This window comes from Brienomyrus brachyistius, chromosome 9, assembly GCF_023856365.1.
Source record: "Brienomyrus brachyistius isolate T26 chromosome 9, BBRACH_0.4, whole genome shotgun sequence".
NCBI classification, from domain to species: domain Eukaryota; kingdom Metazoa; phylum Chordata; class Actinopteri; order Osteoglossiformes; family Mormyridae; genus Brienomyrus; species Brienomyrus brachyistius.
In genome coordinates, this window is record NC_064541.1 from 4,569,614 (window position 1) to 4,641,702 (window position 72,089).

The 72,089-nt window shown below is 41.1% G+C and overlaps 1 protein-coding gene across 2 annotated transcripts; it reads right to left on the reverse strand.

Moving 5' to 3' along the window:
* Positions 1-35,093: 35,093 nt before the first annotated feature.
* On the reverse strand, positions 35,094-50,247 carry LOC125748329 (uncharacterized). Of its 2 annotated transcripts, XM_049024351.1 has the most exons (7): positions 42,463-42,522; positions 40,796-40,864; positions 40,281-40,628; positions 38,010-38,360; positions 36,783-36,902; positions 36,250-36,296; positions 35,094-36,093 (listed from the first exon to the last, which is right to left on the reverse strand). In XM_049024351.1, the coding sequence occupies exons 2-7, from the start codon at positions 40,827-40,829 to the stop codon at positions 35,968-35,970; spliced, it is 1,026 nt and encodes a 341-aa protein (XP_048880308.1). In that variant the 5' UTR covers positions 40,830-40,864; positions 42,463-42,522; the 3' UTR covers positions 35,094-35,967. The 2 variants fall into 2 exon arrangements, with proteins under 2 accessions (XP_048880308.1, XP_048880309.1); XM_049024352.1 differs by lacking the exons at positions 40,796-40,864; positions 42,463-42,522 and adding an exon at positions 50,155-50,247.
* Positions 50,248-72,089: the final 21,842 nt, after the last annotated feature.

The window sequence follows — 72,089 nt, forward strand, 5'->3', positions numbered from 1 at the left end:
TTAGCTGGTCTTAAAGCTTGCTGTATTTTTCATTCAGTACATACACGGTTTAGAAGAAAACCTAATCGACATTTAAATAAATAAAAAATAAACGTACAAAACTATTGAAATCCACCAGAAGCATGTGCATATTTTTCTGGTTTGCATGTTATGTGTGGTTGTCTAAGCACCGTCGGGCCTAGTGTTTGATAGGTGATAGAGAAGCATACGGTCGTAAACTGCATGCGCTTATGCCAACAGGTGTTTAACATACAAACATAGACGCTTTCTTTAACATGAAACATTTAAAGGCTCATTCTGTTTTGTCGACATTCTTAATTTTATTCAAGTAGCCTCTAATCACCTTACACTTGTTCTATTTTACTGTAGAGTATTTTAAAACAATGTCACTGTAATGTCACCACATGTCAAAGCTAACAAGGTAACATGATTGTATCAGCGGAACAAAAAGCCGTCGCCTGGATATGTATAGACAGATCATGTATTGCTCAGCAAATCGACCGCATTATGAAATCTATTTGTATTTAGACAAATATATTGGGAATGAAGTGTCGCGTTTTAAGAGGCAGACATTGAGGCCGAATTTAAGTTGGTCACAAATGTATTTTTCTTCTGCAGCTAGAAGCGTCGTCTGAGCCTGATTTTAACTGGCATGTCGGTGTGGGATTCTTATAGTAGAAGTTATGTGAATTGCGGTACTCTGAAATTAAGTGATATGTGTATTAGAATCGTGAAGTGTCATCTTCCTTTTGTTTTAGGTTCCCCCTGGGCATTTTTATGAACTGTATTGCAATATCAGACAGTGTGTCATGAATTTCTGAAGGCATGTTATATATGACCGTTTCTTGGATACGTCTCTTGTACAGTAGTTGCAGTTCGTCAGGACAAGACTGTTTGCCTAATGTGACATGCTGAACAAGTCCTGTGATTAAAGCATGTCTGCTGCTTAAAACATTGTGTTGTATGCTGAAGGTTTCTTGCCGGTACACGTTGAATTACCGTTCCATTAGAATATTCAAGTCTTATTATTAAATCATTTAATGAAATAGGTATTTATCTCATCATTGATGATGACTGTGGTCCACCTGTATGACAAGTAACCTGTCCCGGACAGAGGTTTCTTCAAGGCCTGTTGTGGGAACCCCATGGTGAAGCATTATGAGAAAGTATACAGGGTGTAGTACAAATGAGCAGTCGCCCTGCCCCTCTTTTACTCATTTTGGATGCTTAAATTACTAAATTGTGTCTTTAATGCTATTCTGTATGATTCTATGGTCTGAGTGAGTCTCCAGTACTACATGAATGGTAAACTTAAAAACTCTACTTCTCTTAGCTTAATAATATTTTCTTTCTTGAGTTGAATTAGTTTGTGTCTAATTTTCATTTTATTGATTTTCTGCACACTTGGATTATTTATTTGCCCCCCTTGTCTTAAAGGCTAGAGGGGGTCTGTGCTTGTGACCTGGCAATTATTTTTGGTGTTTGTCACTAAACTTGCAATATAAAATTTGAAGACAGGTCTGTGACCTGTGCTTGCAACAAAAAACGTCTAAGTGGTAGTAGGCAAAGCACAGCACTGCCTATAATTTCTGAAAAGGCTAATCTTTTATGGCACAGGCAGGAAAAAGGTGATGATCCACTAGCAGCTCCAAGACGAAAATGGGGTTTATTAAAGAAAAACAGAGCACCCTGGGGTAAAATACTAAACAAAAAGACCGCGAGGGGTCCGAAACAAGCTGGGAGAAATAAGAATGAACTAAAGAAATCATTAAGTAACACAACTAAGGAACTGGGCTAAACAGAGAGCAGGACTAAAAAACCAAGCACACCATTCATGTAGTACTGGAGACTCACTCAGACCATAGAATCATACAGAATAGCATTAAAGACACAATTTAGTAATTTAAGCATCCAAAATGAGTAAAAGAGGGGCAGGGCGACTGCTCATTTGTACTACACCCTGTATACTTTCTCATAATGCTTCACCATGGGGTTCCCACAACAGGCCTTGAAGAAACCTCTGTCCGGGACAGGTTACTTGTCATACAGGTGGACCACAGTCATCATCAATGATGAGATAAATACCTATTTCATTAAATGATTTAATAATAAGACTTGAATATTCTAATGGAACGGTAATTCAACGTGTACCGGCAAGAAACCTTCAGCATACAACACAATGTTTTAAGCAGCAGACATGCTTTAATCACAGGACTTGTTCAGTATGTCACATTAGGCAAACAGTCTTGTCCTGACGAACTGCAACTACTGTACAAGAGACGTATCCAAGAAACGGTCATATATAACATGCCTTCAGAAATTCATGACACACTGTCTGATATTGCAATACAGTTCATAAAAATGCCCAGGGGGAACCTAAAACAAAAGGAAGATGACACTTCACGATTCTAATACACATATCACTTAATTTCAGAGTACCGCAATTCACATAACTTCTACTATAAGAATCCCACACCGACATGCCAGTTAAAATCAGGCTCAGACGACGCTTCTAGCTGCAGAAGAAAAATACATTTGTGACCAACTTAAATTCGGCCTCAATGTCTGCCTCTTAAAACGCGACACTTCATTCCCAATATATTTGTCTAAATACAAATAGATTTCATAATGCGGTCGATTTGCTGAGCAATACATGATCTGTCTATACATATCCAGGCGACGGCTTTTTGTTCCGCTGATACAATCATGTTACCTTGTTAGCTTTGACATGTGGTGACATTACAGTGACATTGTTTTAAAATACTCTACAGTAAAATAGAACAAGTGTAAGGTGATTAGAGGCTACTTGAATAAAATTAAGAATGTCGACAAAACAGAATGAGCCTTTAAATGTTTCACGTTAAAGAAAGCGTCTATGTTTGTATGTTAAACACCTGTTGGCATAAGCGCATGCAGTTTACGACCGTATGCTTCTCCATCACCTATCAAACACTAGGCCCGACGGTGCTTAGACAACCACACATAACATGCAAACCAGAAAAATATGCACATGCTTCTGGTGGATTTCAATAGTTTTGTACGTTTATTTTTTATTTATTTAAATGTCGATTAGGTTTTCTTCTAAACCGTGTATGTACTGAATGAAAAATACAGCAAGCTTTAAGACCAGCTAAAGATGTTATTGCTAGCCAGCTCCCTCCTGGCATTGACAGCAGCATTAAGAGCAAATATACACGAACCTGGCTAAAGTGTCTCGGGGATAGTTAGCCGCATCTTAAAAACGTAAGAGCCCCACTGTTCGCAGCGTTACATCAGCTAGCAGCTCGCGCCACACCGCACACTCCCTCGTGCTCAGTGCCATTGACGTGTCCGACATATTACCGTCTCCATTTCCCTTACTAACCGATAGGTGGTAAAGTAAGAAAATGAAACTTTGCTCACTTTTCGCTCAGAAATCTCACTGCAAAGTGGATGACGACTGGTTCTGTTGAATTAGGACTAAGTTTCATTAAGTGTGACACATGGTGCAGCTCAGTTACCGGTGTTAACATGGCATCCTCAGTAAGCATCTCAAATCAGGCACCCGGATGCTATAAGCATAGGCCTCGGGGGTCACCTTGTAGGAAAGTCAACATTTACTGAAAAGCCATCTTTATTAAAAAATAACTAAGGCTTTATTCTTTAAAGTCTTTAACGTGTTTTAATGCGACTGCTAAATGCATTTTTCTAGCTCGTACTGTTATAAATTAAATGCTGTTAACCAGGTGCACTCGTAGTTACAGCTTTCTCTGGACCTGACCCTACACTGGGTACATGCATGGGGACCATTGTTGACATAAGGATCTAATGCCTAGGTGTCGAGTCTCACGGTTAAAACCCCCAGTCCCCGTGTGGCTCAGGGTTCATCAGCTGGTAAAGATTGGTAGATTCCATGAGAGGTACCCCTTTAAATATGCTTTATTCCCACCACCTCACAAAATTAGTACATTTTAAAAACACAACCGTGGTGCATACATATAACAAAACATATGTACAACTTTTATTTTGAATAATAAAACACCCGGTCATGGTACATTTTAAAAACTCATTTGATAAATGTGCATAAACATTTTTGTACAAGCTTGAAAAATACAACACACGTATACATGATACATTTTGAAACACTTGTGCAACTTTGAAAATAAAAAAACTTTATGTTACATTAACAAAATCTCCTTTGATAAAAACCCTACAAAATTTTTACAACTTTGCTTTTGTAAAATAAAAGCCATGTTCATATTAGATTTCAAAACTAATTCACAAACTGAATGCATAAAACTTTGTACATTTTAAAAATACGTTTGGGCTACAAACACATAACAAAATGTTTTTGTAAAACACCCAAACATCTTACATCTTAAAACATCTGTACATCTTACTTTGAAAAACTTTTATGTAATGTCTTAAAACAGTTGTACATCTTACTTTGAAAAACTTTCATGTCACATTTTAAAACATTTGTACATCTTACTTTGAAAAACTTTCATGTTACGTTTTAAAACATTTGTATATCTGAAAAACTTTCATGTCACATTTTAAAACATTTGTACATCTTACTTTGAAAAACTTTCATGTTACATTTTAAAACATTTGTGTAACTAAAAACTATGGTGAAGTTATATTACCATTCTTTAAAGTTTTTAATGTGTTTTTGCGTTTAATGTGTAAATGCAGCTTACTGGTTGCTATTAAATATAATTAAATAATCATGTACACCTTCTTTAAAATAACAAGACTATATCCTAAATTCTTACACCCTTGCCTGATTCCACAGTTCCTACCCCCCACTTATGTGTCCCCCATCCCCCCCCTTCCATGACTTGTGAGATAAGGAAAAGCACATTTCCCAACCTTTGGTTGTGCGCTTGTGCGCATGCTTGGGGTTTTGCTGTGTGTGTGTGTGTGTGTGTGTGTGTGTGTGTGTGTGTGTGTGTGTGTGTGTGTCTATGTGTGTGTGTAGGTTGTTCATCTTGCGTCCAAAGTTAAGGTTATATTTTATACTACTTTAAAATAACACAATTTTGTTTGACTGTTTAACAAACACATCTAAAGTTTTTATACATTTAAACATTAACAAAAGCTGTTAATGACTTGTGAGATAAGGAAAGAACACTTCCCAACCTTTGGTTGTGCGCTTGTGCGCATGCTTGGGGTTTTGCTGTGTGTGTGTGTGTGTGTGTGTGTGTGTGTGTGTGTGTGTGTGTGTGTGTGTGTGTGTCTATGTGTGTGTGTAGGTTGTTCATCTTGCGTCCAAAGTTAAGGTTATATTTTATACTACTTTAAAATAACACATTTTTGTTTGACTGTTTTACAAACACATCTAAAGTTTTTATACATGTAAACATTAACAAAAGCTGTTAATGTCTTTTCTTTAAAATTTACAAGTCTATTTTGTGTGGTTTTTCACAATAAGACTCATGAACGACTAAGTTAGCGGTCCTATACTTTCACAGACCTAAAGTTAAACTCTAAAGCCCCTGACCACCAGTGTGTGTGTGTGTGTGTGTGTGTGTGTTTGTGCACATGAGCATGAATATACATTTACTGAAAAAACATATTTATTAAAATAACTAAGGCTTTATTCTGTCAAATTTTTTTTAAAAATAATTCCAGCAGATAAATGGGGTCGTTATAGTCAATCTGTAGTCTCCCTGCATAGTGGATGACTGCTGACACTGTTGAATTTGAACTATGTTTCATAACTATCAAACAATATGCAGCTCCGTTACCGTTGTCAACTTAGCATTGTACTCCAGCAAGCATCTCAGATCAAGCTTGTAGATTATATAAGCTGGGGCCGTGGGTACCTTGTAGGATGTCTTTATTAAAATAACTAAGACCTTATTCTTTAAAGTTTTTTTTATGTGTATTTGCAGCATGGTGCTAAATGCAGCTTACTGGTTCCTATTAAATGTAATTAAATAATCATGTACACCTTCCTTAAAATAACAAGACTATATCCTAAATTCTTGCACCCCTGCCTGATTCCACAGTTCCTACCCTACACTTATGTGGCCCCCCCTCCCACCCTTCCATGACTTGTGAGATAAGAAAAGCAGACTTCTGCCTGCGTGGTCGGTCATTTCTAGCTGCTATTTAGGTTCTTCCTCAAATCCTGTTGCCTAAATGACTTATATCCCACTCATATTAATTTAAAATTTCGCTATAAGAAAACAATCCTTATACATTTTAATAAAAAACGTGAACTATATATGTTTGGTGTTTTTTTGATTGAGCAAACTCTCGTGTTTTTGTGTGCGTGTCCGATACAACTGTAGTTTGTATCAACTTTTTTTTTTAGTTTGACCTCCGGGGTGTGTGTTTGTCCGCATGCGCGTGAATAAACATTTACTGAAAAACATATTTATTAAAATAACTAAGACTTTAGAGAATACCTATTATTAGAATGTTATTTTTTAATTGAATAGCATTTTTATAACAGGAATAAAAGAAATAATATACTTACCGGGTAAGGTCTCGATGAAACTTGTGGTTCTTTGGCTGGTACAAACTTTGGTAAGGCGTTGTGCCTCTAGGAGGAGGAAAAGGCCCCCCGCTCGACGTAATACAATTTAATTGTCTCTGTCACCCCATATCTGCACGGTCATGTATGACAAACAAAACTATAAACAGAATTTACTGGCGGGGAAATTGTCAGACTTGATGTATGACCAGGTGGTACGGCCTTGATGATGCTACTCGTGCCTGTGTAAGAAAATTATCTGTAATTTGGGACGTATGTGAAAACAAAACTTTAAACAGAATTTACTGGAGGACAAAGTGTCAGACTCGATGTATGACCCGCGTGGCCGGGTAGGGGGGGCGCCTCGATGGCCAGGTGGCACGGCCCTGCAGAATTTACTGCCGGACAAATTGACAGACTCGATGTATGTCTCGACTTATGACCTTTACAAATTGGCGCCATACGCCGATGTGATACAAACGCTTGCGTGAGGAAAAAACACACGGTCAAAACTAGCGCCGAGCGTTTTTATTGGACGATAGACCCTGCACCTCCTCCTCTCATTCTTTGCTCCAACTTTACCATTTTATCCCACAGTCTCTCACAGTTTCTCTCAGACTCGCGCAGCAGCACGCCTCTCAGCTCTCCCGCATCGCTCTCTCCGAGGATTATCCAAAGCCGTGCGGACCTTTCCGCGCTACCGCACCAGTATGTGAATAAGTCCTTTGCTGATTCTCCGAAGCCCGGGGACCTTACCACGCTACCGCACACCGTACGCTCGCGCTCCATCAGGTAACCCAGCCACGCTCACTCCCGCCCGCGCCCCACAAAATAATAATAATAATAACTTATTCAAATAACACACGCTCATAAGCACTCTCATCAATATCATTTTTAAAATAATACACACTCATAAGCACTCTCCTCAATATCATTTTAAAATAATAAACATTTAAAATAAGCATTTAAAATAATAAATAATTAAATCCAAATACCATTGCAGCACTAACACAACCAACCCAGGCCCCCTAAGCCACAATCATTTAAAATAATAAATAAATAATTAAATCCAAATACCATTGCAGCAGTTACATAACCAACCCCCGGGGAAGAAGAAGACAAAAAAAAATATTTAAATAAATAATTAAATCCACATGCTATTGCGTCAGTTACACAACCAAGCTCAACCCACTACAACATAAGCTCCGCCCACTGAACTTTTGAACGTGACCTTTGACCCGACCTGTCATTTTGACGAAAGCGGTATTGCATCTCTCTCTAGCCTAATCCAATAGTCCAGAGGATCCTCCCTAGCATCTGACTTGGTTGAACAAAAATCTGCTGGAGGCATCCCAGAATGCACAGTCAAATAAGAATACTGCTTCAGGATACTAAGGACTGCATCCACATCTCCAGTGGCAGTGACAGTATCATTACTATGCAGCCATGCTCTGACCACATCTCTGGCACATCCCATCAGTCTGCTTGTGCCTACAGTAGGAATGGGTGAACCTAAGCATTCAGAGGTTTCCCCAGCAGGTAGACTATTTGGCATCTTAGAGAGGACACTGAGGTAGAGATTGGTATACAACTTCACAATATTATTCTTAATCTGCCAGATTTGGATTATCCCCTCTGTCAGAAATCTTGCAGGCAGAGCCCACTTGCAGCAGAGCTGAGAGGTAGGGCTACATGTTAAACTAAGACTAGAGGTATGTATCAGACCAGCTCTCCCTAGCTTTCTGCTTGCTAATATTCGATCTCTCGAAAATAATATGGATGAACTTGGGACTAGGATTAAGAATTAAAAACTGCTGTGTGCTGATTTTCACTGAAACATAGCTGTAGGACAATATTGTAGAAGCAGCTGTCCGGCTACAGACTCACTCCATTCATCACAGGGACTGCACAGTAGTATCTGGCAAACTCAGTAGGGGGGGGGGGGGGGGAATCTGCATTTACATCAACAACCAGTGGTACTCAGACTGTCACTTTTCAAGTGATGTAAACACTGTTCAATTGATGTGGAGCACTGAATGCTGAAATGCGGACAATTTTATTGGCCTAGGAAGTTTAACGCTGCTTTCATTCTGCCTGTTTACATTCCTCCACATGCAAACTGCACGGCAGCATTGGGCACATTGAATGAGGCTATAAGCGCACAAGAAAACAAACATAATGATACAGTGTTTACAGTAACTGGTGATTTTAATCATTGTAACTTAGGGACTGTGATACCAGCATACCAACAACACCTTACATTTCCTACATGGGAAAAAAACATACATGTATAGCAATGTGAAGGAGGCGTACAAGGTTGTACCTGGTCCCCACTTTGGACGGTCTCCATTCCTCTACCCAGCATACAGACAGCTCCTCAAAGAAGCCCGAACTGTGATGTGATTTTATGTGGCCTACCACTTCATGGCTGATTTGCTGTTGTTCCCAATTTTTCCACTTTGGTAAAATACAACTAACAGTTCAGTGTGGAATATTTAGTAGCTAGGAAATCTCACAGATGGACTTATTGCACAGGTGGCATCCTATCGCAGTACCATGCTTAAATGCACTGACCTGACTGAATTCACTGTGTGTGTGTGTGTATATATATATATATATGTGACGCCCGCTCCGTCCGCTCCTCGTGTGTGCCACGCCCCCTGATTACCCACGTGTGCTTCCCTGATCGTCTCCAGCTTTGTCCATTTACTTTGCTTGGTCCTGTCTTATTTAAGTCCTGGTCTTACCTGTTTGCCTTGTCTGTCATTGATGTTTGTTCGCGTGAGATCCCTGTTCCCTAGTAAACTCCCGTTTTGCCCCGTATTCTGCTTGTCTGCCTGTCCTTGCCCGCCTGCACGCACGATCGCCGCTTCGCTCAACCGCGACCCGTGACAATATATATATATATATATATATATATATATATATATATATATATATATATATATATATATATATAAAGTCACGATCTGGGGCGAGCAGAGCAGCGGTGATCGTGCAAAGACTAGGTGAGACGGACAAAATCGGGCAAACTACGGGTTTAATTAGGGAACTGGGACCATAGAACAACACGAAACCACACCATAACCACAAGAGATCCACAATGACGGACAAGGGGAACAGGTAAGACCAGGACTTAAATAGGACGTGACTAATCAAAATAAGCAGACCCAGATGGAGACGATCAGGGAAGCACACGTGGGTAATCAGGGGGTGTGGCACACGAGGAGCCGACGAGCCGGGTCATGACATATATATCGGGCGGCATGGTGGTGCAGTGGTTAGCACTGTTGCCTCGCACCTCTAGGACCCAGGTTCGAGTCTCTGCCTGGGTCACATGTGTGCGGAGTTTGCATGTTCTCCCCATGTCGTTGTGGGGTTTTCTCCAGGTACTCTGGTGTGTGTATATATATATATAGTAAAATTGAGTTTTTTACACTTTTGCAGTTTTATTTCATAATTGAACTTTATAAGAAATTAAGTACCATTCAATAATAATGAACACTAAGTAAATATTAATAATTGATGTGCTATTGATCCCTGTGGGTGAATTGCTTTACACCTCTACCACTCTGTAGGTCAGAGCAAGCTGGTTGTGAAGGGTAGTTAGCTGTTGTAGCACCCAAAGAACTGGGACTTACGGGCCTAGTACTAACAGAACTTAATTTGTTGCAGTTTTGTATGACAAATGGATATGTTTTGTGTCCTGTGGAGAAATCATAAATACCCATTTTAGCAGGTGTGATTTTGCGTTGAACAGGTAACGTTACGTTGAGACCGCCCTGGAACCTGGAACCAGGAACTAGGGGCCTGATTTATAAAGACTGTATGTGAGCAAAATAACCATGAAACATTTGCACAAACTTTTATAGAAAAATTTTCGGATGCATAAATGTAGAATATAAAGAAAAGATACCGTGAAATAGTTTACACATTTTGAAATGGTGCAGTGCAACTGTAGGAACATTTTGGACAAAACATTAAAGAACAACATGCGGCCTGATAAAAATGAGCATCTTATTCATTTGTTAATACTGCTGCAGCGTTCTCTGCATTCTCACCACTGCTCCACATCATACTTCACTCTGCCACATATCACTTTACTACCCCATGTTGAATGTTGCATTGTATGAGCATCATTTTATCCTGTGGATTATGGAGTTATCTTTTAACTAGTTAAGTTGTGAGACTGTACCATAACCACTGTTGCTCTTATTTTAACTGATGAAAAATATATTAATTTGAAATCTCTCCTATGTCGCATCCTTTCATGATGTGATTATTGCATTCGTGCCGAGCAATGTTACGATATACAATGCAATCCTCACCCCCAGCCGGGGAAAATTCAGTCCCCCCCCATCCGACGCCGCAGACTTCATCAAACTGTAGCAGAGCAGGTAATAGTCATTCGTAAATGATTAGATTCATAAACAATTAGCCTTATTTCCTTAGAAACAGATTAGATCTGAACCCAAAACTACCCGGTACCCTCAGCATCTTAATCTTCAACCTGCTCTTCACTCTCTGCCCCTTTTTCAATGATTTGAGGTCAGCACGCCAGGGGGCGCTAGGCAGCCACTTGGGCGTCTTCTCCCAGCCTATACTAACTTCGGTTTTTGTTCTTTGAAACTAAAGAAAACTGGAAAATAGTAAAATGCTTTTTTCAGCTTTTGCCATCTGGCCTGGTCATTTAGAAAAGGGCACAACCTTATTAAAAGACACACTTTATTTTTGTGAAAACAATTTGATGAACACAAAAATATGGACACGATTACAGGGCTGGATTAAAACATGAACAAGAGTGGCTTCTGTACTGGAACTGAGACTAGCGTTGCGGTGGGGTGTGGAATGTTCTGTCCTGCCTTTGAGTTAATGTCCAGCAGCGCTTTGGATTCCTGCAGACACCCAGTCCATGGTGAGGAAGCACATACTCATCACCATAACTTCTTTTTCTGCAGAATAGCTCTCCTCACACTCGAGTTCAAAACCAAAAAAGTCCATCCCATCACCAGGTATGGCTGACTTTGTGTGCCCATTGGCAGTTTCTTCTGCTACAGGAGCAACTGTGTCACACTCTGCTATCAGAAGCTCCTTCAGTTCCTGTTTCTTACACTCATCCCTTAACCATCGGAGTTCGAATTCTGGACAACTGACAGCAGCAAGAAGTGCACATATGCAAAACGAGTCTGGATAGCCTGAAGAGAACAAAAAATGTATTGTAGCTGTACAATTAGACATGTTTATTTTGTTATTTTACTATTTAGGCTACAGTGCAGGCTATTTACTATAGTCCAATAATCTGCCTTTTATGGGATGAACAATATACAGTATAATAAGTATTGTTGTGATCTACTCAAACTAGTATTTTGATTTTGAATTAACTTCCATCGTTGCATATTCTCTATCCAGGTAGGCAGCAAATGTTTTTCTACGCGGTAGGCAAACGTGTAGAATAGGTAATTTCTCAATTATGTGACAAAAGGAAGGAGAATCCACAGTGGAAATAAGTAGCATTCTGTCCACAATATACCCAGCCACAAGTTTGTTTAGGTCTTCTCCACTTATAGTTGGTGTTTTACAGGAGAAATCCAGCCTGCTGCTTGACAGGAGTGGGACATGTACTGGCATTGGGCTCATCAGTCGCTTCACCTGGTATTTTCTCCACTAATTTCACTGCGCAGTGCTGCCCTTTCAGATGTTGAATTTTCAAGTTGACAATGATTTCTTACCCCCACATAACGTACAACTCACAAAAATGTTCTTGCCTTTAGCCGAGATGAATTCCAGCTACTGAACACGTACTTCTCACTCGCCATGTTCACTTTGTTTTTGTTTGAGCTGGTTTCGCATGCATGTAGGTCTCCTGTAAATGACGTCGCATGTGCGACTGTCAAACAGACATCTGCCTGCCACTGTCAGGTTACTGTCAATTATTATTTCTGTTTTTACAATATAGATGTTAAAGCACTTGATTTTATTGGTAACGTAGCGGTAACATAAAGTTACTTGAAAGTGTAACTGTAATGCAGTTATTAATTTTAAAATTATAATGCATTAAGTTACTACGTTACTAAAAAAGAATCAAATTACAGTAACGCCTTACTAAGTTACGCATTATTGCCCAGCACTGGTTTGCATATAGTTTAATGTTTATGTGCATGGTTGTCATTACAAACCTACAAGGCACCTTTGGCTATTTGGGTGTTCAGGTCTATGACAGCTGTACCTCATTCTTTGTATAAAAAATGTCTGATGCTCATCCAAGTATGAATTAACTTTCATGTATATGAAATGAGACATTTCATATATGTATATGAGACAATAAAAGGCAAATGTAACCATTATGTAAATATTTCAGATATTTTACTGAAAGGTATATCACAGGATACAAAAAACAAACAGCACAGTTTATGTGACAAAATACGAAACATCATATGAAAGCTCACAGAGAAATGTCCGGTCAGGTGGCAGTCCAGGCTTTTGAGTTGAGTACAGACTTTCACTGTTGTTGGAGAAAGCGTCAGGCTTTCCACTCCAACTCTGCACACAGGACCAAACTACAGTACAGTATATGTTGGAGAAAGCGTCAGGCTTTCCACTCCAACTCTGCACACACCATTAATTACGAGACAACACACTTAAAGTTTTACTTGCGCAAGGGTAACCACACTCTCTGCATGCTAGGCTACAAAGGAATGTGTTACAAAGGGTGGTTCCCCTTGGCACCTTTTTTATAGTCAATGGGGGGCAGGGGTCTTGAGTGAGAACAAAGAAAGGACTGTAAGAGTAAGAAGAAGTTCTGGTTTTCCTCAGGTGGACAACTATTTAAACACGTGCTCAGGATACGTGTAAACTAATATAATCTAAAGTATGAAGATAAAGGAAAACAAAATAACGTATATACATATTTACACTCATTGCTGATTATACAGAAATGACAACAAATAATTAATAACAGTTTCTTCAACCTAACAATCCCTCCTGTTTATCATGACAGTATAATCAGAAGCATCAGTATTATACAAGTTGCAAAAGCACTTTCAGCACAATCGTCATTCAGATCACATCATCATCATTATTAAGAGGGCTAGACAAGTTTAATAAGTCCAACCGTTCTTCTGCAGCGTATAGCAGAAAAACAGAACTAAAAGTTTGTTGTATCATGGAATGGAGGCAGGGTATAATACAAATGAAACAACAACATACAAATGATAATGTAACAAGAATGGGGAGTGAGAATTTTAGCAGTAACTGCCACCAGGACCCAGTGAGAAACCAGTCCAACCATGAGAGACCGGCATGGGGATCCAGGGACATATGTGTACAGACATAACAGTTACTTAAATTGTCTTTCTTTGCTATATCATAAACATAACGATACCAGTAGTTTTGTAGGAAAGGATGGGTCTCATTTGTGGAGATAGGCCTCAGGTGGGAGCCGTCATGTGTCCATCTAGGTGGATGAAGCACCTGCTCTGGTGAGTGCAGAAGCAGACCAACAATTCCCATAAAGAGAATTACACCGAGAGTCACCTTACCGCATCCCCACCCAATCAGAGCCATTCTAAATGGAGTGCAGATCAGCTGTTTTCTTCACCGGGTTGAGACGTCAGTATCCTATAGATTACTGCGCCTTTGTAGCGGACTTCCACTGCTACTCCGAAGGTACAGAGGTCTCTGATACGGGCTTGATGGGCTTACAGTGACTCTTATGTATCCAGGAAGGTCGCTCTGCTATTTTCACCGCTGTTGGTGTTGTGAGGAGGACTTGATAAGGTCCGTCCCACCGAGGTGTGCTCCAATCCTTTCACAACAGGACCTTGACCAGGATCCAATCTCCTGGCTGCAGATTATCCTGTTGAACAGAAACAGAATTTACCGGCAGACTACTGGGGCTATGTTTTTGTTGTGATGTTAGTAGTTTACGCATCCAATCGGCTAACGTATTTTCTCTGTCTGCTTTTCCTATATCACTCATTTCGGTTGCTAAGGGAAACGGTCTACCATGCACTATTTCAAATGGTGTCAATCCTGCAGGAGTGGGAGTTATTCTCATCCATAATTTTACTAGAGACAAACATTCTGGCCACGGTCTTTTTGTCTCTTCCACTGTCTTTCTGAGCCTTGTTTTAATGGTGCCATTAGTTCTTTCTACCAAGCCTGCGCTCTGGGGGTGATAAGCACAATGATTTTTTATCGTAAACCCTAGTGCTTGTGAGCAGAGGGACATGGTCTGATTTACAAAATGAGTCCCATTGTCCGATCTTATAATATGAGGTATGCCATAGGTAGGGAAATAATGGCCTACCAAACATTTTGCAACGGTCATTGCATCACAGTGTTTTACAGGGTATATTTCTACCCACTTAGAAAAGGTGTCTATAATGACTAGGCAACACTTCTTCCCTTGTGACCAAGATAATTCAATGAAATCCATATGTACAATTTGAAATGGATACTCAGCTGCGGGAAACTGGCCACGTTTTGGCCTTATGTTGTCTTGTGCATTGTGTTTACAGCAAATTAAGAACGCTCGACAAAATTGTTTTGCATAATCAGAAAAATATATAGTATAAAAGTATTGTTGAATAATATGTACCATCCCCCCTGTTGAGACATGGGTGTTTCCATGGCTCACTAAGGCAGCTGTCTTGTATACATTTTTTGGTAGGATGGGCTTGTCATTCATATAATAAGTTTTCCCTTGTTGTATTGCTCCTCTCTTAATCCAGCTCTGTATTTCTGTTTTAGGTGCATGAGTCTGTGCATCACATAGTACATCACTATCTATCAACAAGACATCTGTAACATTTAAGGCAGGTTGTTTTTGTGCAGCATAATCAGGTAACCATTCCCTGCAATAATTGAGTCCTAAGAAGGACATCATTTGCTGTTTAGTCTTTGGCTTTGGTGCCTCTTGTATTGCCTGTTTTCTAGTTTCTAATAACGATCGACTTTGTTGGGATAGTTTATGTCCAAGATATATAACTTCCTCTCTGCAATACTGTAATTTTTGTTTTGATGCTTTATGTCCTGTATCATACAAATGCTGTAACACTAACAGTGTGGCTTCCTTGCAATGCTGTTTTGTATCTGAAGCAATTAATATATCATCTACATATAATAGCACTTGACTATGGGACGGTACTTTACAGGAACTCATTGAATACCGTAGTGCCATTGTATATACATGTGGACTTTCTGAAAACCCTTGAGAGAGTCTAGTGTATTTGTATTTATGTCCTTTATAAGTGAAACCAAATAAGTGTTGTGAATCAGGATGTAGTGGTACTGAGAAAAAAGCATTACTCAGATCCACTACTGAAAAATACTTCTTGTCCGGGGACAAGGAATTTAACAAAAGGTGTGGATTAGGCGCATCTGGTGCAGCATGTTGTACTATTTCATTTACTGGTCTTAAATCTTGCACCATGCGCCATTTCCCTGTATGTCCCTTCTGGACGGGGAAGATAGGAGTATTGCAAGTGGCCTCAGGAGCCTCTCGCAATATTCCTGATGCCAACATATCCTGCACTACAGGGGCTATACCTTTCTCTGCCTCAGGTTTTAACGGGTATTGTCTAACTACCGGGCGGTGTTCTGATTTCACAATTACTTTGTAAGGTGGGAACCCCTTTACCAGTCCTACATCAGTGGGGGAGGACGACCACAACCCTTCCGGGAGGCGATCTAGATCTGGACATGATCCCTCCTCCAGGGTTGGAAAAATTTGTCAGGTTGGGTCCTGCAAGTGTGTGGTGAGAGTGGTTTGAACTCTCCATCCCAAAGGAAACCGCCACACATTGTGTTTTTTGTCATAGCTCCAACAGGAGCCAGGTACGGGTTGGTAGTCATTGTGACTGTGCATGGAATCTCGTAAGAACATCTCTGCATCCCTCCACTGCATCTGAGGTGGTTTTGATAGAGATACGTGTGGTGTTCCCCCTCTGAACACAGCCTGTTGTTTATTAGATAAGATGACTGAGGCAGCAGAAAAGCCAGTAGTGGAGTTAACATATATATGTTGTAAGGTGATACAAGTGTCTTGGAGGGCATGAAACGTTTTGTCATAGGCATAATCTGGTCCTGGGGTGCCTTTGTACCACATAGTGACGTGTAAGGCATCGCCAGGCATGAACTGGGTTTGTTTAGGGGACTGCTTTTCTCTAGTTTTTCTCAATATTTCACGTGTCTGTGCTGTCCCCCCCAGATCTAGGGACCAATAATACTGTAGAGCTGACATGCCATGTATCACGAAAGTTTGTTTTTCTACTATGGCCTTCATGCCAGTGGGTGTTGCAGTCACACTAATACCCATTTGTATCATAAGATCCCTTCCTAACAGATTGACTGGACATGAAGGGCTTATTAGCACTTGGGCGTGACATTCTAACTCTGTTTCTTCATCTTTTATGCTAACTGGATTTGTCAATTGATGACTCTCAGCTTGGCCTCCTGCAGTTCAGATATTTATGGAGGACGAGGAAAAGGTGACCCTTGGAGGGCTAGTGGTTAACACTGTTCTACAGGCTCCAGTATCAAATAGGCACTCATATATTTTCCCATTTATAATAAGCCTTCGTTTTGGTAGTTCTTCAAGTTGTTTTAGTGCTAGCAGTTGGCAAACTGCTTGCAAATCTATCTCTTCTGTCTCATCCTGTTTTTGCAGCTTATCTGGCTCCTTTGATAGTTCACAGGCTAATTGTCATTGATTCTCTGTGGAATTTGGGTTGTTTATAAACTTGGTTCTACATTGTCTAGCTAAGTGCCCAAGTTTTCCGCATGTCCAGCAAGTGTTATCTTGCTGTAATAAATTTTGCTGATTGCTCCTAAAAGCACCTCTCCCCCTTCCTCGACCTCGTGACCTTCCTCTGAACCCTCCCCTCCCCTGAACCCTCCCCCTTCTATCTACGGGTTGCACAGGGGCAGGCAATAGTGGTGGTGTTGGTGGTCTATTTTCTCTACTTTTTGTTTTGGCTACCGTCTCATCATCTAAAGTGACTAGAGCGGCTGCAGTTAATTTATCCTTTCTATCATCCTTTTTATGCTTTCTACATACATCTCTTAACTTACTTTGTTCCAACCAATTATCTGAATACTTATATTCTTTCTTCCTTTTCTCCAATTTTCCTTTCTTCAAGGTTTGTAACATTTCTAGTTTTAAATTTCCTTGTAATTTTAAGATATCTGGAGTGTGGAGTTTCCCTTCAAATCCATGTTTTTTTTCTCCACCTCCAATTACTTATTTGTCCTGAACCTGGTTTATATCCTTCCAAAAACTTCTCATCTCCCTCAAGTTCAATCCTCTTACTCTGATTCTTTCCCATTTTTTTTTTTTATTACCTTCTGCGCATTACACAGGTCCTGGGTGGAATTTCACTGGTACGAGATATATGAGAGGACCAGTCATTCACACAATACATGCATGTTCATACTTCGCTTAATTACGGCTAAGCCTAACCCCTTTTCTGCTTAATTACGGCTAAGCCTAACCCCTTTTCTGCTTAATTACGGCTAAGCCTAACCCACGTCAATTGACCTGGTTATTTCGCTAAATAACCTTGTTGTCTCACCTGTCCCGTGTGCCTGTTTTCCGTCACCGAGGTCCGTCAGACATCACCAGACGTCGAGCGCAGTTCTAACCACCGGCCTGATGACGAATTCACGTCTCAGGTCTTTCTTGCACCCGTCTCCGAGTGGCTGCCGGCAGGCTTCAGTGTCGCTCCTCTCGGCGTGCTGGCGATGTCGTCAGGTGTCCTCAGATCCGGCTCGAAGGACCAAATTATATGTTGGAGAAAGTGTCAGGCTTTCCACTCCAACTCTGCACACAGGACCAAACTACAGTACAGTATATGTTGGAGAAAGCGACAGGCTTTCCACTCCAACTCTGTACACACCATTAATTACGAGACAACACACTTAAAGTTTTACTTGCGCAAGGGTAACCACACTCTCTGCATGCTAGGCTACAAAGGAATGTGTTACAAAGGGTGGTTCCCCTTGGCACCTTTATTTATAGTCAATGGGGGGCAGGGATCTTGGAGTGAGAACAAAGAAAGGACTGTGAGAGTAAGAAGAAGTTCTGGTTTTACTCAGGTGGACAACTATTTAAACACGTGCTCAGGATACGTGTAAACTAATATAATCTAAATTATGAAGGTAAAGGAAAACAAAATAACGTATATACATATTGCTGATTATACAGAAATGATAACAAATGATTACTAACAGTTTCTTCAACCTAACATTGTTGCTTTTAGGGTCGATCGTGTAGGTTAATCTAAAACCTATAAAAACACATCCACATAGAACGCCGTACACTCTGTCCCACAACGCCTACTTTCTCTCCCGTTTAATTTCGGCTAAACTTAACCATACAACTACTTTCTCTCCCGTTTAATTTCGGTTAAACTTAACCATACGCATGCCTTGGCCACCTACTCACTTAGGTGCCGTATCTCTCACCTGTATATTGTGGTCTCTGTTCCGTCACCGAGGTCCTTCAGACATCACCAGACGTCGAGCGCAGTTCTAACCACCGGCCTGATGACGAATTCACATCACAGGTCTTTCTTGCACCCGTCTTCGAGTGACTGCCGGCAGTTTTCGGTGTCGCTTCTCTCGCCGTACTGGAGACGTCTTCGGGGATCCTCGGATCCGGCTCGAAGGACCAAATTCTATGTTGGGGAAAGCGCCCGGCATTTCCACCCCAACTCCACATTTACGAGACACACACTTTACAGTTTTACTTGCAAGGGTACCCACACTCTCTGCAATGCAAACTACAGCAGAATGTGTTACAAAGGGTGGTTCCCCTTGGCTCCTTTATTTATAGTCAGTGGGAGGCGCAAGAGAGGGAAGTGAGAATCTTATCTAAGTAGGCATCTGTTGACCACATACTTAGGGTACAATAGCTAAGAGTATGTGGCTAGAAGACAAGAAATAACGTATATATGTATTTACATTCATTGCTGATCATACAGAAATGATGACAAGATGATGTATAACTGTTTCTTCAACCTAACAACATCCATCCATCCATCCATCCATTTTCCAAACCGCTTATCCTATTGGGTCACGGGGGGTCCGGAGCCCATCCCGGAAGCAATGGGCACGAGGCAGGGAACAACCCAGGATGGGGGGCCAGCCCATCACAGGGCACACTCACACACCATTCACTCACACATGCACACCTATGGGCAATTTAGCAACTCCAATTAGCCTCAGCATGTTTTTGGACCGTGGGGGGAAACCGGAGTACCCGGAGGAAACCCCACGACGACATGGGGAGAACATGCAAACTCCGCACACATGTGACCAAGGCGGAGAATCAAACCCGGGTCCCAGAGGTGTGAGGCGACAGTGCTAACCACTGCACCACCATGCCGCCCCCTAACAACATCCATAATTTCCAATTCAAATACTGAATTAAAACCCCTCTCTGCAGTCTCCTCCAATTTGACCTCTCCAATTTGTATTTGGACAATTTCAAATTTACCATTTACATCATCTAGCTCAAATTGGCAGAGGTCGACCACTACGGCTCCTATTTTCAGCCTGTCTTGGTGGTCATCTGCAGGCTTTATGGAGACTGTCCTTTCATTTAACACAAAAACCTCTAACCCATACATGTCTAACCCCTTATCCCTCCCAGGCTGGTTCATGGGTGGAGTTGCTGGGGAGCACTCTTCTTCTTCACCCCAGCAGATGATCTCATCCCACTTGTCCCAGGCTGCCCAATACACATCATCCGTCCAGCTAATTGCCTTGGCAATTGGCTTTCGGGTGTGTGACACAATCTAACCGTCAGCCTGGTCAGAGGGTGTTTCTGCTGGGGAGCACAGCTCTTCCTCATCTCCCCAGTCAATCACCTCCCCCCACTTGTCCCAAGTTGCCCAGTATCGGTCGTTGCTCCAGCTGACAGCTTTCGCCATTCGTCTGTTTCTGATTGAGGAAAAACAACATACAGGCAATATAATGGAGCTGTCAGTCACTCCTGGCACATGGAATACAGTCCTGCACTGAAACCTTCGCAATGAACAACTGCATTATAGCATAGGAAACTAGTTAACCTTCAAATAAAATTTAGATATAATGAAGACAGAAGCCTGGAACAATTTAAAATTTTACTAAATGGCAATATACTGATTTTAGTCAGCAAACAAACTTTACAGGTCTTGCTTCACTACTTTTATCTGTGTTTGTTGCAATACATCTGCCCTCTCCTGGTCTGCTGGAATATCATTGCTGTAGGCAGCACCGAGCGCAACCACCCGCATCCGCAGTCGAATGCAACATGAAAGCGCACGTGCAAAAGTAAAATATCATCTAGACTTTGTGGCACAGGAAATAGCCGACTTGCACGTGAAATTTAAATATAATAAACACAGTAGCCCGCAACAATATTCACTTTATTTAAAAGCAATGAACTAATTTACTCACAAGCAAGCGCAATAATTTACTTAAGCGCGGGAAAGCGCAGGCGGAAAAGTTAAACGTCAACTATACTTTGCGCATAAAATTGAAATATAAATAACATAGTAGCTCGGAACAAAATCACTTTATTTAAAAACAATATACAGAGTTTACTCACCAAACATATTTTAATATACATACAAATAACTTGTACACCGAGAATAGTATACAACACCGTAAGCATATAACGCTTAAAGGTTGATTAATTAAAAATCACACATTCATCCTGCATAACATAAAACATTGACTTAAAGAGACTTAATTGTGAAATGAACGCTACTGTCCGAGGGCATTCATCTCCACAAATCGCTATGTAACATAATGTCTTAAATACTCAGATTTTCAGAATGACAGAATCTTAACATTTTAAATTTTGTTTTGCGATACCAATACGTAGTGATATTGGTATGTGGAACAACGTTATGTTACACACGCCTCCCACAATTCAAGAAGCTGTAGTTAGCTTAAGAGCATATTCACAATTTACCCGTTTGCCTTTTACCGTGACTGAGCACAATCCCCCACCCCAGCTGGTCTGCACTCCCCACATTGCAATTAACGATCCAGACTTCAGCGCTTTTGTTACCGTGGGACTTTGTTGTGTTGAAGAAAACATTAAAATGAAGTCTGAGGAATGTTACATAACACAGCTAAAATGCAAAAACTCTCTCTGGTGTAATTCACTGCATAAAACCAATAGTCTTAAGTGTGGTGCCTTCTTCATAACACTCCCTGACTTTTGTATTCATGACCATGAGATACTGTGGCCTTTTCTTCCTTCATTTGACTAGTGTTCCTCCCTTTCCTCTCAGCCTTGGTTGGTGGTTCAGGCAGCATCACCTTCTTTTAATAGTCCCAGGTTTATCCATCCATCCATTTTCCAAACCGCTTATCATACTGGGTCGCGGGGGGTCCGGAGCCTATCCCAGAAGCAATGGGCAAGAGGCAGGGAACAACCCAGGATTGGGGGGCCAGCCCATTGCAGGGCACACTCACACACCATTCACTCACACATGCACACCTAGGGGCAATTTAGCAACTCCAATTAGCCTCAGCATGTTTTTGGACTGTGGGGGAGAAACCAGAGTACCCGGAGGAAACCCCACGACGACATGGGTAAAACATGCAAACTCCACATACATGTAACCCAGGCGGAGACTCGAACCTGGGTCACCCAGGTGTCATTTATTTTGAAATTCGGCTCAAGCAGAAAATGTTCTAGCAGAAGTCTTAGACAATCTCTGAGTTACACAGAAATCTGATTTCTTCTGAAGCTGCGAGAAATTGTTCATCTGTAATTGTTGCATTGATATTTGTTGATGTGCGTGTGCCCTCCTTGAGCAGTAAAGAGGAGATCACATGCAGAGCTGATTTTCTGTAGTTTCTTAGTCTAAATAAAAATAAAATATTCTCTACATATAGCCTGGACATTTCTAGAAAAGAGCCAATTAGTTATTTCTAGAAAAATATATAGAGCCAATGAAGGGACCTGATGTCATAGTAACACAGGTCACTGTCCGTGGTGCTGAATTCTCTACTTGATGGGCTGGTGCTGAATGAATAGACCAGCTGTCCAACGTGTCTGTGCGCTTCCACTGACTGGCACCCTGACATATAATTACCTTTAACAATAAGGGGGGAAAAGTCAAGACAGGAAATTAGGTAACAGTAATTAGTAATCACATATAGTTCTCATTTATCATTATGTAAAATTATAAAACCTTTTCTGTTAATCTGCACATTTCAATAATTGAATTAATATTACCTAATTTATTTATCATTTACTGCAATCACTCTACGTTAAAGTATGTTTTAAATCTAGCTGTGAAATTGTTGATGCTGTTGTTGATCTGAAAGATGTTGCCGGAGCCTTACGATATGCCTCTATACACATGAGTGAGGGGATGGATGCATTATTCTATGGAGGCCTCTGAAGAGAATAATTATCCCAATTTTATATTGAGAGAAATGGTTAATTCCTTATTAATGCAGACTGCGTTCAGAGCCCCTGTTCTGCCATTGATCTTTTTTTAAGGCAAGCTATCATGTATTAGTTTACTCTAAATTTTGATCACATGTCAAACTAAGCCACATGGCGGCCCGAGCAGCAGGCAAACACACTATGAGCTAAGGAGCTACAAGTCAGAGGAGAGAATAGGATGGCCAGTGACATGTGCTGGCCAAATGGGAACAAACAAGAGAGAACAGGACAAGGCAGGGATGGATTCTGACACTAAATACGCCCAAGTACTTAGAATGATTTAGTGCAAGTCTTAGACAATGGTATCTCTGAATGACGCAGCAGTTTGACTCCTCATGAAAGCCCTATAACTGTCCTGAGAAGTTGTTTGTATGCACTTGCTGCCTTGACATTTGTTGATGTGCATGAGCCCTGCTCGAGCAGTAAAGGGCAGATAACATGCAGAGCTGATTATCTCTAGCTTCTTAGTCTGAGTAAAAATAAAATCTTCTCGTCATATAGGAACCAAGTCTATGGCTGGAAATTTCTACAACAGAGGCATTTAGTTATTTCTAGAAAACTATATAGAGCCAATGAAGGAACCAGATGTCACAGTAACACTGGTCACTGTCCATGGTTCTGAATACTCTACTTGTTGGGCTGGCGCTGAACAAATAGGATAACCGGCCAATGTGTCCGTGTGCCTCCACTGATTGGCCCCCTGACATATAATGATTTTTAAGACTGAAGGGGAGAAAGATCATACAGAAAATTAGTTAACAGTAATTAGCAATCACATATAGTTCTCATTTATAATGATGTACATTTAAAAAAATAATATATATATATATATATATATATAATTAAAAACTAAATATAATTGTGATTTAATGTATTCCTTCTGCTCTTAAAAAAGCACAATATGTCTGAATGACAAATATGTCTATTACTCTACACGTTTTAATAATTTTCTTAATATTACCTAATTTGCTTATCTTTTTTTCTGTAATCTGCGTTAAAGAAATTTTTGAAATTAGCTGTGAAATTGATGATTCTGTTGTTATTCTGACTGTTGCCCTGGTGCCTCAGGATACGTCTGTCTAAATATAAGTGAGGGGATGGATGCACTATTCTATGGAGGCCTCTGAAGAGAATAAATGATCCCAATATTATATTGAGAGAGATGGTTAAATCAGAGCTGGATAAGATTTTAACAACTCTGAGCTATTAGTTAAGTTCTTCCCAAACTAGTTTGATGGGCCGAATGGCCTCCTCTCATCTGTAAATTTCTTATGTTCTAAGATATGCAGTACTGTGCAAAAGTCTTAGGCAGTCCAAAGAAATGTTTAAAGCTGTTTATCTGGGTAGCAAGTGTACTTTGGCTTAGAACAAATAACACAATTTAACATTAGAACATGAACAGCAATACTTCTAAAAGTGCAAATCTGTTGCCAAATTAAATAAACAAAGAAATTAATCATAAAAATAGTCAATGTATATACAACTAACCATTTCCAATCAAAAAGTACATACAAGTCTCCAATACAAGATATACAATGGAGCGCAGATAAAACGTTTAAATAGTAATTAACCAAACTATATAAAGAATACAAGTTTGAATGCAGGTAGTTTGTACAAATTTTACTGTGTTCATACTGAAAAATCAGCACCAGCATTACACACATTGCGGTTCTGCTTTTTTCTTCTTTTAGCATAATTACCCGTTTCTCGTTCACGAGGCAGAAGATTCTTGCAAATGTGAAAATTCACAAGTAACAGGCACCATTAACCTCAAGCCATAACAGTCTGCTAGCCTGAACAATAGCAAACTCTATGTATTACCAATTATTACGCAGGTTGTCACTTTATCAAATCATGACTGTTACTAAGAAGTGGGAGTGAAACGCGTGTCACGAGATCTCGCGATATTACAACATGACGAGATTTCTCGTTGGAGCGAAAAGCCGTTTCACGAATGCGCTGCAAATATGTCGGCGTCTGACTAAATTACTATAGTAGATACCCCAGACACTTTTAAATCTTTTGTGTGGCAGCATTTTGGGTGCCCGGCGGAAAATATAAATGGCGAAAGGGAGACAGACAAAACACGAACCATCTGTAAGGACTGTAGAAAGCTAATGCCGCACACAGCGGCTAATGCTACTACTAACTACTATGCAAAGCCATTTGCAGCACCATCATAGCTCTTTATTTAAATTCACTGCACCGGTGAAGAAAACATTTTTAAAAAAATGTTATGTTTGTTATTGGGTGCTTTCCACTTCATGCACCCACATACAGCGCTAGCTTAAAGCAACACATTCTGGTCCTGACGCAATGCATCATGGTTAGATTTTTATCGTCTGCTGCATTACGTCACCATGTCACATGGTACCAAAACTCCGCGAGAGCAAAACACATCAGGCAGCATCTCTTAGCAGGCTGCACAAACTGGATCCGCTCCATTACGACACAGCTTTTAGTTACATACATGTCGTTTGTATATCTGCTATTTCTCCCGAGAAGCAGGTAAAGCGGTGGTAACTGCTTTTCAATTAATTTACTTGGTAAAATTACATTTAAATAAATTATATGAATACTGTAATAGTACTCGTGAGCTTTGTTTGTTTGTTGTTAGTTACTGTAATGTTGCGCTGCTTTATTTGTTAAATCGTCTTGTCTGTGAAGACATTCAAGTTAATCAAATAAGAACTGCACTGTACACTGTACATGACCATAAAAACTTTGAATCCTTGAAATAAATGTTTTTGATCTTTTCCTTGGCAGTTATCTTTTTACACAGGGCCTCTATGTACACAATAGTTATTTTTTTCACGACTAACAGTATGGATCAGGAGTTGGTTATTGTAAAAGAAGCAATGTGCATGCAGGTGATATTTATATAGATTTATGTTCACCCCTGGGTGATAAGTTTGACAGTCATTTCTTTTACCGTTTGGTCTCTCGGTTGAACATAATGGTGGCGCGAGCAGCTCCACTTGGTTTTTAAAAAATATTCAGCCATGAACTTCTGGTGAACTCAGGTGAATCCCTTCCTTCAGTAGTAAACCTTGGTAGTTTCAGCCGTTTACACATTGTCTCACTAAAAGGTTGATAATATATTTGTCCTTTTACATAGTGATAAAATATACGCTAATAAAAGTGAATATTCATAGATTCAGGACTAACATGAAGTAGCTAACAGAAACTCAGACTAACAAAAGGTGCAAATACATACTCAGTTGGTTCCATTGTGTTGATTACATTATAATGTTTACATTGTAATGATTATATCATGGATATTTGGCATACTTTTTATAAAATCATAATTCTTATATTCTACGTTATATAGTGCTAAATAATATTCCATGGATGGATGGACTTTATTAATCCCCGTGGGGAAATTGTGTTTTTTATGTCTCCCTCAACTTACTCTTTGTGGAGTAAGTTGTCCGCGAAGTGCAGCTACCTGTTGGGGCACCCAGGGAGCTGGGGGTTAAGAGCCTTGCTCAAGGACCCACAGACGTGCTGAGGCTGGGTTAGTTTCAACTGGTGACCTTCTCATTACAGGCACAAGGACTGACCCCTGCCCCCCAACTGTGTATGAGTAGCATTTATGCTGTTTCTTGAGTGTGAGCTTCCATTGACTGGCACCCAGACATATAATGACTTTTAACAATGTGGGGGGAAAAGACCAGACAGGAAATTAGGTAACAGTAATTAGTAATCACATAGAGTTCTTATTGGGGGTGCCATGGTGGTGCAGTGGTTAGCCTCACACCTCAGGGACCCGGGTTCGAGTGAATGGTGTGTGAGTGTGCCCTGCGATGGGCTGGCCCTCCATCCTGGGTTGTTCCCTGCCTCGTGCCCATTGATTCGGGGATAGGCTCCAGACCCCCCGCGACCCAGTAGGATAAGCGGTTTGGAAAATGGATGGATGGATGGATTATTTTAAGAACAACAAACTCTACGTCATTGCAGGGTTTTATATAATGGGTGCCGGCATTTGGACACTATATAGACATTATTTTCGCCCACCATTCAATAAGCAGATAAGTAACTTGCCTAAAAAATTTAGGAGATTTTTTTATTGTGATGCCCAAAAGTTAGTAATCTGTATAAAATCAGTGTATCTTTATGTTTTTTAAATTCAGTTAGCAGAGCCCCACATGCAGCTGTTTCGGTAAATAATGGAAGCAGTAAGTACTGTAGTCGCTGTGAAGAAAGGGCAAGCTTAGCATCTACAACATCTTTTAAAAGAGGACATATTGTGGTTAAACTAGGTAACAAGATGGTGGAGTGACTTTGTTGATTAAAGTCTGACGTGTTTATTTGGTATAGTTTTCACTTTTAGCTCAGTTCATTTTTTCGTTAGTTTCCATCATCCTTTCACTTTTATATTACGGTAATATAACTGGTCCCAAACAAGCCCAATGCATGCATACACACACACACACACACACACATACACACACACACACACACACAGACACACATACACACACACACGCACACATACATACACACACACACACACACACTGATACTGTAAATTAATGTAGAATAAGCCCAGATTTTAACCTACATGTTTTCCTCAAACGTTTATTCAGTGGAGATTGTAATGTAGCAAGCAGACAATTTCATGGCTTTAATAATGAGTGTATTTAGGAACTATAATGGCAAAAGATATCACAAAGCTCTCTGTATTAATGGTATTTTAATAACCATTAATAGACAACACATACGGTGGAGTTTTGCCTATTCTGGTGGTCCATCATCCAGAATAGTGCCTGTATGTTTTCCCTTGTTATAGCACCAGTGCTGTGTGGTTTGCCATCGAAACTTTACACAGTGTACAACCATCTTTTTGTTAAAATAATTAAAAATAACTTGAAATTAAAAATTAAATTATTTTAATACATAAACTGATATGTTGATTTAAAATATTGATGCTGACAGATTTTCAGTGGCAGCCCTAGTTGACATCATTATTTATTTCATCCTATTCCGTACCCAATAGCATCTACATGTCATACTGCTGACACTTTTAAGTGAATATATTTTATGTGTGTGTATTTATGTCATGTGTCAGGATTTGCGCTGGTAATGCGGGTGAGCGCGCGGGCAGAGCAGCGGGCAAGGAGCAGGCAAGCAGGCAAAGTACGGGGAAAACGGGGATTTATTCAAGGGAAAGAGCAGGGCAGGACGGAACGCTGGTACTGACATTAACAAACATCAATGACGGACAAGAAACTAAGGCAATACATGGACTAAATAGACAAGACAGAGCAAAACAACAGGGTGCAGCTGGGTACGATTGGGGAAGCACACGTGGATAATCAGGGGGGCGTGGCACACACGAGGGTCATACGAGCCGGGCGTGACATCATGTTTATGTACATTTTCATTTCTGCTACCTGATACTTGTATGTATTATCAATTAAGGAATCAGTCTTGGATTAAACACAAGTACAGATTTCATTGTATTTTGGTACATCCTGCACTTAATGACAATAAATCTTGAACCAGTTAGAATGACCTTTATTCAGCTGTTTTAGGTGAACCCCATGATGTCCTGTAATAAAGCTGTTCAAAATTAAGGTTGTGATGAGATATTCCTCTTGTTTCTCCTTTTTATGCATAAAAACATTCATGAAGGAATCTGAATATCTGCTTGATTACTTTTGCCATTGTTAATTTTTACAGTCTTCATAACTACATCAGCAACATCGTTCAATTTCACTGTTTGTACGTAGGAGCTGCACATTGGTTAGGCCTGTTGCCTGACACATCTGGGAGGAAGGTTCAAGTCACGTCTGTGGATCTTGCATGTTCTCCAGGTGTCATGGGGTTTCTTCTGTTTTGCCCGACAGTCCAAAAATATGCCAAGATTAATTGGAGTTGCCAAATTGCCCATGTCTGAGTGGTGTGTGTGCCCTGTAACAGGTTGGCACCTGGTCCTGGGTTATTCCCTGCTTTGTGCCCATATCATCCTGCATAGGCTCCAGACCCCCTGTGACCTTACACAGGAAGTTCACCATCCCTGGCTAGTACTGTGGAAGTTAAAAACACTTTAGTCAAACAACAGACTAACCAAGTCTCAAGCTTCAAAAAGGGAGCTGCTCATTACCTGAAGAGAAGAGGAACATAAGAAGTAGACTATAGCTCAGCTTTCCTTGCTGATGATGGGAGGTCACTGAGACGAGGTGAGAGAACTAAATAGAAGGTCAGTTGGCTCCTGCTGACACCCAACAGTGTGACACAAAACGAATGGCATTGCAGACCTCACTGCTAAATATGGAAAGAGGAGAAATATTTATGTAAATAAAATGTAGAGCATCTATAATAAAAGTACAGCTATTAGGTGCTAATGATCCAGTTCACACCCAAGATGCCTAAGTTTGCTCAGGTCATTCCTGTGATGTAACATGGACCGGCAGGCGCAATGTACTCACTGTGTGCACTGTGGCGGAGAATCTCACCAGGTCCTTCAACATCAGCTCCATAGTATGTAAAGCACAGCAGCACCTCTACTTTCTACAGAAGCACAGAAAAGCCCATCTCCCATCCTCACATTCTATCAGGGAACTGTTGAAAGCACCCTGAGCAGCTGCATCACGGTCTGCTTTGGGAACTGTGTCGCCTCAGATCGCAAGTCCCTACAAAAGATAGTGATGACAGTTGAGAAGATCACTGGAGTATCTCTCCCCTCCATCACGGATATTCACACCACACACTGCATCCGCAAAGCCACCACCATTGTGGATGACCCCACCCACCCCTCACATTATCGTTTCACCCTCCTGCCTTCTGGAAATAGGTACCGGAGCATTCGGGCCTTTACAGCCAGACTCAAACAGCTTTATCCCCCATGCCGTCAGACTACTGAACTCTCAGGGACTAATCTGATACCACACACACACACACTCATTAACACACTTTATTATTTAACTACTATTTTTTATCTTATTGTAGCCATGTTTACAGTTACTTTTATTTATTTGTATTGCTACCTCATTGCACAATCAAACTGCACCTTATCAGTATTGGGTTTACTGTGCTGTTTGTGCTCGTTGGTGTCAGTTGTCCTCTCTTTTTGCACTGTCCAGCAATGTTTGCAGTTTTTGCTCATTATGCACCATACAGTATGTTGCTAGACTGTTATGTGTTAGTCTTGTGTTAATTTAAGTAGTACCTTGATCCAAGGAAAACGCTGTTTCTTTTGTAACTCTGTACTATACTCAACCGTGTAAAGTTAAAAATAACATTAAAGACCTACTTGACTTGACTTTTACTGGTAACAGGTGCTAAAGTGAAGTGATGCGGGGGACAGTGTGGGACTGCACTCTTCTGGCTGGGACCTCGAATAAATGAATGAATGTTACATTTATACAGCCCTTTCCTAAGATACACAAAGCGCTTTACAGAAGCACTGGGGAGCCACTTCAACCCAAACGTGAGGCAGCAGGAGAGGGGGCCCAGGCAGAGAGAACAGCCAACAAGAGGGGTGCTTCCACAGACAGGACGGGGGCCCCGGCAGACCAACGCTGACGACTCCTGGGACCAAGTCAACAGAGCAGCAGTCGTCATTGTGACTCACCCTCATACATCCATCCATCCATTGTCCAAACCGCTTATCCTACTGGGTCGCGGGGGGTCCGGAGCCTATCCTGGAAGGATATGGGCACGAGGCAGGGAATAACCCAGGACGGGGGGGCCAGCCCATTGCAAGGCACATTCACACACCATTCACACACACATGCACTCCTACGGCCAATTTAGCAAGAAAGAACATGCAAACTCCACACACATGTGACCCAGGCGGAGACTCAAACCGAAACGAGTCCCAGTGGTGGGAGGTAACAGTGCTAATCACTGCACCACCAAGCAGCCCCACCCTAATACATGATTTCAGATTTTTGATTTTAATCCCCTTTTCTTTTTTTGGCAACATATAAAGTGCTGTGAATGTCACTGTCAGATTGTCACATCATCCTCCAGTTGTCCCTTGTCACCCTGGATGCACATTGAGTGTTTGGTAAATATTTTATCTTGTAGTGTTCCTGATTTTTTCCTGTGTTTTAACTTGCAATTCTCAAATTTCATGACAGGCATCTGTTGGGACGATTAATTAAACCTGCTAACTCTGCACTTCAATTTCAAACTGTTGGTAACATGTGTACATATTTTTGTCTGATCTTTTCACCACCAGGTGGCGATATAGCAACTCCAGAGTTATTGATGGCTAGGACAAAAAAAACACAGTAACACAGAGGTGTAGCTAAAAATTCTGGGCCCCTGACAGAATGTCACCTTGCGCCCCTCTGTCGAATTTTACATACTGGGAGAGAGATTTGTTGAGCCATCTTCCAATCTATTCCAATCCAGCTTCATTTGAAAAGCACTTTAAACAACCTTATGGACCAAAGTGCTGCACAAAGGAATAAATAATAACATTCACACACTTAAAAACGAAGTAAAAGAAATTTAATAAGAACCAAAACATTAAATGTGAGTAATAGGCCATTAATAAAATTTTAAAAAATCAATTAATAAAGAAAAGGCGAAGATTAAAACAAAATTTACTATTAAAATTAACATCTCACAACGTGTCAAAGGTGAAGGAGAAGAGATGAGTTTTAAAAAGAGATTTAAAAACGGACAGAGAAGAGGCCTCTCTAATGTGAAAAGGCAAGTCATTCCACATTTTAGGATCTGCGACTGCAAAAGCTCGATCCCCTCTAAGCTCACGCTGAGTCTTAGGAACCGTCAGGAGCAGCTGATCAGCTGACCTGAGAGAGCGGGTGGGGGTGTAAGGGTGAAGCAGCTCACAGAGGTCAGGTGGAGCAAGACCACTGAGGGCTTTAAAAGCAAATAACAGAATTTTAAAATGAATCCTAAAATGTACGGGCAGCCAGTGGAGTGAGGCTAAAATAGGGGAGACATGCTCATATTTCCATGTGCGGCAGCATTTTGAACCCTCTGGAGGTGAACAATAGTGGAGCCTCTAACTCCAACATAGAGGGCGTTACAGTGGTCCAAACTAGTACCGACAAAAGAGTGGATTACTGTCTCAAAGTGCTGCCTAGAAAGAATTGGCTTTATTTTGGCCAACTGCCTCAATTGTAAAAAGTTTGACTTGACAACTGACCATATCTGAGTGTCAAACTTAAGGTTGGTGTCGACTTTAACCCCTAGGTGTTTGATATTTTTCCAAGGAACCTAAAATGGAGTGGAGGTCAGAGGAGTGGAGTTACCAAAAACCAACACTTCTGTCCATTACCTCCCCACTTCCTTGTTAGTTACAATATTTGTTCTGCATTACTGTACTGCTTTGGAGCCTTTTGATATTAAGGTGAATAACACAGTGAAAAAAGAGACAGATGCATTGACAGCAGTTGTGGCCACACTTTGGACTGGGAGTGTAAGAGCAAAGGAAACTGAATCCACTATGTTCTGTCCTGTAAATTTTTATTAAACAACACATGACACACATACGAGTCCTGTTTTAACTTTCAGGGCTGATGGTCTGCAGCCTGGCTTGTGATCTACAGTGCAGCGCAGGTGCAGTCACTGTGCTGAGCCCGGCATTATAGTAATGATGCAGCCTTTCACACTGACCAGTGAGAAATAACCTTGAAAATGACTGTGCTCTTTGTGGTTCTCCTTTTGGAAACATCTTACCACCAAGAAACAGACTAAACGTATCTTCTACTTATCAGTCATCAGAAATGTCATGCAGTAATCAGAGGTTAGACAGCAAAAATGACTTTTGTATTTTTATCTTTTGTCATTCTTTTATCCAGCGACTACTAATTCTCGTCGGGGTCTGGAGAGGGTGGGACCTGTCCCAGGAAGCACAGAGCACAGGCCTGCATGGGATGCCATTCCACACAGACAAAAACAATTAAGATGCTCAGATTTGCCTCACTGTGTGATTTTGACTGAAAGATGAACTAAGCACAGTCTTGTGTGTATAAAAATGCGTAGATTCATTTAACTTTAACAATGAGATTCAGCAACATGACCTTATAGTGTTAATGATCGGTATCTTACTGGTATTAACTGAATTATGCAAAATTCTACATTATTCTATATTATTGCACCCAAATTGTTCATACTGACTAAATGTAATTACTGACATCCTGGACATACTGCTTTTTAGGTTTGAATTTAAAATGTTAGTAGACAAATTCATGCTGTCAATAACATCTCACTTGCTCACCCCCTTTTAGATAAAAATACCCTTTGTGGTTTTTCTAGTGAAGCAGAGGGCCTGAGCTGAGGACCTGACGGTTGTGTGGTTTTCGCTCACTGAGACGAGAGACACAAACACCCTGCTCTCAGTCGGTCAGTCTTCCTGTAAAATGCGGCGGTGAGACTGCTAGTGGAAAATTACTGACTGCAGCATCAACAACACATTTAAACAGCAGCACAAACAAAATGTTCCACAAATGCAGGACATCTGTATGCTTACAGCACACATCAGACACGCTGACCCTCAGCACTGAGCTCCTCCAGGCTCTGTGCTCTCCCCCTTCTCTTCAGTCTCTACACAAATCACTGCTGCTCCAGTGAAGATCCTGAATTTTGCAGGTGATACTACTACGTTTGCCATCATAACTGAAGGCGATGAGTCTGCCTACAGACTGGAAGTCGTACAGCTGACTATCCAGTTATGAACTTACATTATCCCAAATGTCCACATGCTTAAACTCCTCTCATCATCAGGGAGGAGCGTCCCTTGGCACTGTAGAGTAGATGGATGAGATAACAAGGCTGTCATCAATTTTATGTGACTCCTCTCACCCCCCCAGCAGACTATGGAGGCCCGGGGCAGCTCCTTCAGTAAGAGACTCAGACACCCAGCGTGTGACAGAACGGTACCGCAGGTCATTGGGCCCCACAGCAGTCAGGCTTTATAATCTGCACTCTGCTCATTGAACTTTTCCTCTGTTCACTGTCTTCTGATACAGTTTCTATCTGCTGCTGATCTGCAATATTGTTCCTCCTTATTCACTGATGTGCAGTGTTGCATTGAGCCAGTGCATTATTCCCTGTGTGGCAGCTTCCTTTGGGAGGCTAATATCTTGCACATGAGCAATAATGTTACATGCAATAGGATTGTGTATAAGTTAAGGATTGTGCATAAGTTAATTTTAATATTCCTATAATATTCCTGTATGTAATATATTCTTATATTTTGTTTCTATTATTACCCTATATTTATAAATACATACATTTCTTTTACATTCATAATGATGTTGTTTGTTGTTTTGTGCCCCACTGCTCTTGTAACAAGCCTCAGTCTTGACTCTCCCTTTTAAGGTCTTGGCCTTAAATCACACTCGATATAGGTGGTGTCGTCCCCATCACCCTGACCAGGATACATGCTGTAAGATTAATGGATGGTGTTTATCTGTGTGATGAAAAAGAATGTGAATAAAACAAAAATGTACCATTATAAATGGGATCCCTAAGATATGTGGTGGTTTCAGATGTGGACTGATGAGAATTTTGTTCTGTTGTGAAAGGTGTACATTCTGTTCCATGTACAGGGTAGTGATATGTAGCAATCATGTGCTCCAGTCAAATGTCCAGCTGCATGAATAATAATGGTGGCTTGTTTGGATAAAATAACTTAGGCTGAATACTTCAAAGCGTGACCTGGGTGAGGTAGAGAGGAAACAGGGTCTTACAAGCAGCAGGTATTGTTCTCTCTGTGTGGTTTTTACTCTTTGCAAAGTGAGCCCAGCACAGTGCAGTCAGTGGGTCAGTCTTCCTGAGCTGCATCTAACCAGTGGAAACATCTGCAGCACTGCAGAGAAGCACTCAGCAGACAAACAAACCAAAACAGCTTACAGCTGTATGTCACTTTCGGACAGAGGTGGACAAAGTACACAACTTCACTACTTGAGTTAAGTATAGATGCTCCTCGTCAAATAATACTCAAAGCTTTTCAGTTGATTTTTTACTTCAGTTAAAGTACTGGAGTATTTGCATATAAAAATACTTAAGTATTCAAAAGTACATTATGTTTTAAATGCAAGACATTTTTCAGAACCTAATGACTCCTGAACACCCCACTGAATACACTGACTGGCTTGTACATCTTGTAGAATAAAAAGCTTGTGGAATATGATACAATGACGATAGAAACACAACTGGCATAACAAAAGTACAGCCATTGTCATTTTCATCTTATTTAACACCCCCCACCCCACTCACACAAAAGAGCATGGTAGTGTTCTTACAGAGCCGTAGCAGTGTGTGTGTGAGTGTGTGTGCATGTGTGTGTCTGTGTGTGTATGTTTGTGTGTGTGTGTATGTGTGTGCATGTGTGTTTGTGTGTCTGTGTGTGTATGTTTGTGTGTGTGTGTATGTGTTCGTGTGTGTGTGCATGTGTGTGTTTCTGTGTCTGTGTTTGTGTGTGTGTCTATGTGTGTGTATGTGTGTGTGTGTGTGTTTGTGAGTGTGTCTATGTGTGTGTATGTTTGTGAGCCAAGTAACAGGACAGGGAGCAAGAAACAAAACTCCTCTTTCTTAATTATCCACATCGTTATTAACGACACAGGTATATATACAGGTACATATACAGGTACATGTATATACTCAAAAATACATACAGTACAAAACATTAAATGAAAAACGTAATTTAAGAACACTTGAAATTTTCATTCAGTTTCTTTCATCTGTTTAATATAATCGATCAGTCCCTGTGCGTTTGCCCCAAACCATTCAGCATGGTACACAAGGGAGACAAGTAAGCATGTGTCACATCAAAGAACTGATTGCAGCAACTCAGCCTTTCCACAACATTAAAGCCGCTTATTCCCCCCCATGCCATGAAGAAATAATCTCTGTGGCTCCCCTCTCCCCCTCCCTCAGCCCCCAGTCTGGCTTGAACATTTGCACTTCCAGTAAAAATGCGCCCCAAACACACTGACACCAAACTCCGTAAAATCCTGTGATTCAGTCTCAGAAGCACTGGCTCCCCTGCCCTCCTTCTGAACATTATTAAAGCTACACCCTGAACACTCTGTGTGACTGACATGAATGAGAAGCATCTTTATTCATAATCTCTGTACCGGAGGTCAGAATACAGAGTGTCATTATTCCCATCTTTCTTCTGTCTCCTGGGTTTTGGCTTCTTAAGGTTCAGGGCAGCGTAATTCAGTGTGTCCTCGTCATGGCACTGTGGAGACAAAGATGGCAGAATTGGATAGATGAAATTGGTTTGCTATTACTTGTTTTCAGAAATAGCACTTAAAATGCTGATCCCAGGATGGAAATCAGTCTGAGGTTCATTTGTTTTACTGACGATTTGTAATTTGAAATATTTATTACATACTTGCTTGCGTGACCATTCCACTTTTGATATATCACTGTTCTTTTCATCTGTTTAAAATATATAACACATCAATATATTATTTAATTTCACGCGGTATCACAGTGGTCAGATAAAATTCCGAATTTTCAAGCAATCAACATCCTTTTTGTCTCAAAAATGAAAGTAAAAATGACTTCTGTCAATGTAAGTGCATGTTTGGATATGTGTTATTTGTTCTCATATATCATATATAATAAAATTGCTATAGAGGAGATCTTGGTAATAAAAGTTATTGATATGCAACTTATTGCAACATGTATATTTCAATAGATTTTGCAAAATATGAAAGATATAATACAAAAATGTAAATCTTACAGTACAAAAAGGTTTATATAAATAAGGTGAGATTTAATAATGGATTTTTAAACTGTATTACCTGCAAGAGTGGTTTTAATATGAAAATTTTACCTATCATAAAACAATTTTATATTTCTATAATTTGTTAAAAACTACATTTTGTCCTTCTTCTGAGTGCATAAAGCCAGGCAGCGTACCTGCACAGTGTGTACAGATCAGTTTACATCTTATACAAATGAGAGCAACGTTCAGAATAATGCTGCAAGATAAAACTATCAGCAAGCCAGAGTGAAGAGGATCCAGCAGCTTCTGAAAGCCTGTAACAAAGAGATAGATTTCAGCATAATGATATAGAGACACATTTCCCATTTGCTTACATTACATTAGTTAAAGATCAAATCTATAACACATTACAGCAGTTGTTTTGTAAGTAGTCCAATTTTGACATGAACTTTATTTGCATTTTAACAATTTCTATTAAGTCATATTTGAAATACTTATTAAATTAACATCTGTGTAATTAAATTTAAGCACTTAAATTAGAAAATGTATTACATTAAAATAAAAAATAAATGTCTTAATAGCAGAATAAGCTAAATAAAAGATATACTCTCCACACTGGGTGCTACCATCTATATCCAGCTGTGTGCCGTTCCCAAACAGCATCTCCCCACACTGGGTGTTACCATCTATGTCCAGCTGTGTGCCGTTCCCAAACAGCATCTCCCACACTGGGTGCTACCATCTATTTCCAGCTGTGTGCCGTTCTCAAACAGCATCTCCCACACTGGGTGCTACCATCTATATCCAGCTGTGTGCCGTTCCCAAACAGCATCTCCCCACACTGGGTGTTACCATTTATATCCAGCTGTGTGCCGTTCCCAAACAGCATCTCCCCTCACTGGGTGTTACCATTTATATCCAGCTGTGTGCCGTTCCCAAACAGCATCTCCCCACACTGGGTGTTACCATTTATATCCAGCTGTGTGCCGTTCCCAAACAGCATCTCCCCACACTGGGTGTTACCATTTATATCCAGCTGTGTGCCGTTCCCAAACAGCATCTCCCCTCACTGGGTGTTACCATCTATATCCAGCTGTGTGCCGTTCCCAAACAGCATCTCCCCACACTGGGTGTTACCATTTATATCCAGCTGTGTGCCGTTCCCAAACAGCATCTCCCCACACTGGGTGTTACCATTTATATCCAGCTGTGTGCCGTTCCAAAACAGCATCTCCCCACACTGGGTGTTACCATCTATATCCAGCTGTGTGCCGTTCCCAAACAGCATCTCCCACACTGGGTGTTACCATTTATATCCAGCTGTGTGCCGTTCCCAAACAGCATCTCCCCACACTGGGTGTTACCATCTATATCCAGCTATGTGCCGTTCCCAAACAGCATCTCCCCTCACTGGGTGTTACCATCTATATCCGGCTGTGTGCCGTTCCCAAACAGCATCTCCCCACACATGGCCATGGCGCAGTAGTAAGTCCCAGCATCGGAGAGGCTGAGGTTCCCCTTGGGGAGGCCGTAGACGCAGCTCCGTGTAGGAGATTCAGCCTCAGGGCTCTTCTCACACTCATCACTGCTGTTTCCGTGGCTGTAAATGACTCCAGGAAGGGATTCTCCTGATCCATGTCTGAACCAGTAAACACTGTGTTCTCCTGCACAGCTCCCAGTCTCTATCGTACACTGCAGGCTCACAGAGTCTCCTGGCTGCAATGTGTCAGACACAGGCTGCTGTACCACAGTCCTGCTGTTGGAGTCTTTACCTGAAAAGCAAAATAGTCATGATGACAGCCCTTTGAGAATAACAATGGAAAATACAGATCCTCAAAAATTGTTCTTACAGATTTTTGGGAACTGAATCGATGTTCTTCTAGCCATCCAAGAAATCAGTAACTTCTTGGAGAACAGCTGACATTCTTCTCTCTTTTTATTGTATTACTGCTTATTAGTATATATCAGGTAACACTATACATTAACTGCACCTACATAATACCTAAATAAAAATTATATGATAATAACAAACATTATAATTATATAATGTCTTGTATTAATGTATGAAGGTAGATGAATATAATTAATTTCAATTCAAAGAAATGAAGTGTGTAAAGTGTACTTTATATTTTCATGATTTTCGTGACTTTACATTTGGTTTATGTTGCCCCTTTTCCACAGGAAGGTATTTATTGTTTTTGCATATTTAGTTCTTGATGTGTTTTGGTATTTTTGAGCATTTTGCTGTAGTACCTGCATGATTTAATTCAAGAGCCGAAGAACTGTTTGCCCATTACTAGTTTGTCTATCTTTTAACATTAAAGAAAAAGTATACATAGTAAAAGGAATTATTTGGTTTGGTAGTTGCTCCTATTTATTTTCTTATGCGCACAAAAGTAAGTTTTTCCGTTCAACCATAGCACTACAGCGAAAAGCAAAACGTCATGGCAAATGCAATTATGCTTCATTCCAATACACATTGCTAATTTTTCATTATTATTACATTTAGTCAGCATAATATCTTCAAAGGTTTCATGATTTAATTTGCAATCTTCTGGCCTGAAATCTTTTCCTGCTACACTGAAGACTCTCTCAGCCTGTGCAGAGAAAGCTGCAGCCAAAGGGTTGGCATCCTCTGATAAACATGGTTGGCTCAGGTATCGGTGACATTATGTGAAGCTTTCATGGCAGGAATAGGGACTAGTTTGACTTTTGATGCAGGAAAAGTGTTTGGGACGTTTCTTAGGTTAGAAACTGCAGTCACTGCAGCCAACACTGACTTCTAAGGAGAGACACTCAGCTCTTCCTATGAGCAGATCCACCATGGTGCACAAAATGACAGTTTAATTATTATTTTAGGTGACACTTCAAATGTTGCATTATTTCATTCTGAACAAAACGACATTTTTATAACAATGATGTATAACAATGTTAATGTGTTTATGTATAATTCATATTTCAATTAAAGTTCATATTTTAGTTAAAAGCTACACCTACAGTACATATATGAACTTGAATTTGAATCCAAACCCTTCTTCGTTCTTCTTCTTTAAATTCAAATATAAATTTCAATGCCACAACCTGTTTTCAACCACAATTCAAATGTAATTCAGATTAACAAAATGAACTGAAATTGAAGTTCATATACGTATTCAAAATTCTGAATTTTAGGATACGTATTTGAGAATTTCATTCTCAAATCAGTTCTGAATGGTGCACATCCCTAGTTCATATGTTAAATTATGCATTTTTTTTCAGAGTGAATACACACTGACTGCTCAGATAAATAACGTCAAAAAATAATTTTCTTTCGTTGCTTAAGATTTTTGCACAGTCCTATACTGTATATAGCAACTCAAACATTTTTTTATGTTATTTGTTTTAAAGAGGCTGCAATGTGTAACATTAACATCTGTATAAAGAGAAGGTTAGGCGTTTTGGCTGACAGCAAGCAAAATGCAACAAATTGTATAATAATAATAATAATAATAATAATAATAATAATAATAATAATAATAATGAATGATTTTTGTTTGATGTTTAGAAAAACATTTATGGAACAAAGCAGACAATAAGGTATCTTTGCAAATTTTATATCGACAAACAACTAAACTGTCAAAATTATTTTGCAGGGAACAATCTTACTGACATTATAATAAATCAAATATGAAAATAGCTGGAATCTCATTTACCTGTGGTTATGACAAAGGTTCCATTCCCAAAGGTGACCTCATGAAGAAACACAGCAGCACAATAATACACTGCAGAATCTGACGGCTCCACGTTAGAAATAGTGAGGTTAAAACTCCCCTCTGCATTCAGTAAGGAGTAACGTTTTATGCTTTTATATTCCTTGTAAAATTCACCAGGTACGTAGCGAAATGCTTTCGCCATGGGCTGGGGCTTCCGACCAGCAGCTTGCTTAAACCAAGTAACAAACGTTATTTCTCCTTGACAGAAGCATGTCAGGGTCACACTGTCTCCAAGCTGAACCCTCGTCAGGTGACTGGGCTGAACAACATCTGTAGTCAGTGCAGTGTCTGCAAAAACAGAAAAACAAAAAAATCATAATCAAATAAGACATATAATAGTAATCTAAATAACTATTAACTATGATGAAGATTAAATGGCCAAATTCCACTGATCACATCATATAGATAAATGAAAATATTAAAATCCAAAAATAATTTATATTTTAGGGCCTTACTAATGAAAATGAGAAGACCAAAGAGTCTGAACATCTTTGTGGTTCCACTGTTTAGAATAAACTGCTCTGCTGCTAAGTGAGAGATCATGGTCGTGGTCGGGATGAAAGGGCAGGAAACAGAGAGGAAACAGAGAGACACACATCAGGCTGATCTAATTGGCTGTTCACATGGGAATTTAAGTAATAGTGAAAAAGCATTTTAATGTGCACTTACATGACGTTTATTAATTTACTCCTTAACATCCAGTTAAAATGAGAACAATTAGATAAACAGGAGCAGATTGTAGCTTTACTGCTTACATTTATATTCACACATTTGCATTTAAAAACAAGCATTTTAAATGATGTACATGATAGTAAATAGTGAATCAGTTTATTTGCCACTCTACACATTACATTGGCGCCCATTATAAGGAACTGTACAGCGACATTGCAGTTCCTCAGTTGCTTTGATGCATTTCTGGAATCACCCTTAACATCTGCAAAACTGTAAGTGCATTTCCCAAAACAATTCGTGCAAACAGCACCACACAGATGGACTGTCTACAAAAAAGTCATAGAGGCCACCTGCAGCCCGAATACCACACCGTAAGGCTGTATGTTAGGATGCTCTCTATGGCAGAGCGTTAGGAGGCCACCAGCAGCCCGAATACCACACCGTAAGGCCATATGTTAGCATGCTATCTATGGCAGAGCGGTAGGAGGCCACCAGCAGCCCGCATACCACACCGTAAGGCCGTATGTTAGCATGCTATCTATGGCAGAGCGGTAGGAGGCCACCAGCAGCCCGCATACCACACCGTAAGGCCGTATGTTAGCATGCTATCTATGGCAGAGCGGTAGGAGGCCACCAGCAGCCCGCATACCACACCGTAAGGCCGTATGTTAGGATGCTCTCTATGGCAGAGCGGTAAGAGGCCACCAGCAGCCCGTATACCACACCGTAAGGCCGTATGTTAGGATGCTCTCTATGGCAGAGCAGTAGGAGGCCACCAGCAGCCCGCATACCACACCGTAAGGCCGTATGTTAGGATGCTCTCTATGGCAGAGCGGTAGGAGGCCACCAGCAGCCCGCATACCACACCGTAAGGCATGATGTTAGGATGCTCTCTATGGCAGAGCAGTTGGAGGTCCCGATCGAGAAATCCGACAAGTTACCCCGATAAGCCAGTAACCCCGCTTCATAGAACAGGCCACAGGACTGGTTTTGGTGAGATAGTCCGAGTAGTAGGAAGAAATCAGAATGGAGACTGAGTGTGGGTCTAACAGGTGAGCAGATGTAGCACAGAATGTAGAGCCCACTGGTGGAGTGTCTGAGCATGACTGAATGTATGGTTTGGGTCTGATGGTCTGAATAGTTGGTAGAAATAGGCACCTTCCTACCTGATGTGGTAGGTCTAGATAAGGGGTCACCAACATGGTGCCCCAAGGATGCCCCCAATGACCACATGAGTTGCCCGTGGACCTGTTCTACAAAATAGCACAACTCACCAGCGAACATCATCTAAAATGTAATTTCATCCTGTTTCTAATCTATCACATTTGTATTTATATAGATTTGAAATTGAATATAAAAAAAGCATTTAAAACATGTTTATCATACATGAAGTTTAGACATGTTTAGGAGGGCGTTTCAAACTGATATCAAACTTCGTATGGCTCAGTACCTGTGAAGTAGCTCTCCGTTTTAAAAAGGTTGGTGACCCCTGGTCTAGATCTTGCAAGTTTGTTTGTACTGGCTGTGTGAACATACTGTAGCACTGTTAAAAATATGCAACACAGCCTGAGTTGGGGATCTGCTGTATGCATCAGTAATATAATGCTTTGTCTTTCTCTAGGCTGTTCATTAAGACATAAAGCCTGAAGGTTTTCTGAATGGCATTAATGAAATTGAGCACTGCCCCCACCTGCTGGCCAATTTATTAAAACATTGAAATCGCTGTCTGCACAGGCTGACGTGTCATTTAAGTCTGATAATTTTCTATGAGTCAAACGGCAAGAAAATGACAAGAAGTTAAAAACATGGAGTTAGATGAAGGAGAAAAGATTACAAATTTGAAGATTATGAAATCAGGACATGTCAGCTAAGTCAGCCAAGGTGGGTCTTAAACATATGGACGGAAGTATGAGCGCTAAACTTAAACGGGTTCACTTGTAACCGCTGCCACCAAATTTCGTTAAATTGCTGGGGAGGTCCAGATACATGAGACAGGAATAGAAGGATTATTCTTTATTAATATACAGACGAGGGTTACAACCCTCTCTAGGGCAATAGAAGGGGATACCTGCCACGGGACATTCTAAAGCGCTTAATGTGAAAATGCGTAAGCAACTTAATGTATCAAAACAGCCACCACAAATCACCAAATTTCTCGCGAATGTATCTGGCCATAAAGACTTACCTGACAAGAAATCAAAACCGAAATGCTACGAATATGGACTTTAAACCTTTTCTTTATGGGCGTCAATGGAGGGGAAAACGCTTGACGTAAGATGAAGTCCATATTCCTAGCATTTCGGTTTTGATTTCTTCCCTGACATGGGTGACGGGTACACCACGTTCCCAAAGCCACGTTAGCCTCGAGCGAACTGCCCGGAGAAACCGCTCACACCAGCGCTGCAACCCGATCTCCTCCCCTTTTAAACACACATTTCTATGGCGTTAAATTAGTACCAAAAGTCGTGCGCATAAAAACCACGCGCGCATGCGCTCGCGAACAGAAAATCCATGCTCTCTACGCGCTCGCGATTGCACAGCACTCACTCACTCGCTCGGCGTTAAATTAGTGCCAAAAGTAGAACCACGCGCGTGTGTGTGCTCCAGTGCTGAAAACCCATCCCCTCTACGCGCTCGCGTCTGCACAGCACTCGCTCGCTCGAATTTCCCACTTCGGCTTACCATATATAAAAGAATGGGCCAATGTACGATAAATTGCATTGTGAATAACATTTATTAATACAACATCACACAGTCAAGTTAATAAATTCAAATCCTGGGAAGAGCGCTCGTCAGATATTAGTTCTCGGGTTAGTGTTAGCAGACTATAGGCGAAACCACCTTAAGTGCTATCTGTTAATGTTTATTAAATTAGCATTAAAATGGAGAGGTTTTTAATATCTTTTGTCCTTGTAGCTACTAAATACACTCATTATTAAAGCCATAAAGCTGTCTGCCTGCTACATTGGAATCTCCACTGAGTAAGTGTTTTTGATGGATTTTATTTAACTTTATTTGACTCTGGTCCTTAGATCTAATGTCATACTTATTCATAAAAACATAAGAACATAAGAACTATACAAACGAGAGGAGGCCATTCGGCCCATCAAGCTCGCTTGGGGAGAATTAAACTAATAGCTCAGAGTCGTTAAAATCTTATCTAGCTCTGATTTAAAGGAACCCAAGGATTCAGCTTGCACTACATTAACAGGAAGGCTATTCCATACTCTGACTACACGCTGTGTAAAGAAGTGCTTCCTTAAATCCAGCTTGAAATGTTCTCCCGCTAATTTCCACCTATGGCCACGAGTTCGTGTATTTAAACTAATGCTGAAGTAACTATTTGGTTGAACAGCATCCAAACCTGTTAGAATCTTATATACCTGGATCATGTCCCCCCTCAGTCTCCTTTGCTTGAGACTGAACAGATTTAGCTCAAATAACCGTTCCTCGTATGACATTCCTCTAAGACCAGGAATCATTTTTGTGGCCCTACGCTGCACCTTTTCTAAGGCCACTGTTAAGTTATATGTCCTCATCAGTCACAATGTTTTTACATTGTCTGTTTGTATTATTTTCTGTTGAACTGTACGACGTAGGGTACTAAAAATGACATGGACTTATATATATATATATATATTTGGTTTTGTGATCACGATGTTAGTGTGCAAGTCTATTACCTACAGTACGATCCTGAGTTAATTGACGTTCCTGTTTGAGTTGGCGGGATAAGACAATTGTGTCCTACATCAACGTTGATACTGTGTGTGGTGGCAAGGAGGAGAAAACAAAGAATTAAAGAAAACCATCGTTTATATTTTTTTTCCAATTGATCCTCTGTGTGATATTTTCTTTTGGTATGGAAAACAGAGCTGAAAACGCAACAGGTTATGGGCCCAGGCGTGACACCGGAGGAAGATGGCACAGGTTAGTTTTCGATGGGGATGAAAATAATTACGAACTTTGGGAAGTAAAATTTCTCGGTCACCTGAGAATAATGGGCTTAAAGGACACGATCCTGTCCACCGCTGATCCAGATGCAGAAAAGAACGCCGAATGTTACGCAGAGTTAATCCAACTACTAGACGATAGAAGCCTATCGCTAGTGATGAGAGAGGCGGTAGATGATGGCAGAAATGCTTTACAAATACTACGAAGTCATTACGCTAGTCAGGGTAAACCCCGAATTATTTCCCTGTATACAGAACTAACCTCATTACAAAAAGAGCCAGAAGAATCTGTAACAGACTATATCATCCGAGCTGAAAAGGCAGTAATATCCCTGCGAAACGCGAAGGAAATAATTAGCGACGGGCTTATAATAGCCATGATTCTGAAGGGCCTCCCGGAATCGTACAAACCCTTCGCTATTCATACGACGCAGAGCAGCGAGGAATTAACACTTACTCAATTCAAAAGTAAACTAAGAAGCTACGAAGAGACAGAAAAGTTCGGCATAAAAACTAAATCAGATAATGTAATGAAAGTGGACGTATCATCTATAACCTGCTACGGATGTGGGAATCGCGGTCATATTGCGAGAGAGTGCCGCCAAAAAGGAACCAGTAAATGGTGCAGCTACCATAGAAGCTCAACGCACAACGACGAGACATGCCGAAGAAAAACCAAGTACAAAGACAACGCGAAACAAACTGCGGAGAGACAAGAGGACCACAAGGACAAACAAACATTGAGAAAACAAAGAATTAAAGAAAACCATCGTTTATATTTTTTTTCCAATTGATCCTCTGTGTGATATTTTCTTTTGGTATGGAAAACAGAGCTGAAAACGCAACAGCCACAATGTCCTTTTTAAGATATGGTGACCAAACCTGCACACAATATTCTAGGTGAGGTCTCACCAAGCAATTGTATAATCTTAGCATTACCTCCCTTGACTTAAACTCCACACACCTGGAGATATACCCCAACATCCTATTGGCCTTTTTTATTGCTTCCCCACACTGGCGAGAATGGGACATGGAAGCATCAACATACACACCAAGGTCTTTCTCATGATCAGCTACCTTTATTTCAGTGACACCCATGAAATACCTGTACTTTATATTTCTGCTCCCTAGATGGAGTACCTTACATTTATCAACGTTAAATTTCATCTGCCAGGTATCGGCCCAGTCACTAATTAAATCAAGATCCCGCTGTAGCTGCTGAGCCACTAATCTGCTACACCACCCACCTTGGTGTCATCTGCAAATTTCACCAGTTTACTGTATATATTGGTATCCATATCATTTATGTAAATTAGGAACAATAGTGGTCCTAAAATCGAACCCTGCGGTACCCCACTATGAACGCAAGCCCACTGTGACATTGTGCCTCTTATAACTACTCGCTGTTTCCTATCTGTTAACCAGTTATCAATCCAGGTCGCTACGGTACCTAAAATACCTGTCGCTTTGAGTTTAAGTAGGAGCCTCTTGTGGGGGACAACATCAAAAGCCTTTTGGAAATCTAAGTAGATGACATCATAGGCCTTCTTATCATCAACTTCCTGAGTAGCTTCCTCAAAAAACTCCAACAGATTTGTTAAACAGGATCTACCTCTCCTAAATCCATGCTGGCTATCCCGCAAAATGTTATTGGAGTCCAGGTAATCTACCATTTTCTCTTTGATTATAGCCTCCATAACTTTACCAGTTATACAAGTTAGACTGATTGGCCTATAGTTAGACAAATTACTTCTATCCCCTTTTTTGAAAATAGGCGTTATGAAGGCGTGCTTCCAATCAGAAGGTACCACACCTTCAGATAAGGATTTTTGAAACAGTAAAGTTAACGGTCGGCAAATAATATCCCTCATCTCTTTTAACACTATAGGTAAGATGCCATCAGGACCCTGTGATTTATTTATTTTGAGCTTAGCTAGGCTTTGCAAAACATCTGCTTCAGTTATATATATATTAGCTATAGACAATGCTGGATAGGTAATAACTGGTAAATTACTAAGGTCCTCAACAGTGAATACCCGTGCAAAACTATCATTGAACTCATTTACTATATCAATGTCGTTTACTATTATAAGACCCTTACTATCCTGCAGATTAGTAATTTCAGGTTTTAGAGCTCTTTTAGAGTTAAAATACTGGAAGAAACTTTTAACGTCATCCTTAGCTTCCAATGCAACCATCCTTTCGACATTTCTTTTAGCTCGTCTAATATCATTTTTTAACTCAGCCTGTAGACTTAGATATTCCTGCTTAATTCTGTCATCATCAGTTATTTTCCATTGCTGGAACAAAGCCCTTTTCCTCCTTACTTTATGCTTTATTTCCCTAGTAAACCACCTAGGTTGCAATTTCCTAGATTTATTCTTGCTGGAAACAGGTATGAAGTCCTCTTGCACTTGCAATAATGTGCTTTTAAAAAATTCCCAGGCCTCTTCAACAGTTTTGTTATTTAACTCCATCCAGTTCACAGTTTCTAGTTTTAGTCTCATACACTTAAAGTCAGCCTTCCTAACATTATATATTTTTGATTTGGACTTAGCTCTTCGAACACTAAACTTAACCTCAAATTTGACCATGTTATGATCGCTACTGTCAAGTGGTTCTAAAATGTCTAATTTACCAATCCTGTCCTGGTTATTAGAGAGAACAAGATCAAGAATGGCATCTCCCCTGGTAGGGGTGTTAAACTGAGTAAAAAAACAATCCTGTACTAATTCCACCATCTCCAGTTCATTTTCTGAAGAGCCAGTGACAATGTCCCACTGCATTCCTGGTAGATTAAAATCACCCATAACTACCACATCATTTTTATTGCTCATAGTCCTAATATCACTGTATAACAATCTGCTTTCCTCAGCAGCTATATTAGGTGTTCTGTAACAAACACCGACAATTAGGCTATTTGAGTTTTTAGCATCTAATTTTACCCATATTGCTTCCGTAGTTTTATTTATATCAGTAAGTTCCCTTGCCTGCAAGTTTTCCTTTACATATACTGCAACACCACCTCCCTTTTTTCCTATACGATCCTTACGGAACAACGTGTAACCATCCATATTATATTCTTGTCCATCCTTTTCACTCAACCACGTTTCAGTTATTCCTATAATATCATAAGAGTCTGATGAGATAAAAGCCTCTAAATCATGAATTTTATTTTATTATTTTATTTTACTTCTGGCGTTTAAATACAGACAACAAAGGGTAGGCCTATTACGGTGCCCACTTACAATATGATTATTTGGGGCTTTCCGTTTCCCCCCACTGACATAGTTAACTAACCTCCCTGCCCCCCCAGTCCCTAGTTTAAACATTCCTCAACTACTCTACACATACGCCTCCCCAATACACTGGTTCCCCTCTGGTTCAGGTGCAACCCATCCGGCTTGTACAGGTCCCACCTGTTCCAGAAGGTCCTCCAATGCCCCATAAACCTAAACCCCTCTTTCCTACACCATCCTTTTAGCCACGCATTTAATTTCCTTATCTCAGCTAACTTAGCCTGACTTGCACGTGGCACGGGGAGTATTTCGGAGAATACCACCGTGGACGTTCTGCTTCTAAGCTTATTGGCGACTTCTATAAATTTATCCTGCAGAACAGCCCTTCTACCCTTGCCTATGTCGTTGGTGCCAACATGCACCACGACAACTGGATCCACCCCAGCTGGGGCCAAAAGCTTATCCACACGATCTGGAAGGTCTCCTACCTGGGCACCAGGCAGGCAAGACACCGTACGGGACCCTCTATCATGCGTGCACACATAACTGTCTACTCCCCTAATAATGGAATCCCCCACTACCACAACCTCCCTCTTCCTGGGGGGAGGGGGCTCCTCAGTGCCCAAGGGCCCACCTGCCTCCCCAGTCCGTTCCGGCTCTAAAGCTGGAAGAACCTGAAACCTGTTTGACACAGTCACCTCAGGTGATGCCGCCTCTGCAACGTGTGTACGCCCCTTCCTGCGTCTACGACCTACGGTCACCCAGCTCTCACGACCTCTCTGCTCTTCATTCTCCCCCTTCCCGGCTAGTGGCGTACACACCTTCTCCCTAAAAGGCGTATTAACTTGCTCCTCTAACTCACTGTTGCATTGGATGAGAGCCAGTTGCTCCTCAAGGTCGCAAACCTTGACCATGAGCGAGTCCACTAGCTTACATCGCTCGCAGATGAAGTCCGACTGGACACTAACGTCCAGAAGGGCAAACATGTTGCAAACGCAACACTGAGCCGGCCCCATAATTAACTAACTCACTATGACCCCGTACTCCCAGCCCAGTAAATTTATATAGCGTATTTAACTTTAAAGATTAATTAGCGTACCGTTAAATGCAATAAAGTGCCGAGTACACTAAAATAAGTTACTTGGGTTGAAACGGAACTTAATTATTATTTTTATTTAAAATTTTAAATCCAATAAATTTACTACTACTTACCAAAAGAACTTCTGCCTGAACCAAGTATGAACTAAAAACAAAACGAAATCGAAGTTGCTCTTGGGAGGTCGAAAAACCACAAAAACCCCCTCACAGCAGGCTACTGCCAGAGCGGGGAAAAAAGTAGAAAATGTCCTCCCGGCCCCGACTGGCGACCGAGCAAAGCTCAGGAGCAACTGTCCTTTTCTGGCGCTGAGTAACGTTACCGACGTTAGATATTATTAGCTATTTCGCCCCGCCGGTGTTTTTTACGGAGTTAAACGCGAACAGAAAACGCAGCTCACTGCCCGTAACAATCGCGCTGTTAATAAACAGACAGAACAGACAAGCACTCACGCCGACCAAAATAAGAACAATAAATAGAAATAACACAGCCACCCACTAAACAATTAAAGCACACAAACACTCAGAAAATACGTTCCAAACACCCCAAAAACAATCACAAACAATCCCAAAACAATCGCTGCAGCTTCACTTATATTGTTTGTGAAAAGGTTTACCACGGTCAAACAGAGCAGCCACTACATCATCATACATGAACAAGCACCTCACAAAACAAAAACATTTCATTTTCATAATTAAAACTTTTGAATGGTAGGCCTAGTGTGTGGATCAGAGACTAGATCTTGACACCTCAATAACTATAATTTGTTCTGGGAACAGCTCAGATACCACCTTCTCGAAAGTCTTCTGCATAAAATAGAAATGGGATTCAGCGCGACTCCACTAAATTTGGATTACCTGGAGTTCCTTTGTCATCAGGAGCTGTATCTTCTGCAGGTCCTGTCTAATCACATTGAAGTACCTCCTGCTATCACCCTGGCTTTGCAAGAGCTCTTTGACCTTGTGAGGGCACATCTGGAACGTCCAGCCCCATGTGTCACACAGGAAGTCGCTGTCACCAATAGACGACCCAAGATTTTGATTGAAGAACAACGTTTGAAAGAAATGTTCCATACTCAACTTCCTGTGCCTTGCATAGCCACACTGATGGGTGTTTCAAGAAGAACAATCTTAAGAAGAATGAAAGAGTATGAGCTCTGTGTTAGGGACACATATAATTCCATCAGTGATGAGGAACTTGACAATTTGGTTTCTTCTGTCAAGAATGATCTACCAAATGCAGGCTACAGGATGGTCAGAGGGAGGCTGCAGTCAATGGGCTACAGGGTTCGGTGGAGAAGAGTTGCAGCCTCCATGCATAGGGTTGATTCCATGCGCATCATATCAAGGTTGTCAAGTCTTGGCTGTGTTGTACGCAGAATGTACCAGGGCCTTTGTCTCTAGTACACGTGGACACAAACCACAAGTTGATCCGGTTTGTATTACCAGCAAATTTATTTGAAGTAAACCCTGGGTGGATTGGTGTGAGGTGGTGGTGGGGCTTTGGAGAAGATTTCCTGCCGATCAACACTAGCAACTTATATCTATCTGTCATGGAGGTCTCGGGACTCACAGATATTCAGAGACATGTGGATAGTTTACCAGTGTTTTTCAGCAGGAAATAGTTATTACTACAAATTGTCACCCCCCCCCCCCCACAGAAACTGGATCTGGCTATAGTGGAATAATCTTTTTTTTATTATTTTTATTTGTGAGATCTTGAAAGCAAAACAAAACTTGGAAAAAATATATGCTCATTCACCAATTTTCTAATCTGGGGTCTAAAGTGGTCAGGCTTGCAAGTGTATTTGGTTATTTGTCTATCCTAGCCTGTTGCAGTGTATATTTTCCTGTATATTTTGCATGTAAAAAATGTTGTTTGTTATGTCAGTGCTTAATATTATCATGTAGTCTTCATGAACTTTCTTCATCTTGGCCAGGAACTGCATTTGAAAAGTAGCCACTTGAGTAAAATTGGCACATTTTCATAAATGCCAGCAACAATACTGATAATGAACACCCCTCTAACTGACTCTCAGTTGGTTTAGAAAAAAGACTTTTAAGAGAAAAGAAAGCCTTCCTTTGGTTTTGCATTTTTCTCTTTTTTGTTGGTTGTGCACAACATATCAGAAGAATACATTACAATTATATTAGTTAAGAAATAACAGATTGCGTATATACAATATTAAGGTGATAAGAACAACCCTCACTGTCTCTAGGTGCTGCTTCAGACAGGGCATTCTGCAGCAGGGACACCACCCGTCGTGCAGCATCCTGCAAATCTCCCTATCACAACAGCTCACATAACAGAATAACATTAGTGTATGATTCAGTAGGGCTAGTCCAGGTCTGGAAAGTAGTTGGGCCAGATTTTTAAACCAAGAAATTTAGCTGGGCCAGACATTTTCAGCGGCCCAGTAAGCAGCAGGTAATGGCATTTTAAACAAACACAAATCAAGGTACATTATTTTAAAAAACTACAACTGAACAGAATCTGAGAGCAATATTTTTTTTTCACTTCTGAAATGAGAAAAATATTTTGGTCGTATCTGACCTAGACGCATCCCAAAGAAAAAAAATGCCTATTAGATGGTAAACAGCCAGACATAAAGAAAAAGGGAAAAATCGCCTATAATCATCATCCGCTTATACTGTAGTGATCCATTTCACCCACACAGGCATGATCACCATAAGCGGTTTCCACATTATTGTCGAGGTGACTATTCACTTTACCTCTGCTTTCTCCGACATCTTCCTGATTCTGCCGCCAACAAGGGGCTCATAGGGTGGAGACTGAGGGTGTTAAACAGACCAATCTTTTGTCACTGAATGCAACAAATAATGTATTTATCTGTCAAAAGTCCAGCACCAGGAAAAGCAACAGAGTGACAGTAGAAACTGTAATAATAATGGAAGTGCGCCGCCCTACAGGGAAGGAGGAGTGATGGGAGTCCCGGTGGTGGCTAAGCGCGCGTGGGGAGGGGCGTCGTACTGTGAGGCTTCATGAACTTCCGATGGGGCAGTGCTGTCATACAGCGGGGAACCTGAGAGGGGCACTGTGGCCGGGTGCAAGAGCCCTGGGTAATGAGTTGTAGAGCTGCGCAGGAACTGAGAGCTCAAGCTGTTGGACATTCCACTGGACTGGGAGACTGGGGTGAGTGAGGAGGAGCTCATTGACCACAAACTGGGATACTGGCTGTGTGTGAGCAATGGGGTGGAGATTAAGGAAAGACGTTAAATCAGCATGCAGTGTTGCCTGGAAACAACAACAAATATACTACAGTGTCACTGTACTAAAACAATATCAAAATAATGCCTATTTTTTATTCATTTTACTTGTAGAGTGCAAAGTACAAAGGAAAACAAAGAGTAACTATGGCGAAATAAATCAAAGCATGTCCCAGAATGCAGTGATGGGCCTGAATGGATCAGGACAGAAGAAGGCGAAAGACCTGTTAACGAGGTGAGACGATGCAGACACAGGCCAGGATGTGGGTATAGGCGAGAACAAGAGGGAAGACGGGGGCCCGAGACTCAGCATGGGGGCAGGTGGGGGAGGGGAGGCACGGGCTCACCTGGAGCTGCTCCCGGAGGTGCCGCTATGACTCATGGGTAACATGCCGGAATGGGACGGCACCTGTAGGCTGGACCAGTTGTCATGGGAGGGCAACATGGACAGACAGGTAGACGAGCTGTCTGAATAAGCAGCTGCAAGTATAAAACAATAAATGAAGCAGGTATGTGGTGGGCAGTGTTACAGCGTCCTTAATATGGTCAATACAGAAAAGGCATGTTATCATGTTATGTATATACTGCCTCCAGTTACTTAATGCCTAACTTTAATACATTGATTGATTTGTTCACTGCTGCAGCCTGTGTCAACTTTCCTTTCAGACAGATGTAAAGTCCTTTCTGTTTTTGTTCTGTGTAGTTTTTTTTGAACCGCATATGGCTGAATTCTGTTAAACCTCAGACTGAAGAAAATTGTGTTAATTGAAAAGCAAATATCAAAAACTGCAGGAATGTTTTTCTGAATATTTCTGTGGACTTTTGGAAATTTCACGAAATTCCATCGCTCCATTACATAAACACTGAGTGAGATTTCATTCCCATTACTGCAACGTATGAAGAGGATTATGACTTATTACTTTAGGTTATCGGACTGAGTGAGTTTTGGAAATTTGCTCTTCGATAACTGAAGCAGTGCTGTGAATGCAGAGGTTATATGCATCGCATATCAACAGAACTGTATGTTTATGTCTTGTCTTAATTATTTTGATTAAATGTCTGACTATTCCCAATATGTGTGAACATACTTGGCCAAATAAAGCTGATTCTGATTCAGTCAGAGGGTAATCGTCGGTGTGCTGTACTATCGTGGTAACCCACACAGAGAGCTTAGGACCATGATTTCAGTGTGTGCTTGTGTGAGGGGACAGGCAGGGCGGCTGGTCACTGGGTGATGCACTCCTGTGGGTATAGGGGCTGGGATAGGGTGCAAAGCGGTTACTCCTCAAGGAGGAGTAACGGTCACAGCCGTGGGGGGAGGAGAGGGAGAGGGTGCTCCCAAACTGGGGGTGTGGGTTTGATGAAGAGCAGAGAGACCCTGAGTCTGGGATGAACCAGCTGCCTACTGAAACGAAAGCGGATAAAGACAGAAACTAGAACCTCAAACTAAACAACACAAACAACAATATCAAGTTATATTCAATCATTAAACCGTTATATATTTAATCTAAACAATAATAATAAATATCGTTCCGATTCAAAATATCATTTACGGGTGAATCTTATGACTTGCATTGGGAAACAGGAAACGGGCCAAGCTGCAGGGCCAGTTCAAAGGCATAGTGCGAGGCGCCCAGAAAGGGGGCGCGGTCTGGGCGGAGTCAGCTAAAGAAGAAAAAGGCCTGACCTTTTTCTGGATGCTGTGGACTGTGTTTGTGTGTGAGCTGCAGCTGCATGTTCCTTACATTTTTTTATTAACACCAGCACTGTGAGGTTTGGCCTGGACTGGGTCCTGTCCTGCACGGTTGAAGACATGTTGACTGATGGTCAGCCCGTGTTCTGTTGGATCCCACAGAAAGGAAATGGGAATCCCATTTGGATCGGATGCTGACAGTTGAAAAAAAACTCATGTCTGTGTGTTATGAAAGAATATCAATAAATGTTTCCGAAAGGGGATGACTCATTTGGTAATTATTTACGGCTTATGTTATGGCTGAGAAATTTACAGTCTTTACTAAAGTCTGACTTCTTTCGAGTCACCTTTAATATAGATTGGACACTCTCTATGCAATGTGCAATACTTATATAGATGGTACATGTTTACTTGCTTGCACAGATGGTTGATTAGGTAATTAGTGTGTGTGTGTGTGTGTGTGTGTGTGTGTGTGTGTGTGTGTGTGTCCAATCGCATGTATGTCCAAGGTCCATAGTAAGTAATATACACTGATCAAGAGATGCCTGAAAGTGGATGAAAGAGGACATTAGTGGGGGTATCACTTAGTGTAACGGGTGCAGGAAAATGAGCAGGACTGCAAGCCATATAATGACCCACTGTCCTTATCTAGCTCTTAATACAGTATGCATACAGTGATGTATCTACAATGGACAGCTACTATAAGCAGATAGCACAGTACAGGTGCTTAATCTGTATGCTATTTCCATCCATCCATTGTCCAAACCGCTTATCCTACTGGGTCACAGGGGGTCCGGAGCCTATCCCGGAATCAATGGGCACGAGGCAGGGAAGAACCCAGGATGGGGGGCCAGCCCATCACAGCTCATACTCACACACCATGCACTCTCACGGGCAATTTAGCAAGTCCAATTAGCCTCAGCATGTTTTTGGACTGTGGGGGGAAACCGGAGCAGCTCTACTAGCAGCTTTGTGTGGTAATTGTTTGTATTAAAAATACATTGGACCTAGTCAAGTTATTATAATGAAGAATTAACATCTAAAAGCTGCTAGTAAACCGTGGGAAAATAATTTTTCTATTTTCTTGCTGCCATCTCGTGGCCAAAAGTAGGTACTACAGTTTGAAAACAAATGATTTCTTGCCGAAATTGCAATACCTACTTTTGACCACGAGATGGCACCAAGAAAATAAAAAAAAATATTTTCCCACGGTTTACTAGCAGCTTTGTGTGGTAATTGTTTGTATTAAAAATACATTGGATCAAGTCAAATTCCTTTAATGAAGAATTAACATCTAAAAGCTGCTAGTAGACCGTGGGAAAATAATTTTTCTATTTTCTTGCTGCCATCTCGTGGCCAAAAGTAGGTACTGCAATTTCGGTAAGAAATCATTTCTTTTCAAATTGCAATACCTATTTTTGGCCACGAGATGGCAGCAAGAAAATAGAAAAAATATTTTCCCACGGTCTACTAGCAGCTTTTAGATGTTAATTCTTCATTAAAATAATTTGACTTGATCCAATGTATTTTTAATACAAACAATTACCACACAAAGCTGCTAGTAGAGCTGCTGCGGTTTACCCCCACAGTCCAAAAACATGCTGAGGCTAATTGGAGTTGCTAAATTGACCGTAGGTGTGCATGTGTGAGTGAATGGTGTGTGAGTGTGAGCTGTGATGGGCTGGCCCCCCATCCTGGGTTCTTCCCTGCCTCGTGCCCATTGATTCCGGGATAGGCTCCGGACCCCCTGTGACCCAGTAGGATAAGCGGTTTGGACAATTGATGGATGGAAATAGCATACAGATTAAGCACCTGTACTGTGCTATCTGCTCATAGTAGCTGTCCATTGTATATACATCACTGTATGCATACTGTATTAAGAGCTAGACAAGGGTCATTATATGGCTTGCAGTCCTGCTCATTTTCCTGCACGCGTTACACTAAGTGATACACCCACTAATGTCCTCTTTTATCCACTTTCGGGCATCTCTTGATCAGTGTATATTATTTATTATGGACCTTGGACATACATGCGATTGAACACACACACACACACACACTTACACTAATTACCTAATCATCCATCTGTGCAAGCAGGTAAACATTTATCATCTATGTAAGTATTGCACATTGCATAGAGAGTGTCCAATCTATATTAAAGGTGACTCGAAAGAAGTCAGACTTCAGTAAAGACTGTAAATTGGCAGCCATAACATAAGCCGTAAATAATTACCAAATGAGTCAGCCCCTTTCGGAAACATTTATTGATATTCTTTCATAACACACAGACATGAGTTTTTTTTCAACTGTCAGCATCCTTCTCTATTGTCAGAAGCTCTGCGCTAGAGGGAGGTTTACTGGTCTTATACTCTTCTGGCACCTTGTGTGATTCCTGACTTGGGACATCAGTTTGGCTCCTTCTGTATGTGGTTTACATTGTATTTGTTCTTTAAAGTTGCCCCTTCAGAATTAGACAGTGTAACCAGCTTGCCACATATTGCCTGGATGACATAAGGTCCGGTAAAATCCGGTTCCGTTCTTCCTCCTTTCCGTCCCCGCTTCCTCATGTTGAACAGAAGCGCCTCATCTCCAACATGATAAACTGTGTTTTGGTACCTCTTTTGTATTCGTTTATCACATGCCTGCTTCTGTTTTTCCTGTGACTAGGAGATGTTTTCAGCTGTTGTTGCTTATTGTCTCAACTACTTTATTTTTTTCATCAAAAAACGTGCCGTAGCTTTTCTCATCGGGAAGAATAATTGTGGAAAGCTGAAGTGGAAAAACATTCATAGCAAATTATTATTATTCACAGACCATGATAAAGAGTCATTTTCTAAAAACATTAAGAACAATAATTTGCTGTTTCAAGATATGTTTTTAAATAACTACTTGTCAGTCATAAGAAACTCTTCAACACACTTGATCCGATCTTGCCACAAATCATTTTTAATCTCACTTTTGTTGCCAGCAGTTCAGACATTAATGGCTGTGTGTTGAGTTATTTTGAGGGGACATCAACTTTACACCATTATACAAGCTGTACACTGATTACTTTACATTCTATCAGAGTTTCATATCTTTAGTGTTGTCCCTTGAAAAGATATAATAAAATATTTACAAAAATGTGTGAGGTGTACTCACTTTTGTGAGATACTGTATATTAAGGGATTGATTGTCAATAATATCAGTAATTCCTGATGTAATGTTAAAAGAATAGAGCCTGTCTCACACAGTTCTAAAACAACCTCAAAAACAGACTTACCGTTTTATGTCATCATTCGTTTTCTCATCCAGGCCATTGGTTTGGGGATGATATGCAGCAGTGATCAACGGCAGAACAGGGGCTCTGAACGCAGTATGGATTAAAAAGGAATTAACCATCTCTCTCAATATAAAATTAGGATCATTTATTCTCTACAGAGGCCCCCATAGAATAGTGCATCCATCCCCTCACTCATGTTTAGACAGACGTAAGGCAGCAGGCCAATGACATTGAGAACAGCAACAACATCAACAATTGTACAGCTAGTTTTAAAATTTAATAAAAAAGACAAACCAATTAGGTAATATTAATGAAATTATTAAAACGTGCAGATTAATAGTCAGAAACAATTTGCGATTTTAAGAGCGGAAAGGATACATTAAAACTCAATTACATTTATCCCTTAATAATAAAAAAAAGGTTTTTGAATTTTACATCATGATAAATGAGAACTATATGTGATTACCAATTACTGTTGACTAATTTCCTGTCTGGACGTTTCCCTTCTCATTGTTAAAAGTCATTATATGTCTGGGTGCCAGTCAGTGGAAGCACACAGACATGTTGGCCAGCTGTCATATTCATTCAGCACCAGCCCATCAAGTAGAGAATTCAGCACCACGGACAGTGACCTGTGTTACAATGACATCAGGTCATTGGCTCTAAATATTTTTCTAGAAATAACTAAATGGCTCTATTGTAGAAATATCCAGCCAGAGTCTTGTGGTGCATTCGTTTTTCTCTCGGAACTTGGAAATTCCGAGTTGGGTGACATCACATCCGACAATCTCCCGTTCAAGCTAGCACAACTCGGAACAAACATGGCTGCCTCCATGAATACGCTGCTGTGTTGTTGCTTTATATTTTAGCAGTTATGGAGTAAGATTATTATTTTAGACAAACAAACAAGAAACAGGAACTAGTCAAATCACATTAAAAGCTTTATAAAGTATTTTAGTACATTCATAGCGATATTCTTTTTTCGAGAGGCAAACAAACTACAAACAAACCAAAAACACTAACAAGTCTGGTAAAAATCTGATATTGCATGTTAGGATACTGTTTACGGTCACGATATGGTATTCTCTAAATCGAACACGTGCAATTACATTAATAATTACTAATAATTATAAATAATAATAATAATAATAAATGGGCGGCATGGTGGTGCAGTGGTTAGCACTGTTGCCTCACACCTCTGGGACCCAGGTTCGAATCTCTGCCTGGGTCACATGTGTGTGGAGTTTGCATGTTCTCCCCATGTCGTCGTGGGGTTTCCTCCGGGTACTCCGGTTCCCCCCCACAGTCCAAAAACATGCTGAGGCTAATTGGACTTGCTAAATTGCCCGTGAGAGTGCATGGTGTGTGAGTGTGCCCTGCGATGGGCTGGCCCCCCATCCTGGGTTGTTCCCAGCCTCGTGCCCATTGCTTCCGGGATAGGCTCCGGACCCCCCGTGACCCAGTAGGATAAGCGGTTTGGAAAATGGATGGCTGGGATAATAATAAATTTAACAAAATAAACATTTTTAAGGATTTGTAAAATAGAATTAATGTTGAGTGTGTTAGCCGCCATGTTGAAATTACGTCACAGGGGCAACTCGGACAAGAAGATTCTGTCAGACATTAACGTCATAAAAGAGGCGTTTCCAACGGGAAGTGATGTTTTTCGTGACGTTTTTGTCCGAGTTGGAGTGAAATAATCGAACGCAGCATGTGTTCCTATTTGAAGAGAATATTCTATTTTTATTCTAAGGAACTACAGAAAATCAGCTCTGCATGTGATCTCCCCTTTACTGCTCGAGCAGGGCACATGCACATCAACAAGTGTCAAGGCAGCAAGTGCATACAAACAACTTCTCAGGACGGTTACAGTATAGGACCTTCAGAAAGAGCCAGACTGCGGCGTCATTCAGAGATTCCATTGTCTAAGGCTTGCACTAAAACATTCCAGAATATTTAAACAAAGTAGCATGGCACCTGTGTCAGAATCCCTCCCTGCCTTGTTCTGTTCTCTCTTTGTTGTCCCCATTTAGCCAGCACATGTCACTGGCCATCCTGACTCCCCTTTTGATTGTGGGTTTTGAGGATATCAGAGGGTCTGTGTTTTCATAATTGTCCCCCAGGCCACCATGCTGCTCAGCCCTTGATTCCAACTACAGTTGCAATCAGGTGGTTCTCAATCTACTAGGACTGTATAACAGGATTGGCCACCTGTTCTACCTTTACTCCTTCAGCCGCATTCATGAGTCTGGCCTATAGGTTATTCAAATTTCGTCCTGCCAAATTTACCGGACAGGAGGTGGACACTGCAAATGAATGTGTGAATACTCCAATACCTACATCTTTACAAGTTACCTGAAGTGGTTTGGTAAATGATTGTGAGGTTGGAAGTCCTTCTTGATGTCTGTTTGCAGCTCATCCACCAGCAACTGCACGCGTTGTCGCTCCCAGAGGGAATCCCACTCTCGGTCCGCTGGAGGGTCCATCTCACTGTAGCTGGAGTATGTTTCCATCAGTCACTTGGCGTGGGGCTCACAGAATTTACCAGGCTCCTGTTTAATCTGACGCACCTTAGTCCAGTCCATGCATCTGGGAACTTCTCTGAAAATCTCTGGCAGATTCTTTGCAGCTATACTTGATATTGGGTACTTGCCGCAACTAAGTAATGGGTTGTTGAATCAAAGTCCCGTTCCATGTCAAAAATAACCCCATTTTAGGGTTTTGTTAAACAACTGGTCTAATTTGGATGTGGCATAGCGAGGCCTGTTCTGCCTGGAATCCGGCAGGTCACTGGCAACATCCCCCAACTCCTTCATCTATAAGGTCGGGAAACCAGAACGTTTACTCCCCCTTATGGATAAGGACATACCAACGTTGGGGCAACTCCTGCTGCCTGAGTCTTCAACCAAGTCCAAAACAAAAGTATACAATGTTAGGAAGGGTAATTCAATGGTATGAGACTGAAACTAGAAACTGTAAATCGGATGGAGTTAAATAGCAATACTGTGGAAGAGGCATGGGAATTTTTTAAAAGCACATTGTTGCAAGTGCAAAAGGACTTCATACCCGTTTCCAGAAAAACTAAATCTAGGAAACTGCAACCAAGCTGGTGTCATGACCTGCTTGTACGATCCTCGTGTGTGCCACGCCCTCTCATTAACCAAGTGTGCTGCCCCGATTGTAACCAGCTGTTTTCTGTCAGTTTGAGTAGTCCTGTGTATTTAGTCCATGTTCAAGTCTGTTTCCCCAGTCCTGTCATTGAAATCTCTCAGTGTTGGTACCTGTTTTCATCAATAAACCCTCATTCCCGACTCTCTGTTTCCCGGATCCTTGATTCCTCGCTCCCTGCCTGTTCTTCCAGCATGCGATGTCACAGGTGGTTTACTACGAAAATTAAGAATAAAGTCAGGAGCAAAAGGGCTTTCTTCCACAAATGGAAATTAACTAATGATTTCAAAATAAAGCAGGAGTATCTAAGTGTACAGGTTTAGTTAATAACAGTTATAAGGATGACGTTAAAAGTTTCTTCCAATATTTTAACTCCGAAAGAGCTCTAAAAGCTGAAAATCACTCATTTGCAGGATAGTAAGGGCCTTATAATTGAAAATGAAATTGATATAAATGAGTTTAATGATTATTTTACAATGGCTGTTCACAGTAGAATAGCTTACCACCATTTAGTACAAATACAACGATGTCTATGACCAATATATGTATAACTGAGGCTGATGTGGTACAAAGCCTAGCTAAGCTCAAAATAAATAAATCGCAAGGCCCTGATGGCATCTTATCTATAGTTTTAAAAGAGATGAGGGGTATTATTAGCCAACCTTTAACTTTACTATTCCAGAAATCATTATCTGCTGGTGTGGTATCTTCTGATTGATGTTAGATCATGTCTCATGTCCAGAGAGGCTACAACAGGATCTGGATTTAATTAGCGACTGGGCTCATACGTGGCAAATGAAATTTAACATAGATAAATGCAAGGTAATCCATGCAGGGAGCAGAAATATAAAGTACAAATATTTTATGGGTTCCACTGAAATAAAGGTAGCTGATTACGAGAAAGATCTCGGTGTGTTTGTTGATGCTTCCATGTCCCACTCTTGCCAGTGTGGGGAAGCATTAAAAAAAGCCAATAGGATGTTGGATTAAACTCCACACACCTAGAGATGTAAGTCAAGGGAAGTGATACGATTATATAATTCCTTGGTAAGATCCCACATAGAATACTGTGTGCAGGTTTGGTCACCATACCTTCAGAAGGACATTGCTGCCTTGGAAAAGGTGCAACGTAGGATGACGAGAATCATTCCTGCTCTTAGAGGAATGTCTTATGAGGAGAGGTTAGCTGAGCTGAATCTGTTTAGCCTCAAGCAAAAGGAGACTAAGGGGGGACATGATCTAGGTATATAAGATTCTAACAGGTCGGGATGCTGTTCAGCCAAATGACCATTTCAATATTAATTTAAAATACTAGAACTCGTGGCCGTAGTGGAAATTAGCTGGAGAACATTTTAAAATGAATCTGAGGAAGCTCTTCAATTCAATTCAATTTTATTTATATAGCGCTTTTAACAACATGCATTGTCACAAAGCACTTTACATTTAACCGGCCAGAACCCCACCAAGCAAGCCTGAGGCGACAGTGGCAAGGAAACTCCCTCTAGCAAGAAGAAACCTTGAGTGGAACCTAGACTCAGAAGGGGACCCCATCCTCCTCTGGGCGACCAGGGAGCATGAAACTGCATTTACATTGACATTCATTAGAGTTCATATAGTTATAAAGTCCCAGTTGGTTTCATGTAGTTATATCCAGGAGTCCAGGTGCGGGTTCACACGGTGTAGTCGGCTCGGTATCAGCTCGGAAAAGAGAAGATGGAGAAGAGTTATTGCCCTACACCTAACCGGCAGGACTAAAGCAACTATGACAGCCTGGCTAAAAGAGAGACCTGGAAGGAAGCACAGGCATGAGGGTTTACAGGGGTTTTGGCGTCAAGCCACCTCCCATCCACAGCTTAAGAGATCGGCGAGAGTGGCAGGACGACAGCACCAATCCCCCCTTTCCCCTTTAATCTCAAATAACTATGAACCTCCAGATTTCCTATTCACCTTAGAAAAGAAGATTTAACTATCCAAAAGACTGGCTAAAGAGGTACTTCTTAAGCCTTGACTTAAAAGCAGAGATTGTGTCTGAGTTTCGAACACTAATAGGAAGTTTATTCCATAGCTTTGGTGCTTTATGAGCAAATGCTCTTCCCCCAAAGGTAATGTTCTTTATTCTGGGTACGGATAGAATACCTCCATCTCGTCATCTAAGTGTATGATACGGAACGCAAATGAGGTCACTCACATACTGTGGTGCGAGACCATTTACAGCTTTATAGGTTAAGAGCAGTGTTTTGTAGTCAACACGAAATCTAACTGGCAGCCAGTGCAGTGAAGATAAAATTGGTGTAATATGATTATATGTTTTAGTTTAACTATTGCTAGTAGCGGTTCAATCAATGCTGGGAGCATCTCTGAATAATTTTGATGGAACAGGGTCTAGCATACAAGTAGATGAATTTGAAGATAAAATTAAGTACATCAGTTCTGACTGGTTAACCCTGGTAAATGCTTCAAATAGGGTGATTACAGCATTAGCACATGCCGTGTCAAGGCCAGAGAATGTAGTTATTGGAATATTCAAAATGTTCTGTCTAATTGAGCATATTTTTGGTCAAAAAATTTCATAAAGTCGTCACTGGAAAATAACCAGTGGTCAGTGGTTATTAGTCAGCTTGGACACCATAGTAAATAGGAATCTAGGATTATTTTTGTTTATTTCAATTAGTTCTGATAGATACTAGATGATTTGGCGGCACTAAGAGCCTTTTTGTAGCTACCCATAGCCTCTTTCCATGCTAGTTCGAACACCACTAGTTTAGTATGATGCCACTTACATTCTGTAAGGACATAAAACTTATAGGTCCTGCAGGCCCCAACTCTGATCAGCCTGCATCAGTCTATTTCAGAGCTCCGCTGGCCCAGGCAAGACTGGACTCAACTCGTCAAATCACCCCTTTTAAGGAAGGCAAAGGCCTGCCGGCTCCTGAGAGACTGGATAGGAATAACTGGAGCAACACAGAAAAAGCAAGACCTTTCACCCCCGGAGTGACCAGAGTTCCACAGTCAATCCACAGCAACAACAGCTGTCAGCCTCCAGACACAGACACCTTTTCCACTATAAACAGGATAACTCAGCACACATAGATGTTAGGGACAAATACACGCATGTTTGGTCTCGTTTGAATAGGCATGAGACGAGGAGTATTATACTCTCAGATTTAAGGCAGTATAGCTTTTCCTAAGAGAAATACAGAAACTTCGGCTCAACCCACCAAACTGAGAGCCTCTCACATGGTAGAACAAGGGAATTACGACCACCCCCTAAAGTGATCTGATTGGCTGGGGACTTGAGAACCAAGGTCAGCAATGCCCCTAAAATTAACCATTGACCGAAATTGGTCAGTCTTCAGAGACATGCCATCACCTGGTCTGGATACTTAAGGAAGGGCTTCAGAAGTAGTCGGGGAGTCACTCTGTAATCAGAGCTCCTGCAGAGAACTGGGCGAAAGTCCATCTGTAGTCAGATACTTTCCACAGAACTTTGTTCACTCTCAGCTGAGGAATGTGATTGTTTAATATTGTATTTGTCCAAATGTATTTACAAGTATGTGTCCACATGTCAATAATTGTATATTGTAGTATGTTTAATAAATGTTGTTTCGATTACTTTATGACTGTCTGATTTGCTAACTTCTTCATAAACTTTCCAGATTGGACTTCTATCCTTATTAGGACTATGGTGGTAAATACTATCTTGCAGACTCTGGGTTAAATCCCATTTATTTATCCGGGTCCCAAACTCGACTGCCCAAGTTAAGTTAGGTGGATACCAAAACTACACCTCTGGAGTTCGCACACGCTCAGTTACGGGCCGACGTAACCTCTGAGGTCAACACATGCTGATGAAAGGTACCGGTCTACCCTCTGAGGGGCGTACACACTATGTTCCTAGGCACCGGGCATAGTCCCTGAGACGCTCACATGGTAAGACAATGGGTGGCATCGGCGGAGTCCCTGAGACGAGCCAAAAGTAAACCTCGTACAAACTACCGCAACAGAAGGTGCGCCTTCACAGCCGCTGAGGTTGACACACGTTATGATACGGGCTGCCCCCGGCTGAGCCTCTGAGGTGGACGTACGTGAGGTTTGGGTAAACATCGGCTTAATCTCTGAGGCACCCAGAGGCTCAGTAATTGGCAGACACTGAGCCTTTGGGAAATTATATAGGTCGAGGGACCCGAATAATCAGAGGCTGACATTGTCTTAAATGGTGGCAATTTCCGAACCTTTAAGACAAACCCTGTGGAACAAGCCCACGGATCGACCTGTCGGCCGAGGCGAATCTGGCGGACTCCTTCGTCAGGGGTAAACTAGAGTTGGTAATCTAAAGTCTCGACGTAATCCAAACAACATAAATGTCATGACTACAATATACTGAAATAAGGTCTTTAATAAAATGGAGTCAGATATGTGTCTAAAAGAATATTTTGCATATTAAAAAGGGTAAGTAATTCCTAGGAGCGCTTGGAAGGACCAACACGCATTCACAGCCTTCGGCTGCGCCATTGGATTCCGCCATTGGGCCAGTGGGCGGCTCCCTACAGTTCTAATTTCCGTGTCTCCAGTTTTAAAGTACGCAAGTGATCATTATACCAAGGAGCAGTTTTATTTACTCTGTTTTTTTTTTTTTAACGGAGCAATTTTCTCTAGTGGAATTAAGCATAGATGCTAAATAATCCGTAATGCTATCAAGTTCAGCAGAATTCGACATTAGTTTGGTTGAAAACGATAGCTCAGGGAGATTATCGATAAAGTTACTCTGTATTTGACGTGATTGTACGTTTGGCATATAGAAGCGAGTCGGGGGGCTAATATTTTGAGCAAGGGAAATATTGAACGCAATAAGATGATGGTCAGAGATAATACTGGACTGAGGCAGTAGAGTTACATTATCTATATGAAGACAACTGGATCACGGGGGAATCATAAGCAGGGAAGAACACACAGGCAAACAGCAACAGCAACATTAATGGCAGGACTGAGAAGCACATTTATACAAGGCTAAGCAGGGAGCAAACTAGAGGCACCTGAAATGAGTAACACAAGGGCAGGAAGGAGAGGTAAAACAAACGCGGAACAGGCATGGCACGTTATACCACACTAGGGAGGAAACGGGAGGTTCAGGAGGGCAGGGTGTGGCAGGGATCCGTTTCAAAATTTAATTTTGGCTTGTACAAACCTTGGTAAAAGCTGCAAAAGATCGATCAACCATTTTCTCAGCTATTGTCTTAACAAACAAAGCATCTGTTGGGGTGGCGGTGTCTGGGGAATACCATGTGTAATACACCTTGTGAAGATTTATATGTAAAACAAAATATTTTTTGATTCTATCACACATATAGAAATTATTTTAGGTTTAAATAGTGATTTAGCTGAGTAACTAGGCTGAAATTCTAGATAGTTGCAATTTTAAGAATTATTACTATTATTCACAGCTTTTAATCATGCAGTTGGATGACGGATGGTTGGATATTCAGCCACCAGAAATGCCAATTGTTGTTAAGAGGATCAAAGTCTGCAAAGTAGTATGCAGGGTTTAAGGCCAGAACACAGAATACTCTCCGACAAAAAGCATAAAGTTCACTGGGGGAATTTCTGTGGCCACTGCCTGAACAGCATGTGTGGAGAATGTTTATGAGGGTCGAGCCATGCAGAGCTGCTGGCCCTGGCATGTAACGATGAATCACAAATCAGTTAAAAATCGGTGCAAATGTATGACGATTTAAACCGGCTGATGTGGAAAATGAATCACTATTGTAGGAGTACTTCACAGTACTTCAACAGAAAAACTGGTGTAATATTACATTTGATTTCACAATGTGAGTTTGACGTCAGATGTCACTACGTATCACGTCGACTGATACGAGTTTTTGGTTTTGACCAAGCGCGAGATGGCGAATGAATTTGAAACGGAGGACGGCACAGTGGTTAGTGCTGGCTTCGGTCCTGGCTTCGGTCCAGGGCCCTTTCTGTGTGGAGTTCGCATGCTCTCCCCGTTTTCGCCGGGGGCTCCGGCAGCATATTAGCTTTCCGGTAATCACAAACGACGAGGAAACGGCGAGAAAAGCACAGACAAGACATAAACTGCATGCAAACATTGTAAAAGACTGATAACATACACAAACAGGTCCACTGGCACCACCGTGAGCCGAGCGAAGATTATTAAAAGGGCAAAGCCCGCTAAAAAGCTGCCATGCAAACCTTAGCTTATTTATTTGATTTTATTTTTTTTTATTTACTTATTTTGATTTGGGATTTTTTCAACAGTATTTTATTCAAATTCAGTTGCACTGTTCACAACAGTGTCAACAGTTCAGAAAGATAAATATAAGAATATTTTTGAATATATTTGTCTGCAGCTCATTCTGCAAAAAATGAGAAAATCGTATCATGAACTCAGAATCGTGAATCGTATCAAATGGTGAGTTAAATGTATCGTTACATCCCTGGTTCTAACAGTAGTACTATGGTATGGTGGAGCCACATGACAGGAAGGCAGTACATTGTGAAGTCTGTTAAGAACATCATTCGCACTGAACTGCCCTCCATTGACCAGCTGTACTTTAACTGCCACAGTAACAAGGTTCAGTCTATAATCCAGGACTCTGACCACCATCCACAAACACTGACTAGCAGATTCATGAACAGCTTCATTCGCCAAACAATTCAAACCTGCAGCTTTTGCATCCCCTGTAACAGTCATTTCCACGGCAGCTGCGCTGTACAGCTGTTTCTGCACTTTATCCACCACTGACCACATATCATCCAGTTTTGTCCTGCTTTGTATCGCACTGTTTCTGCACCATGTTGTCTTGTACTCGCTTGTGTTGTTATGCCCCATCTGTGTTGTTCTGAGCAGTGCCATGATGCAATATTACAAAAAGATCTTGAGGAAATGCAGAGTTCGGGAGGAGATTCTTACAGATGATGGCATGTGTTTATACTGAAGAAACTGTACAAATTGCTAGACATAAAACACAGGACTGGCAACTGTGGTACGTTTTAACACCTTGATAAAAAACTTAAAATCCATAGTAAGTAGGACAACCTCATAGAACCTTTACTAGTCATTGTTCAGAAGATTAACACGGATTAAAAACCATTACTATGAAAGAACGCTAATCAGTTAAGTTGATTATGTGGAGAGAGAGAAAAAAAACTGCATTTGAAAAAGATCAACCATAGAATGAAGCTGCAGCATTGACACCCCCTAGTGGTGATTTGAAGATAGTTCTGTCTGTAGCAGCTAAGCAGGAGATTTGGCGTCAGCTGCCGTGACAAACTCAGTGCTGCTCGGTTTGAACGGCAGAAGCACAAAAAAAGGGGGCATCTACTGCACGCCCCCCACCCTTGAAAATGGTACAAATTATCATGCAACAGTTTTCTTAAGTAAGTCTTTTTGGGCGTCTGCATAAACGTCCACGATGCGATTGCCCTGATTAAGAAGTGCGCAGCGGATACAATTTGGGATGCATCGTTCATCCGATTTATTAATACATAATTATTAGTATGTCTTTATTATTTAGAAACGTTACCAACAATACTTGACAAATATTTTTCATTGAGATTGATTCCCCATCTAAAATTTTGGTGACACTTCATATTTTTTAAGAGAGACGGACAATTTGACGCATGCAATTTGCAGAAATATGTTGTGCCGCTATAAAGTACACAGGCAGCATGACAAACATAAGTACTCAATGAAGCCACGACATAAGCCCGGCTGCCCCAGCGGTACCCCTAAGAAGAAGGCTTTTTTCACAGCCCACGACCATCACGACGGCAAAAAAAACTGAATAGCCTAGAATTTACTTGATTACAAGGTACATATTTATTGGAGCAAGAGCTCTAACATAAAACTACCTTGTAATTATAAAATATTGTGGCTGTGATCAATGTACAAACAAGCACAGAAAGTAAAATACTCCAAAAGTGCAAAGAACCTAAATATTTTTGTTTCCACCGATTCACTCTTGATGTGTTAGGAGTCGCAGTGCAGTAGCCCACTCTTCAGTATCTGCCTTTAAGACCACAAACTGCTCTTTCTCCTCCTTCGCTCGTCGCCTCAGAGTATTGGACTTGGTAAGTAATGTTGCCCTTTTGGTTCCAGCAGCACTCTCTGCTTCCTCTGCCATGTGCTCAGCATCCTTTTGTAAACTCTCACATACACTTTCCAGTGAGACTCTCTTCCTCTTGAGTTCCTCAAGTTTTCTTTTTTGCTTTTCGCTCATCTTTCACCTTTGGTCAGAGGCGCTTTGGTTGCTCCCCCACACACTCTGACATGGTCGCATATAAGCCTCTGTGCAACAACTGTTTCCTCTGATAAGTTGCAGGTCTCCACCTCTATTCGTTCCACTTCGGCTTGCCCATAGGACAGTAGCAGCAAGTTCTTGCAGAACATCCAGAGGTCAGGATAAGGCCCACTAACTTTTTGATGGAAAAAGACATCAACTTTGGATGGTGCTGAAGGAATGAAGGATATAAAATCCAAGCCTTTTGCCTCATTGTGCAGGTGATTATCAGACTGCTGGGATATTGCATCACCTGTAATTACAGTAGATTAGATGCAGATCAACAATGTCAATACACAGAATCACATGTAGAATAGGAAAGTGATTTATAACCCAATTTTCCTATGATACCATAAATGTGCAATCATTTTAATTTAATCTTGAGATATCTCTAGGCTCATCAAAGAAAATATAACTGGGCTGATGCTTCTTTTCAAACACCAAGAGTCGGTCTTCTAAATACTGCTAAAATCTACGTGTTAACACTATACGGTTCAGGGACGGATTATGGGTTGTGTGGGCCCCTGGGTAAAACGTTCGACAATTTCGTTCGACAAGCAGACAATTTCATGGCTTTAATAATGAGTGTATTTAGCAACTATAATAGCAAAAGATAACACAAAGCTTTCTGTATTAATGGTATTTTAATAACCATTAATAGACAACACATACGGTGGAGTTTTGCCTATTCTGGTGGTCCATCATCCAGAATAGTGCCTGTGTGTTTTCCCTTCAGGTGCTCGTGTATAGCGCCAGTGCTGTGTGGTTTGCCATTGAAACTTTACACAGTGTAAAACCATCTTTTTGTTAAAATAATTAAAAATAACTTGAAATTAAAAATTACATTATTTTAATACGTAAACTGATATGTCAATTTAAAATATTGATGTTGACAGATTTTCAGTGGCAGCCCTAGTTGACATCATTATTTATTTCATCCTATTCCGTACCCAATAGCATCTACATGTCATACTGCTGACACTTAAGTGAATATATTTTATGTGTGTATTTATGTCATGTGTCAGGATTTGCGCTGGTAAAACAGGTGAGCGTGCGGGCAGAGCAGCGGGCAAGGAGCAGGCAAGCAGGCAAAGTACGGGGAAAACGGGGATTTATTCAAGGGAAAGAGCAGGGCAGGACGGAACACTGGTACTGACATTAACAAACATCAATGACGGACAAGAAACTAAGGCAAGACATGGACTAAATAGACAAGACAGAGCAAAACAACAGGGTGCAGCTGGGTACGATCGGGGAAGCACACGTGGATAATCAGGGGGGCGTGGCACACACGAGAGTCGTACGAGCCGGTCGTGACATCATGTTTATGTACATTTTCATTTCTGCTACCTGATACTTGTATGTATTATCAAATAAGGCATCAGTCTTGGATTAAACACAAGTACAGATTTCATTGTATTTTGGTACATCCTGTACTTAATGACAATAAATCTTGAACCAGTTAAAATGACCTTTGTTCAGCTGTTTTAGGTGAACCCCATGATGTCCTGTAATAAAGCTGTTCAAAATAAAGGTTGTGATGAGATATTCCTCTTGTTTCTCCTTTTTATGCATAAAACATTCATGAAGGAATCTGAATATCTGCTTGATTACTTTTGCCATTGTTAATTTTTACAGTCTTCATAACTACATCAGCAACATCGTTTAATTTCACTGTTTGTACGTAGGAGCTGCACAGTGGTTAGGCCTGTTGCCTGACACATCTGGGAGGAGGGTTCAAGTCACGTCTGTGGATCTTGCATGTTCTCCAGGTGTCATGGGGTTTCTTCTGTTTCCTCCAACAGTCCAAAAATATGCCAAGATTAATTGGAGCTGCCAAATTGCCCATGTCTGAGTGGTGTGTGTGCCCTGTAACAGGTTGGCACCTGGTCCTGGGTTATTCCCTGCTTTGTGCCCATATCATCCAGCATAGGCTCCAGACCCCCTGTGACCCTGCACAGGAAGTTCACCATCCCTGGCCAGTTCTGTGGAAGTTAACAACACTTTAGTCAAACAACAGACTAACCAAGTCTCAAGCTTCAAAAAGGGAGCTGCTCATTACCTGAAGAGAAGAGGAACATAAGAAGTAGACTATAGCTCAGCTGACAACGTATATCACTCCCATTCCTTGCTGATGATGGGAGGTTACTGAGACGAGGTGAGAGAACTATATAGAAAGTCAGTTTGCTCCTGCTGACACCCAACAGTGTGACACAAAACGAGTGGCATTGCAGACCTCACTGCTAAATATGGAAAGAGGAGAAATATTTATGTAAATAAAATGTAGAGCATCTATAATAAAAGCACAGCTATTAGGTGCTAATGATCCAGTTCACACCCAAGATGCCTAAGCTTGCTCAGGTCATTCCTGTGATGTAACATGGACCGGCAGGTGCAATGTACTCACTGTGTGCAGTATGAACAAGATGGTTCCACACAGACAGGTGACCCCATAGAAGCGCATCTCCAGGTTAACAAAATCCTTCACTCAGACACTTATGCTCTATGCTGTTCATAGACTTCAGTTCAGCTTTCAACACAATCATTCCACAGCAGCTGACTAAGAAAATGAGCCTGCTGGGCCTGATCACCTCTCTTTGAAATCGGATCCTGCACTTCCTTACAGAGAGACCTCAGTCAGTGCGGATCGGGAGCAGCACTTCCAGCACCAGCACACTGGGCACTGGAGCCCCCCAGGGCTCTATGATCAGCCCACTGCTGTTAACTCCGATGACTCACAACTGAGCAGCAATGCACATTTTGAATCACATCATCAACATCAGGCTGATGACAAGACTGTGGGTCTCGTCAATAAAAACGATGACTTAGCATATAAAGAGGAAGTGCGATGACTATCGGACTGCTGCAGAGCCAACAACCTGTCTCTGAATGTTGACCAAAGAGATGGTTTTTGACTTTAGAAGAACACAAAACACAGAGTGACCACTCTCTGCTGCACATTGATGGCTCATCTGTGGAGATCGTAGAGAGTACCAGATTCCTTGTTGTCCATCTGGCGGAGAATCTCACCAGGTCCTTAAACATCAGCTCCATAGTAAGGAAAGCACAGCAGCACCTCTACTCTCCACGGAAGCTCAGAAAAGCCCATCTCCCATCCTCACACTCTATCGGGGAACTGTTGAAA

Excerpts from the sequence above, each read along its gene's own strand:
- LOC125748329 (XM_049024351.1), bottom strand. The coding sequence starts at position 40,829 with ATGTTCAGACTCTTTGGTCTTCTCATTTTCATTA. Across the intron at positions 38,361-40,280 it reads AACCTTTGTCATAACCACAG|GTAAAGACTCCAACAGCAGG; the intron begins GTAAATGAGATT and ends TTTGCTTTTCAG. Across the intron at positions 36,297-36,782 it reads GATCTGTACACACTGTGCAG|ATGAAAAGAACAGTGATATA; the intron begins GTACGCTGCCTG and ends TATTTTAAACAG.